We start from the raw sequence: 72,089 nt of genomic DNA on the forward strand, positions 1-72,089 counted from the left end.
CTAGGAGGAGAGAAAGAGGGATAATTCATCATATAAAAAATTCATGGAAGATTTCAGCACCCTGTGCTGCTGCACATTTGGTATGGAGGACAGATGACACTGTGTGTGCTTGCATGTCTGCTGTTTAATTGCATGTATATATATAATGTTTTTTTGCACAATTACGAGGTTCTCATTGTGATGCAGAGCTGAAGAGCTGTTATCAGTAATCCATTGATTAACATTAGTTGCTAGGGAAAGGGTATCATTTATTAACCTCAGAAACTGAGATACTAAATCAGATTTCTCAATCAATTATACCTCATAGGCCATGATGGATTTTAGTCATGCAGCATCACACAGTGCTCACTCACTCAGAGGAGGACTGGGGTGGGGAGCAGAAGCCTCCAGAGGCTTCTTGGAAGCATCTGGCTTCATAGTTGCTGCTGTTTCCCCAGCAGAGCAACACACAGATGCCCAGGTGGAAGCTGAGCAGCAACAGCTTGCAGGTAAGTGTAAAAACAAAACCACCTGCTGTAAGCACAGAGATGATGCTCCAACTTTCAGCAGATTTCAACTCTGATGGTGCTTACTGGGTTTTGCTTGCCTCAGGCTGAGCCACAGGTTTCATCTGATTAAGAGGTCAACTTTCTCTTCTGCCCATTAGGCAGCAAACTAGTGCTGCTTAAAGCAGAGTGAGAGGTGAAGACCTTCCAGGGCTGGGCAAAGCAAGACCCTGTGAGAACATCTTCCCCTAGTGTGCTGCTACTTCACCAAGCACAGACAGGGCAGGCAGGCAAGCAGCAGCACACCAACACCCAAATCCTAGAGACTTCCCACTGCAAAAGCAACAGCAGGGCAGTGTGAGAATCCTGCAAGAGCTCTGGCAGCTCACTTCTCACCTCTGTTATGGTTTCTTGTTTTAATAAGAGATGTTTTGTTTACCCTGTCTTGAGAAAAATCAAAAGCACGTGGAGCAGCTGGCAGACAGCTTGTGATTTAACTCAGCTTTTCTCCTTAAAACTGCTGGTGGGATAAGGACAGAACAAGACATCTCAACAGCAGAATGTAGTTAACACACTTTTGTGACACTGTTATGTGCCCTCCAGGCTTTACCCAACTGCGGTGCAAAGGGACACATTGCCACTGACCCCAAGAAATGACACATTTGGGCCGTCCTTAAGTCATTACTTGCCTGCTTTATCCAATTATGTTTTATTTATTAAGCTAATCTTTAAAATCTTGTGGTGTTGACTGGTTTACACCTCCAGTGCATTCCTTTTAATCCTACTGTTTTATGAACTGATTAACAAGACTTTTTGCTCCACCAGCACAAAAATCAAACAGAAACTGAACATGCAAGTCCTACTGAATCCAGGAGCCAGCAGTGGCATTTCCCGTGTTGCCACTGGAAAACACCTGCTGTGAGACACTGCTGTAGCACTTGTTTTATTTTATCAAATTTGATAAAATACTGTAAAACCAGATTAAAGATGAATGATTTCACTGTAATATCCCAAATCTGTGTGTGAAAAATGAGCAGCAGAGTTCTCATGCTTCAAGCATTATTTCTTAATCACGACTTTATTCTACTTAGAAATGAAAAATTATTTCACATCATTTAAATAACCTAATCTACTTTCCAGATAAAACTGTTAACAAACCATTTATTTCATCTCAAGTGCCCAACAGACCCCTTAAATTGATGCAAAATATCTATTCCTCTAATTAAAACAAAGGAATTTAATAAAGCAGAAGGGGATGACAGGTAGATGTGTAATGAAGTATGGGCTACTTGGATCTAGAACATGCACCCTTGAATTCTTATGTGACTAGGTGCTCCCACAGACCTAAGTTCTTGTTATATTCCTGTCTTCAAAGAAGAATTGTTTCAGACATGTCACTGCAAAGTGTTTATCCAAGTCACTATTTTCAATCACTCACACAATGGAGTGAGAAATTCCTTCCTTGGCAACAAGAATCAGCTGTTCAAAACCAGGACTTAAAACCAAACACTAGCTTTTTTCCTGGATTTAACGTTTCACATGCCCCATACTTCAGCTCTACAGACAGCTTCTGCATTCACACAGGCAAACAGAAGTCTCTGTTCATCATGAAACTTCACTGCAAAAGCAGTAATTGCGATCAAGGCCGATTTGAGGACTGTGGACATAGTTACCTGTGAAACACAAAAGATGGCAACTGACGTGACAGTAAATTCGAACAAGTTTGAAGAACAGATTTTTGGGTTTATCTGATGACAACTGAGAAAGATTTGCCTTCACATAGGACAAGCAAGGGGAGTCTGTGTCCTAATTCCTTCCAGGCCACTGCAAAATGCATAGCATCAACCTCCTCCTTCACCTCTTTTCCTTCCTTCCTTAAGGTAAAGACCAGCCTTTGATACCCTCAGCTCCCACTTCCAGACTGAGACTTCTTCCTTTCTGGTTTACCAACAAGAAGAAGAAAAAAAAAATTACATGCTCTACTCTGCAGAGACACCCACGTCACCCTCATGACATCATCTTTCACTCGGGACTTTCGCATAAGATCCCAAGCTGAGTATAACGTGAAGATGCTCAGAATTCTTAGCATTTTTGTACATTGAGGGCAGATGAGATTGCTGTGTGCAGCAGGCATGGTGTGTGTTTTCATGATCTAATAGCCCCAAATAAGCCTTGGCCCATGTTACTGTGTGCATTTAATCAGAGACATCCATGATTCCTAGGAAATCAGAATATTCAATTTACTTAGAAAACACTAAGCAAAACAGAGATTGTCAGTCATTGACCAGATGACATGAATTGCTGGGAAAATCTGAAATATATCAGAGCTAAGATTTGATTCTCCATAATTACTGATAAGGACCAAGGAGGAAACGAACTCTTATCCTTCCTCCTCTGGGGTGTTCCAGACTACAGCTTTTTCCATTGTCAATGCCTGCATTACGGGCTGTAACAACACAAAAAGAGGTTACATTAAGCATGGTGCAATGTCTGGCTACTGTAAAACTACAGCTGGCTGCCATGCAGCACTCAAAGCATACAGCCAAGCTCTGGGAACTCTGTATGCTAGTTTCTTCTCATCCAAGTGTGCCCAACAGCACTCAGCCATGTCTTGTGTGCTGGCATTTACTTACCCAAAGCACAGCTCCAGGTAACAACACTTGGAATGGATGGTGAGCTATAAAACGATCCTTCTAAAGGTGTTATTGAAGGAAAGCTCATCCTACATGATTTAGAATAAAATTTTCTCTGGTGGTTTGTCATATCATAAGCCCAGAAATCCCATGGCACATGGTAGTAGGTCTGCTTCATATTGTCTGCAACTAGAGGCCACTTGGTATGAACACACTATTTGGCTGTCTGGTGGTCCTTAAAACAAATCCAACAAGAAGTGAGTGAAATGAAGCTTTACATCACCCCTAGGACACCCTCAGTGCCTTCAGGATGGCTTTGCTGCATTATGGAGAATGGAGATGAGCTGCAATGACTCAGCTGTCTCCTTAGAAGATTAAATTGGTGGTATCCATTAATTTTACTTTCCAGGGAGAACATGGCTCATTACTACCTCACATGCATGGAGCAGGGGCCAAATCTCATCAGTGCTTGTACCACCCATGTTGAAGATATGCTTAATGTCCTCATAGCTGGAGTGTTTACATTGCTCTGTGATGTATTAGTGTAGCTGTTTGATTACATGAATAACAAATGTGCCTCTAGAAACATGGGTTTAAAAGCTTTTGAGGCACAAATCTGAGTGGTGACATGCATACCAAAGTAGTGCTGTCCTGGTGGCAATGGGATGTGGCTGGACCTTTGAATTCATGGATTACGTCTTTCAGGAAAACTTTACAAAAGACACTCTCAATTCTGCTTTCCTTGCCACACTCCGAAGTTTTATTAGCTGTCTTTTAGGTAACTAAGTTTAAAGCTGAATATTTTTCCTTCTCACACCCCAATCCTACATTTTTTCCTCTAAACCATCAAGCAAGTTTTCCAGTGCTTTGATTTTATATGGGTTTAATAGCTAAGAGGTGTAATTGCTATAATTAAATATGGGAAGCATACTAAAGGACAGAACGATTGGAGGGAACGAGTGCTAAAAAAGCTCTCCAAAACAAGTCAGCCTCAAGAACAGGAAAACATCCACGAAAGTTCCAAGCACTTCTAGCCATGAAAGCTGATTTCCTTTTCTGCATCCTTAGCATCTAACCCTGTTAAAAGCAAGCGCTTGGGAAGCTGGGCGTGCTCAGTGCAACCCCTCAGCTGAAACAATCCCAGAGAAAACACCTCTGTGTTCCAGTTCCTCAGCTTCTGCCACAGCCTACCAGAGCTTTATCCCTCAAACACGAGCTCCATCTGGTGGACTTTCCCAGAACGTTGAAGCATGCATCCAGCCCTCCGGGGCCAAATTCAGGTGCACAGCGACACATGGGAATTTCATCCATAACTAACTTACAGAGTTTCATGTTGGTCCTCAGGGTCAAACGCTGCCAACAAGAACTGACAGGACTGGCTGTCAAGTGTCAGCACTTTGCCAGAGCTGGTCCTGCTTTGGTCCACCCTGACTACTTTTTCAAAGGACAATGAAACAAAAGCTCCTACTGCCCAGCTGTTCAACTCCCACAAAGGAAAGTCCTAATCAGATTTGTGTCAGAATCTCTTTCTGTGCCCTGAAAATAACCCGTGGAGTTATTTTAAATGCATTTTTCCATGTCAAGCCTTACAACATCTTTATGCGACCAGTATCAAAGTATTTACTGATGGGAGACCACATGACACAGGGAGACTAAAGGCTGCTTCAGTTTCCTGAAGGAAAGCACCTCTGAGACATCTCTGGAGGTCCTACTTGGCCATAGTGGCTTGTACTGAAAGGTATAAGCCTCTCATTGCCCAGTACTGTATCTGCAGAGGTTTTGGATACCCAGAGGCATCTCAGCTGGCACAAGGAGATTGTCTTTCAGCAACAAACTGAGGCAGGTGAGAATTTTATTTGCTGAATCCCGAAGTACCTTCTCCAGCTACTGCACCTAGCTGCATTGGTGGGTGACACCACAGCTCAGGAACAATAAAGTTCCCAAGTTTGCACTTTCTAAGATGATATGTAGTTTTTAATCCTCTCTTATTAACCACTGGGTCCCATTAAAAGTATTTTGCTGAGTCTAAGTAGGACAACTGGTTCAAAGATCTCTAATTGCTTCTCATCTCAAGGGAACAGATGATAAAGAACAATGTAGAAAAGTTAATCGTAATAAATTGCATTGGCCAGGAGAGGAAAATTTAAAAACACACAGGATGCAAATGGTCTAGAACACAATTACGCAAAGTTTAAAACTCAACATCTTCTGTAAGTGGAGGAATTTGTCTCTGACTAAAGAATACAGCATGTGGGAACATACGCAACTTGTCTGCCTTTTGAAGGCAAGGCAGCAGGACTCAGGGCTGCGTGAATGGCTCACACAGCCTCAGATGTGCCTGTGTAGTCAACAAGCCCATCTACTTTGTCTGCTTTTTCATAGTATTCGTATGTTGTGAGGAGCAAAAGGCACAACAGGGCAGCTTCCTATTTACAGTTTCCTTGTAGTCAAGCACATCAGAGCTATTCAAAAGGAATTATTTGTGACTCTTGATAAGCCCAAGGACTGCTTGTTATCAGATGGGCAATTAACGGAAAAATGCAAGAAAAGAACTGAATGTCTGTGTGTGGTCCTCAGGAAAGCCCATGGGAGAGCTTGCCTCAAGAAATAAATCTGTGCAGATGAGCTTACTATCGAAGTCATAAGGGCCAAGGAGGAATTGCTGGGATCCATTTATTTCATCTTCCCTCTCATTTTCACCACACCAGCTGCAGGAACATAGGGAGTCATCTAAATCAGGGAGTCAGAGTGGAAAGAGCAGCCCTGAACTAAGTGGCTGGAAATACTTTTAGGGCATCACTATTCCAAATGGAATTGTCCACTTAAATAGAAATATGTTTCTCAGTATCAGCTTTAAGATTTTCATACAAGCCAACATAGTATTTTCCAACAGCTTCTTCTCCTACCCCTCCACACAGAGTGGCATTTATTGTCTGTAAGCACCATGACCTGCCTTGCCAGAAGGCTCTGAAGAATGCTACTAACATCATTGCTTGAAAAAATAGAATACAGAATACAAGAAACATGCAGGCAGAAATTCCACAAGCCCCAAGTTTCCTACTGAAATCTACTTTCTCCTGGAGTCCACAGATAGCTCTTCTTTTTTTCTTATTCTTTTGCTGAGTTTTCTGGGCAGAAAGAGAATCCAGACTTGGAAAGTGAGGTCCCTCTGGCATACATATACCCCTTAGGAAAGTGCTCCATCACACCGTGTGCAAAGATCTTCCACAGTGCTCACTAGCTAACACAGGCAGACAGGGCAAAGTCATGGAGCTCCTTTACACAAAACCAGCAGGTGATGCTACCAGTTGTCCCAAGGACATATCCCAGAAAAGAAAGACAATCCCTTACCTGGCAATATCCCCTCTGTGCTATTGAAAGAACAGGTCTTTCAGAGATGCAGGGTTGCTTTCTAAGAATACATCTGTTTTCAAATAATATTTTGCTCCTATTTAGAAAGAAATGGGATGATAGAGAACTAAAGAGGGAGACAGTGGTAGCACCAGCTACAGCCTAGCCCTAGCACTGCAATGCTGCTCAGGAAAAAGGCTGGCACTACACAAACAAGGCAGCATCCTTAGGTGTTGCTTACTATGTCCCACTCTTCCACAGAAGATCGTGTGGCTTCTCTGTGAAACCGTTGAGATGGTGCAGTCTGTGTCCACAAAAATCCCATTTCTGGCTGAAGACCAGCATCCACACACTTCAGCTGCACTAAGTTCAGCCTGGCACCAATAACAACATTTCCATTTATTGTTTAGATTAACTGCCAGCTCATCAACTCATTCATCATGCACTAATTTATCCTGTTCTCCTGCTTTATTGATGATACTACAGCTTTCCTCTGAACTGGCCTGGATCTGGGTTACCAATGTTCTGTATTTTACCTGCTAATTCCCTCTAGAGTGAATGAAGCTCTTTCCCAACCTAAGGTCACATCTGCAGTGTCTGAAGAGTTGTACGATCTCCCAAGCAGAGGTGAGTCTGTACAGCAGGGACTATGTTTTGATAACCCTATTCAGTCAAAGTTCCCACTGCTTGAAAACAAATTGGACCATCTTCTGAACATGCCCTGATTTTTATGCATACATGCATGAACATGCATGTATATTACTGACATTTGATGTTCTCATTTTCCTGTTCTGCTGACATACAATTTTATTGATGAATAACTACCAAAATATAAAAGCCTCAGTTCCCTAAACAGAGGAATGCACCAGGTTTAATTTTATACATAAGGTTACACTATCTTGGTGTGTACTCCCCTTGTGATACACACTCAAAGTGCTGAATAAAGCTGAGCTTTCTTTCACTGAAACACCAGTCAGCTGGAAACACTAGAAAACCAACCTATCATGTTATATGAGTGTAACCCTCTGTGACCCTGCCTTGTGTTATATGACCATAATGGAAATAAAGATTGATCTCTCTTACCCACCACCCATCTGCCTTTTATGGCTTTATCAGACAGCCCTCTGAAAGGCAGCTCTTTCTGTACAAAATTAAGAGTATGAAACAAAATACTCTGAGGGAAGCAATACATAAAAAAATGTCTGCATGGTCTGCAGTACAACCACCCAGGCAGGTCATTGTGTGCTTAACTGCAAGATTCAGACTGCAGTATCAAGAAAAACATCACACTAAAGCCCTAATTATCCAAGTATCCACAGTGCATAACACACATCCCACACTGATTCATTACGGCCTACCTCTCTGAAACATCTCACCAGCTTCGCAGGCACAGGGATCAAACAGGCAGCATGGCCCCAGGCTGCTGAAGCTGGGACAGGTCTCATCCAGCTGAGATCCTATGTAGATGCTCTGCTGTCTGGTAAGACCAGAGATCTCATCCCAAGATTTCCTTGAGCTAAGAGATTCCCCTGTCTTCTGCCTGCCCACCTCTAGGAAGCATGAGCCCTGCTGGCTTTCTATCAGATTTGACTGAAGCTGGCAAATATGACATTTCCTATATGTACAAAGTCACTGGGAAGGTTGGGCAGATACATGCACACAGCCAGCACAGCTTCATAAACACTGCTCTGTTAAAAACAGACAAGAAGCATGGATCTATTCTGCCTGGGTCCCTTCTGCTCTGTGCAAGGGTAAGGCAGGGTCATGCCTGTCTTTGGGAACTCCTTACAATAATCTAATCCCTATAATGAACTTGTGCCTTGCACAACAGAAACCAGCTCTGCAAGGTGAGGGAGTGGCCTGGGAAGCATTCAGGGAAGGCAGTTTTTAACTGTACTTTCTCACTACAAAGGAAAGGTGTTTAAATTGCCAGGAGTAGTTTTTAGGGTTGTCTAAAATTAGGTTATTTCAGGCAAATTCAGCCTTTCTCTTTGCTGAAGAGACACTGACCTTCTCCTTCCTGCTGGAACATCACACACCGCTGCCCATCACTGCTCCGGTGACATTCACAGAGGTGCTCCAGGAGCCTTTCTGCAGCCTGTGGGCAGAGAAGAGATGGTGGTTTAGCTCTGGAGGCCCCTCATTCAGAAGGAAAATCAGAAGTGGAAGAACAGTATGGGTCTGTGGGCAAGCCAGATCGCTTTGAAGCCCAGTCTAGTAAACTCAAAGTACACTTATAAAAGAGTAAATAAAAATCAGTGGAAATCTGCTTTTCCCTCAGCAGTGCATGAACTTTCAGAAAGCCAGGCTGAGAAAGCAAGCATGGTGGCAGTTGTAGACTCGCAGTCCTGAGTACAATGCACCATTAACACAGGCAAAGCTTCTCAGCCTGTGAGGACTTAAAAATTAGAGCCTGCTGAAGCTTGAACTCCACATTAAAAAGAAACTTTCATTTTCTATTACTACACCACTCTCCCCTGGGGACTCAGCACACTGACTCTTGTTACCTGGCCAGGTTCAAGGTTTTAGTGATCCTGCTAGATTTGTTTCCTTGAGGAAAGAGCATTTATATTTATATATTTAGCTTCCACACTCCTTCAGAACTGAACACTTATTTTCTACGTGTACAAGCATGCACATGAGCACAAACTGGGGTGTGCCACATGTGCATGAACATCACCACTTGCACATACAGCCCTGAGACCACTAGGTAGAACCTGAGTTATCAATGTATTTTTCCTGCAGAGCAAGAAGACTCATGCAGTTTAGCACAGCCAGAATCAGGCTGGCTCTGCAGACCCCCACTGGCTTTCTGGTGACTTCAGAGGCAGCAAATCAGGGAATAACCTATAGAAGTTTAAAGAATTTAATGGAGATTTAGATGCCTGCAACTGAAATGTAGTGGTTTTGAGTCATGAAACGTCATTATTATACCCTACTAGCATACATAAACTGAGGTGTAACATCTGCATCGCTTCTTTTCAGATGAAGGAAGGCTGAGAGTCTTCATATGATTAAGTCGTCCAAACCAAAATGAAATACTGCTTGTAAACAGCAGTGATGTTTACACACAGAAACTAAACACAATTGGTGAAATAGGCTGAATGAATCAAAATAAACAAGAAAATTGTGAGGGATGTTCCTTCCTTATTAATATCCTCTCCCTGGTGCTACTCAGAGGTTTTTTTGTTTGCCTTTCCCACAACTCTTACCCATGCTTTCAGATCCAGTGAGTCTTACAACATGCTATAGCTTGATTGTTTGCATTTGAAGTGAAAACTTCTAACAGGAAGAATTTTTTGGACAGGTTTCCTGGTGGTACAGCACCACCTTTCTAAGCTTCCCCTGTCTCATAAAATACAAATAGATGGTTTGCTGTGACTCCAAAGTAAAGGACTTCAGAGAAACAAGTCTGAAGAGCAGAGCCTGTCACAAGCATCTGTGGAACAGTAGGAAGCTATGGTAAGCTCGTGAATAGTAGCACTGTCTGAGGCTCCCATGGGAATACTCTTAAATTAACAGCACATTCAGATTAATTGCTTTTCTTTTTTTCTTTTTTCCCTGGAGAATTTTTTCCCAGTTGCCCAACAGGTATCTGGTAATGCAGAATTCTGGTTCACAGAGGTCACCCTGTGACACAGGGAGTTTGATTTGGTGGTAAGGTTTTCTGAGTTTGCAGCTTTTTCTTTGCTGTGTTTCAAAGCTCCAAGTTAATTTATCAGACAGAAAAGAGCACTCTGACCCCACCACACCCAACTCCTCACGGAAGTCAGCTGTCTCTTCAGAATCCATGAGCAGTGAGATAAAACATCACACACACTTTGAATTTTAATTGTCACTATTAAGGCTTAGGGACAATCCCTCTAAGCAACCAGTTTTGCTGGCATTTTTCTGGCAGACTCATGCCCACTTTTAGCTAACTGTAGCAAAACATTCATACCTCAAACCTGACTTCAGAGAGTTCTCTTCTAGAGAAAGTACATCACTGGTGGCTTCAAGTCCCCTGTTGGTATCCTCATCCTCACTAACCATTGACCACAGTGGAATTATGACAGGGAATAAAGTAATCCCTCCCTTCCTACTGCCAGTGGAAGAGATCATTGATACAGCAATTCATAAATGATCAGTTCTTATCCTGCATGGTACTAATGTTCCTTCCTAAAAGAAAGCTGAAAATATGGTGAGACTGACTGCTCCTCCAAAGCTGTTTTGGTGTCTGAAAGAATTTTACATGAAATACAGGTTCTTTGGCGTCGATGACTATGGTTTTCTGGTATCATTGCTAGTCCTTCTGTTCAGCACAACTGGGACTGTTTCTCCTGGCACTTTATTTCCACAGGTTCGACAATGGGTCACAAATAGAAAAGATAGGCTGCAAATTTGGCATTGCAAAGAAAGAGGGGAAAATAATAGGAACTACCAAAAGAGCAGCTTTTATTTTAGTCTTCAAAAAAAGGCAATCCTTTCCCAAGGAAATAATCTGGCTGGTGCTCTATGCCTTAAGTAACAGTTTTAAGTGACTGCTGTATTTAGCCAAAGAGATGTCTGGTTTTCTGAATAACTTGCAGAGGACTGGCACATGTGCCAGCTCTACAGGGTAATGCCATTGCCTTACATGGATTGACTTGGGATTTACAAGACTAAGAGCTGAGAGACAGATGCCTGAACACAGGAAGGCAGAAAATGAAAACTTCCTCCAAGAAAAATAAAACATCTCCCTCTCTCTTCCCAACTAATCCAAACAGTTAAATGAAAGAAACCAACCTGGTGATGAAAATGCTAACAATGGAGCTCCTTCAGCAAACTTGTCCCTTCTCCTACATATCACATATATGTATATGCGATACAAACACTAGCAGCACACATCCTGCCTTCACTCCATGAGATTTCCCTTCTCCAAATCCTTTCCCTTGGCCACAGAAAGAGCCCCAGACACCTCCTTGGTCTGATACCTCCCATTAGACTAACAAAGTTGCAATCTACAGTCTCAGTCTTGCAAGATCTTAACTCCTGCAGTGATCAACAGATTGTTTCAGGGATCATGTCCCATCGTGTACCCTACCTGCCTGCCCACATTGCCCTCAGCCCTGCTCTCAACACCATGAGCCCATTTCATGGTCGGTGGCCAGCACAGGCCCTTTGCTCTGGCATAAGCAGCCCTTGAACAGGAAGCACCTGGGTGTTCCCCATTTATAGGGCAGGTGGAAGTGAGGCTGTTGCTGCCATAAGTGAAAACACAGCATTAGCCAGCATCCTGGCTCCTGGGGGGAAAGTGTTTTATTAATCAAAAAAATACTTTCCACCCTGTGGTGTCTTGCAGACCTTTAAACTTGCATCTGCACAAAGCAGAGAAATTCTTTTGTCATTCTCACAACAAAGTTAAAATACAGAAACCATTTTTAAAACTTGAGGATTTTTTTTTGAAACAGGAGAGAGAACTTCAGCTGAATTAGAAATACTCTGTAAACTCAGCACATTAGGGTAAGGCCTTGGGCCATGTTCTCTGTCTGTTCTAGAAGCAAGAATAAAAAGAGCTGGAGCAGCTGAATGTGCTTGACCAAAAGGTATCATCATACCACACCAGCTTTTTCTCATTCTATTCTAGACTACAGAAAGTGAGAGAGGGATGAACACTGGAAATGTTAAGCACTTCCTAATTTCCCTAAAACATGTTATCATGGAAAGTGCAGAAATCTGGGAATATGACGTGGAGCTAATGAAGTGCAAGTCTTTGGGTGTGGGGAACCATGCCAAAGGGTCCAGTCCTTACTTTCTTCCAGAGCATTCACCAGGCATTTCTAACTCTAGTATTTATACAATTGATTTTATTTCAGAAGGAAATGTTTTAGATCATGAGACTATATGTAAGAATATAGGGCTTTGCATTACAGTCGATAACATGGCATCCATTGCCAGTGGATGTAGAAAACAAAGCCCTGACCTTCTGCTAAGTATTTTAAAAGTCAGACAAGAAAGGCATACCAGAATCTGAAAGGCCATTGCAAGTGAGGAGGATTTAAAAATCAACCATAGAGAGAAAAGGTTGGGAAATGAAACTTCGTAAGAGATTTGAAAGAAGACAGAAATGTTTCTGACAGGCAGAAGCTGAAGACTCTGCAATAGCAACATCTTTAATATATAGGATGCAATAGCTATGCTCTGGGAAGGCAAGAAGAAAGATTAGAAACTGGGAGAGCCTGAGAGAATGAAATGTTAAGTGTGAGATGAAAGAGAGATGAAGGTTTATTATTTGGACAATAAATCTAATATTGATGCAGTGAAAGTTTAATAAATAGTGAATGGATTTGAGGAGGAAAGTAATGTGATCCAGGATTTTGCTTGTAATCAAATCATCTTCAGATGTGACATCTATGCTCCCTATTATAGGATAGGGTAGGTATGTATGTGGGGTGCCCCTACAGCATTAGCATGAACCCACTTCCTCTTGTATCCAGCGTTTCTGAGGCAATTAAAACAGCTCCCAGCTTTTACCAGCAATTTCAAAGTAACAAGATTTCCTTCCTAAAACAAATGACAGCCTGAGGAGGGCTGATATTTAGTGATATATAGACAGACAAATTACCACCAGTGAAATCTTCATATCATGTCACACGTTAGCTATGTACAAGAGTAGGAAGAAATGTATATAGAAAGGGAAATAAGTATGACTGTCACAAAGAGCACTTCAGGCCTTCAGAAGAAAAAGACAATTTGAAAACACCGTACATTTTTGACACGGTACAGAGCTTTAAAATACCTGGGAAGTAAAACAGTGGTGAACCAAAATAAAGAGCTTCAAGTCAGCAAAGTGATGGTGTCACATCTGTTAGCTTCACAAAACAGAAGAAAGAAAGAAAACAGGATGGGAAAAAAAAAATCCCCAAAGACCCCAAGTACCTCATTTACATTAATGACTCCATGAGTTCAAATATGCTCCTGGTTTTATGTTGGATAATTATTATTATGGTAATCAAAACATCATTTAGTGAACACAGCATCTGATGTTGAAAGCAATGTAAGCAGTTAATTTAACGTGACACACAAAAATTTGCTCTCATTCACAGAAATGACAATTTCTCCATGTCTAGTATCCAACACTGCAATCAAATGGAAGAAGTTCAGTTTAGGAAAAAAGACTACAGAAACTCATGTCAAAACATACATAAATTGTTCCCCTACATCTGTTATTTAATAAGCTTGTGTCTATTAGCTGTCACAGCTTGTCACTTAGAATCCCTACAAATGTGTGTGCTCCAGCACAAGTAACAAGAACTTCCAAGAGTTAACTGCAATCCACATCTGGACCTTCTCCCCATCATTTTAATGTAGCAAATAATTAGCTTCAGTTCGTTATCATATACCTAAAAGTTCATCACCTCATAAGCATTTTTAATACGACAGTTGAGCTGGTCACACAAGGATACTTTTGAGGGACTTTTTAGGGTGTCAGGTAATGATAGGAGTAGGGGGAACAGAACAAAAATAGAAATGGGTAGATTCAGAATGTATGTTAGGAAGAAATTCTTCCCCATGAGGGTGGTGAGACACTGGAACAGGTTGCCCAGGGAGGTGGTAGAAGCCGCATCCCTGAAGGTTTTTAAGTCTGGATGTGGCTCTGAGCAACCTGACCTAGTGTTAGGTTTCCCTGCCCATGGCAGGGGGGTTGGAACTAGATGATGCTTGAGGTCCCTTCAAACCCTAACAATTCTATGGTTCTATGATACGAGTCAAGAGCTCCTGATACATCTCACTAGCCAGCATCAATGCATGATGACACATTGGTCTTTTTGTTAAACAACACATCGTCTTAAACTGCTGAAAAGTTCTGACAGAAAATCACTTTATGCTTGTCTTGTTTCCCAAGCCACTGTGAGAAAGGGGGAAAACTCCATGGGTGTAGCTCACTACTGCTGTAACACATGAGGTATTCAAATAAGTGCCTGGTCTGGTATTAAAAGAAAGCTATTCCTTGTATGAATTGCTCCTCTTGTAATATGCAGAGCAATTCCAATATTTCCAAACTCTGAGCAGTTTCAACAAGAAGGAAAAAAGAAAAGACCTTTCACAAACATATCAGCCTTTCTGCAAAATCGGTCCACTCACCACTGATACACAAAAAATTCAGAAAAAGATAAATAGAGTCTGATGGAAAATTTGGCAGGTGTTTGGAAAATAAATACACAACAAAGATTAGGAAAAGCCAGAAGCCTCTTTAAAAGGCCAGATGATAAACAGGGAGTGTGACACTGGGTTTTGACAAAACTTGAGGAAAGAAAAATTCTCATTATGAGTACTATGGTTGATTTGAATTCAAGTAGCTCACCCCTTTCACACTGCTCTGGGTGACTGCAGAAAACTCATCCTTTGGGGCTGTTTGGGTCTGACAATGCTAATTCAAATAGATGACAGCACCTGCATGTGGGAAACATGTATCAGTAAAAAAATAAAGAGGAAAACAATCTGTACAGGCATTTAATATGCATTTTAAAAGATGTAACTTCTCTGTCATATAACACAAGGAATGCCTCACACTCATGATTAGGTTCTACGTGAATCAAGGTTTGCAGTCTTGTGCCCAAGCCAGCCAAACATTAAAAGCCTGTGACTAAACAGAGGAAAAAAGATAGCCCTGCAAACTGTCTTTATTTTCTTGTTGTGAATGGCTCAAGCCAGCTAAAGCTTGCACAAGCTGTCAGATAATGAGTTAAGCACCACAAATGGAAGGCTCAAACCTTCGTGGTTAGTTGGGGGAAACAGCAGCACTGAATGAAACGGGGGGTTGCTGCCTCCCACACCAACCACACAGAAGCTCGTCTGTTTGGAGGATTCCTGAGCTATTTGAGCACAGGGTGCTGTGCCCACAGCACTGGTCACCTGCTGAGAGCTCACAGTGAATTAGGTTACATTATAATTGGATTTTCCAAAAGCAACACATTAGCATTTTCCATGATCTCACCCTTATTAGCCAAATTGCTAATCAGGAGTTGCGGGTTGCATTGTTTGCTGGTTGAACTGTCTGCTGCTAGAGCATCTGGAAGCAGCTCAAAATTCATGCAGAGATAAAACCCCTGCCTAACGGAGGCTGGGGAGTTCATTCTGTAGCTAATGCTGCAGTCAGAGTCCAATCTGAAACAGCAGCTCCTCCCCAGAGCCTGGCTCACTCCCTGCTTTGTTCATGTTCTTCCCCACTGGATTGTAAGTGGTGTTTCTTTGATCAGTGTGGGCAAGAGCAGCATCGCTGTAAAATGTTAACAGCAGAAAAGTCCTTTCCCATGGACTGTTCCTTATCGTGTCCAAAATGAAATGCTGAACATGTTTAATTCTGTAAAGGTTATTTTACTGCACAGGCCTTTGTGTATTGATGGGAATGGAAATACCTGTTCTAAAAGCAGAAATGACACACGCAGGTGATCTCCTAACTGGTGACTCTGTCCCTTGCACAGCTCAAAAAGCTGTGTGGGAACTCACACTCCTATTAGCTGTTTCTGAGCTACAAGGAAAGCACACAGCACATCTCATGCAGCCTTATGGTGCAAAAATCTCAGTTCCTTCTTCCAGGAGGGATCCCAGCAGGTGTCTCTCCCAGAGCTGTCTTCTTAAAGACCTGAAGAGAAAAGACAATCTTTCAAGTAGCTTGTCAAGTGATGCTTGCTGACCACCCAGTTACCACAAATTTCTGAAAAATTTCACGGTCTAAATACAATTTTGTTTTAAAAAGCCAGGATTTATTCTCAGATTTAGAGGTTACACAATGATGTTCAGAGTCATTACAAGAATCATTTGGAAATATAAAGCCATTTTCACTGAGAAGTTAAACCCATTAAATATTTCTGCTCAAATGCTTGTGATACAAATAAGTACACACAGAAAAAAACTGTGATGACATTTTTCATATCATTCTGGAGCCAAAATTAAAAGGAAAGCTGGCCTTGACTCAAAAAGGGGAGTAGGTACCCTCTACTTGGCCTGACATCGGTGGTACCCTGCCTGCAATTACACAGATGTGTTAAAACAGTGAAGCAGATTTCATTTTTACCAAACAACAAAGTAAAAAGAGTACAGGACTCAAGATGGCATATCAGCAGATTATTCCCTGGAAACCAGTTTAAAAAAAGAAAAAAAGTTTAATTCTCAAATAAAAAAAGCATCACAACACCATTGGGCATATAAACTCTTGAATTCAAACCACATGTGTCTGTCCCAGAAACCCCAGCAAAAGCTGCAACCTCTCCCATGTGGGTTTTTAATACATTCTCATAGGCAGAACAAACAGCATCTTCAGAACAAAGGGCAGCAACACTTCCCAGAGGAGTTTAACTGGATCCTGAGGATCACTGGCTGTATGATCTGCTTTTCTATTGTCCTCATGGGGACTTCACTGGGCATAAATAGCATGCACTGAAGAAATAAGGAGCTAGGAACAAAAAAAAACCCAACAATAACAACGAAAACAACACAACAACCCCCCTCCCAAAAAAAAAACAAATAAAAAACCCAGCAACCAGTCCAGAACAAAACAAAAAACCGAAGTTGCAAGACTAGCTTGCAGCCTTTGGTCTACACATCTCCAGGTCACAGGCTGTCAGCGATGGGCTCCCCTCTCCGAGGATGAATCTACAAGAGTAAATCAATAGAAGTTGTTTTGCCATTGAGAAATACAACTCACTCATGATTAATTTCCTTCTGTTTTGTAATACACACCCCCACACCCTCAGAGCCAATACCTGCACTTCACTACAGCTTGTAATCAACCCAACCCAAACTGCACTACGTGTGAAGAAGCAGCACAGGGTGGGGATATCATACAGTGCACTAGCAGATTTTCTGTCTTCACTTTCCTCTAGCCTTGATTGTTTGTACAGAACAAACAGTAGGATCTAGTAACCTAAAGGCTCCATGTAAAATCTCTTCTGAAAAAAACAGCTGAGGTTCAACAGTGCTCACAGGTATACACGTAGCATTAGGTGCACCCAAAGGAGTAAGTAAGTATGACAGAGGGAAGAATTAGGTAGTAGTACCTATGGCTAAGTAGGTGTCTGTAGTTCAAAGATCTGTTTGATAGTAACTCAAGCTAGGAAAACAAAATAAAATGGAAGAAAGGAAATCTACTATTGCTAGTGTAACACACCCTTCCTTCCTGAAGTTTAAAAGGTTCTGGAAATGCTGGGACATGTCACTGGAAACACACACACAAGTACACACAGTATTTTAGTTACAAGAGAATCATCAAGAGTGAAATAGTTCCACTTTTGAATTTGCCCAGGAGAATTGCTCTGCAGCTGCTACACAGCAACCCCATCATTCACTTCCAAACCCACAGTGCTGATGGTATCCAAATGTATAGGAAAGAAAACTGAATCTGAAAGATTCCACCTTTGTAGCAAGTGGCGGTACCAGGAATCACTGATTTTAGTGACATCTTCTCCTTGCAAGGTAGAGCTAAAATTCATGTTACATGTTCACAAAAGCCAGCGAGAGCAATTAGAAGACTGCTTCTCTGGGCAAGGTAGATGAATATACCCATTTGTGTGTTCAGTTCATTTTGTGCAAATGTAACAACAAAGATGGTGGAAAAAGACTTTTCTAATGAGAAATGTGTTTCCAAGCTTCACATCATATGTTGTCATTTATGTATAAAAATACAATTTGGGGCAAGGGAAGAGAGAGAGGAGTTGAATATTCAGACACCTACATCCCTAGTTGGGATGTCCTTCCATTAGTTTTGTTCCTTTCCAGACCTGAGTTTCACTGGCACACACTGAGGTCACCCTGCTTATGCCAAGATGCTCTTTTGCTCCTAAGGTTCTTGTCCAGCTGGTGCAAACCAGCAGATCCCACAGCACTGCAGGCACAGTCTGCCAGAGGAGAAAGGTAAACATGCTAAAGGTGTACCCAAAACCAAAACGTGTCTCCCACCTAAGACAACATTAACAGTTCAGAAAACCTTCTGAATCTTTTGCAGTATGAGCAGGCTTCAGAGCCCAGTACAGGGTATTCCTACAGTTAAAACACTCAGAAACATTTAGGTTGGAAAAGCTTTTTAAGAGTCCACCTGATAATCCCTCAGCACTTCATCTACACATATTTTAAACACCTCCAGGGATGGCGACTCCAGCCTGTTTCAGAGTTGAGCGATCCTTTTGGTGAAGGTATTTCCCTAATGTCCAACCTAAACCTCACCTTCACATCTTGAGGCTGCTTACTTTTGTCCTCTTTCTTGTTACTTGGGAGACCAACCCCCCATCTCCTCTCAGGTAATTGCAGAGAGCAAGAAGGTCCCCTTTCAGTCTCCTCCTCTCCAGATACACAACAGGCAAAGGAAGGTGGACTTCATATAACAACAGAAGTAGTACTTGGCTGCTACTTTAAGCAAATATGGGATGAATCTCTGTATGGCTTCCTCAGATGACCAGTATGGAACTAAGGATATTTCCAGACAGCACATGGATTCTTCACTGAGTCACCAGAAAAGAGAATGATTTAATAAAAATAGCTACCAAGTCACCTATCACCAGAAGACCATCATCAACATCCCCTTTCAGTCAAGTTCTCTTAAACCCTTGACTCTTTCCTATGTTCTGTCCTAAAAGCAAAAAACCCCCCAAAAAAACCAAACCAAAAAGCAAAAAACAAAAAAAAAGCCAAACCAAACCAAACCAAAAAGCCAGAGTGTGTTAAACCATTTAAAACCTAAGGGGTACTGCATGAAAAATCCTGACAGGTTGTTTCATAGAAACAAAATTATCAAATATTCAAATTACATATCCTGCTCCTCTTCAGGTGAGGCTTTTCTGCAAACTACAACATGTTCTGTGATCTTTAGCTCCAGCTGATTTTTAAAAGCAAAGCCTTTCTTAAGAAAAGCACATTCTCAGGTTCTGGAGCCAGGTTCTGATGTCCTTTTTGCTACACTGCAGTAGCAGAAATCAGGTTGTATCAGTAGAAATCCTGAAAATAATCACATTTTCATTCCCATAGGGATGGCAAGCTGCTAATTAAATCTGTCTTGACTAGTTGGGAGCACTGATAATTTCTAATGTAATGTATGCAACAACGGCAGGCTAATACCAAAAATGTTTAGGGTCTGGGATTTTTTTCCAGGAAAATTAAGATGTCAGTTAAAATTAACTTTTTTTTGCTGTCTGGTTTTCATTGAAGACCTCCACAAATCCATTTTTCATTCCCCCTCCCCCGCCTCCCTACAGATGTCATTATTTTCAGTGGAAAACCCCACACTTCTCCCTCCTCTTCTTCCAATTAGCTGTAATTATAACAACATTAGCAGCAAAGTAGGTACCTCGAGGGCAACAATCTGGAAAGCAGCAGAGTGTGGAAGGGAACAAGAGATGATATTACACTGAAAGTAAGCAGATATGTCATGCTTCTTCCTCTGCTCATCTTTAGGGCATCCTTAGGGCTTTGCAAGTTGATTTCTGCTGTCTCTAGGTGTGCCAGGACAAGGTGGTGACCAGCTGCTCTCATCTCTCCCACAAGCCTCCAGAGCTACATCTTGAACTGAGAGGTAGCTGAAGGGCTACTCCCTGTGCCTGGCTTAAGTGGATCCAAAATAAAAGTGTACAGTTTAGGTCAGAGAAATTCAGTAATTAAATGTGATGTTCTGAAGGGGTAACTGGGGTTCTGAAATACATGCACCAAGAATCTTTCTGCTAAGAAAACAAATACAGTAAGATTAATTTTGGAAGTGAGAAAGGCAATATGTGCCAGCAGCTGTGGCATGCAAAAGGGTTCTTGCTCTGAGCAGACTTTGAGCAACAAACCTCTTTTCCAGACAATTTTTCATTAAAAACATGGGTTCAGGGAAATTCTCAAAAAATAAATCTTTTTTTTTTTTCCAACTGTCTTTTCAATTCTGCACAGTTGGAAAAGGAAGTCAACATCACTTGCCAAATAAAGTGACATTAAGTACACTTGCTGGAAATCTTTCTGCCTTTCTCCTTAAACAGAAATAATACCACAACAAAAACAAAAAAATCACACCCAAGAACAAAAAGATTGGAACCCAGTTCCTGGAACACGGAGTGAAAGAGCATGGACAAACTTACATGTTAATTCCCCTCCAAATGCAGCATTGCTGGTCCAACAAAGCTAAGCTGGAAGAATGTAAGCACAGTTTAGAACCAGGTTTTCTGCACTGCAAAAGTACCTGGGATGGGACCAGCCCAGAGGTGGGCAGGAAACGCTTTGCTGGTGAAGTGAGATAACTTCTCATTTCATCATCTTCCTCCTTAATCTCTACCTGCCAGCTATTGGTTACCTTTCCACATTGCCCTTCTCTCTTTATTGTGACCTTCAAGGAAAGGTTATTTCATAGCTCTTATCTGAGCAGCTCCCTTTAGCTACAGTCTCTTCACTTGGGAATGCTGCTGCACATACTAGCTCGTTTAAACCCACCACTGTAATTAGCAGCAGTACAAAAGACAACAAAGAAGTTGGAATGTCAAGAATACTTTCCTCACCACGTTTCTATCTTTGAAACCTTTCTCAAAACACTTAAGTGCATATTTAATACAGGTGACTGTATATAATACATAAAGCCAGGCTAATGCCTTTTAATTGATAGAAGCTGAATTTCTCTGTGATCCAAGGTTATCAAAATAATCCTTGTTTTATCAGCCAAGATAAAAAGAGTAAGAGCTCCAAAGATCTTAAAACACATCCTACACAGTGCTAGGATGGGACTCCTTGAGAATTCCTCTTTATGAAGACTGAAGGAAAAAAGGAAGGGAAAAGCCTCCTACTATCCTACTTATTGTCCTCTTGAGAAGGAGGTATTTGGATGTTCTGGACAAGGAACAGAAATAGAAAGACAGAACACACATTTTTAAAAGGTTTTTTTTCTTCAGGGAGCCAATAGTCAAGTCATAGAATCAAGCAGGGTAAAAGAAGAACCCTCTTTCTTCAGATCCCTGGACCACAGCTGTGGTTGGTGGTTGGACTTGTTCCATTCACAGTTATAAACATCCTCCCTATATTCTCTGGTGCAGTAAATCACTTTGAGTTGAAGTGGGAGGAACTACAAAATTAATCTCATGTCCTCTCTTGCAGTCACAGCACTACTTTCCCTACAACCACATCAGAACCCTCCAAACAGTTACCATGTAATTAGGGGGAGCTCATCCTCCATTTCAGCAAGCTATATTCCCACCCTATCCTCTCTTCTGTGCAAATGTGGATGACAATAAACAACAGAACAGTTCCTCTGTAGCCATCTTCTTCTAGATGTTACAAACCAGCTTTTGGTGCTGAGCCCCTGCCACCCCATATGGGACCCACTCCCACCCTGAAAGAGCAGAGACATGAAGCACACGCTCTGCTGCAGTGCACACCAGCAAATGCAGGAGGATATTATCACTCATCTGAGATGGTATCGCTACAAAGGGGCCATGAGGCATGAAAATCAAACACAACACAAAACTTTAGGCGCCATCGTTCTCAACCACTTCTGCAAGAAAAGAGGTGGTTTAGGGGAGTTTCTGAAGGAGCAGATCTAGAGGAGCAGTTGCCATCCAGAACAACATCCCTTTGTCCTTGTGGTTTCTGGTATCCATCTTTTGAGTGGTCTGAAACTACTTTGAAACCCCCAGGAACTTGTCATGATTTCAAATCCAGGTACAAATATTAAATTAAATACTCCTCCTGGTTTTCCAAAAGATAGTTTGCACTGACACTTTGGCAACTAATTAACTTTGTCCTTTCAAATTATTTTATTGGTACCTTGAACTATCAGAGCATAGCAAAGAGCGTTTTGCCTTTAAGGTGAAACAACATCCTAAAGCCTGTACTTTGTTACCAAGACTTCTAAAATCTGCCCCATCTCGGCCTCCAGGTTTGGCACATTACTAAAAGTAGTCTTAGCTGGAACAACAGAAGCTCTGAGGACAACTCAGGATGTCTTTTCTTGAGGACTATCACTAGGTGTTTAATGAGGCAAACGTGTGATTCTATTATGTGCAATAGAGATGTTTTATGGACTGCAATGAAGCTGAAAGCTGTATGTAGATAGTATTACACTAGCAACCTCACCTGTGTTGCACATACACCAGCCTTGACTCTGTGAGGCAAAGCTGTCACATAAGCACTCAACAGATAAATTGGGAAGTTTACTCTACATCCCTCAAAGGCCCCCATCTAAAAAAAAAAGCACATTTAAAATATGCTCTGTACAGCTGTTGTCTTACCATTTGCCTTGTGCTGCACATCTGGCGGAAGCTGGTCAGGAACATACCACTGATAGTCTGGCTGCACAGAACAATAAAACATTATTACAGCAGTATGGACTTCATAGACACTTCAAACAAAAGAACAGTGACATGATAAAACTGTAATTGTGCTGCGAAGTTTTTTATTAGTCATACAAAAGTAGTTTACCCTCCCAAAAAAATCTTCTATTTAGCTTTACATGTCCACTGATCGAGCCTTGCAGCTTGCTTTCTGTTTTTTATGATGTGTGGTTTAGATCCCACACACAGAAGTATCTGTGTAAACCTTTCTAGATCCCACAAACCAAAAGAAACATTAGCAGAAACAAGTCACATTTTAAAAGAGATAAGGAGTAAAGTGCACCAGAAGATACTAGCAGGCACCACATTCTCTGCACCAAAGAAGAGCGAAAGCTGGCGTATGTTGACCTGACAGGTAAAACTGTTCCAGTCTGAATACCTGCAATGTCTGTAACACTTCTCAGTGTGACAGGAATAACCACTTTAACACTGTTCTCTCCCTTCCTCCCTTCCCCAGAGGTTAGCATCAGTGTTAACATAACATTAGCTGTTATCAAGTAACTTCTTGGAAACACTGTGGGAAGGGGAAAATTCTCATATTTCTTGTAAGAGGAAGTATTGGGAAGGTTATGAACACGCAGGTTTCTTTACCTAGGGAAATCCTGGAAGAAAGAAAAACCGCATTGTAGTTTATAACACACATCATGGCACATGAGCAGCAAATTACCACTAGAGAAAACAATTTTGGGACCCAACATTTCACTTCAAGCTCTATTAAAGTGTCTATCTGGTTCAAGTAGTACACAGAGACTTGTCAAATTCCACGTAATTACTGCTTCAAATTAGTTAAACTGGGAAGATAATTCCCGTTTTGCAGAAATTACTCTGACAAGATCCTGAGTCGTCCCAAAAAAGCTCTTACAGATTTCAACTCGTAGGGAAGAAATATCATAGATTTCTAAAGAGGTTTTGCTTATACTGAGATGGCAGGATGAAGCTGTAAATACAGAAAGCAGATTTAACTGTCATGCATGTTGTCATTCATACAGCCAGGAAAAAAGGAATTATCTTATTTTCACTCAAATTTTACCATCCACAGAAATTTTAGCTAATTCTGTGCTTGTGGCCAAATGAAATAGGCTTTGATACAAAGCAAGACTCTGCTTTGCTTTAAGCACAGGTAGGTTTTCCACCAATGGCTCAAAATACACTAGTTTACATAGGTTTTTTGAGTTTCTGTTGAATTTACTGCTCTCTGATCTACTCTTTTCTTTCGTACCTACTTACTCTAAGCAAACTTGAATGAATTTCAAAAATAAGCATATTTCATGTCAGACTAAACAAAATGTTTCTACTAACAATAGAAAAGGAATGAAAAAGTGCAAGATATAAAAAGAATTTAAAAAGCAAAAGCACAGACTAAACACACAGGATTACATGCTTTTACTCAGGATACTCATTACATTCTAACACCTTTCTTCATTGCTAAACAAATTGCTCAGGGAAGTATCAAAAGCTCAGAGCAGCAATGCTGCAGTCATACAGACAAAGAATTTCAAAGAAAATTCAGAATGAAACTGGGAGTTCCAAAGCAACCAGTCAAAATGACCCCGGAGCTCCAGCAGGAATGGCAAAGTTGTAAACCCAGTGATCCCATGCAGAATTAGAAACCCAGATGATGAAACTTCAGGGAGAAGAGCCAAAATAATCTGGGACAGCATCCAAATTGCAGTGAAAAACATTCTGCAATACTTACAACTCTGATAAATGGGCAGATAAGCACACTCCCAAAGCACAGAAATGACTTGTTTGACCACAGCTTTTCCGTTTGATTTCTAGTCTGAAAGCCTTATATGTGTTTTGCAAAAAATTCAGCTATCGTTCCTGAAATAATGAGCATCTTTCCAGGTGTGACAGCTTTATAACCAGAAACACATACTGTGTATTTAGAATGACATTCACCATGTTTAAATGTGTTCTCACTTGATGTGAACAAGCACAACCCACTCAGATAACTCAAAGCACTTCCAAAACATCCTTCTTTGAAGCAATCTTTGCCTTGAAATGGGTTACTCCCCCTCACATAACCTGCCCTAACGCAAAGTTATTCTTCTTTATGCTGAGGAAGACAGGTCCCTGTTGCGTGCCAGGAAAAAAAACAAGCAACACTCAACAAGCCACACTCAGATATAACTTCCACTTCTGCTGATTTATTGTATTTATTTGCAATACACAGGCTTGCTTGGGAAAATTGCAATTCTAAAGCATTCACAGCCAGAGGTTCTCACCTGGAGAGGAACCATATTTCTCATGTAATCCAGTTTTACAGCAGCGTACCAGAGAGGAGATACTACTGGGTACAAGCAACAGCATCAGGGATTTTGCCCTTACAGTTGAATAGCAACATTGTGAGTCCTGCTGATAGTTTGCCTGCCTGCCCCAGCAAGCATCCAGGGAACCTGGGACTGTGCAGGTGGGCTGCAGTATTATTGCCTGATGGCAGGACAGTTATGTTACCCATGAATTCAAAGGCTGAGTGAAGAAGGAAAGTAGAAAGAAATATCCAGCACAAGACATGGAAATAAGACATGTTAGTCAACAAGTTTTCTCAGACAGAATACAGAGAAGACCCTGGCTACACTCTCATTTTTGTCACTCCCATTTATATTGGAGGCCCAGAAATGGGCTCCAGAGAGCAAACCCACAGTTATGAATTCAGGTAACTATATAGCTAGACAGGCTTTGAATGTGTGTTGTGGAAGTAAATTAATCTATGAAATAAGCAAGAGTCCCATCAACCAACCTTATTTTTTTAATTAAGGGATGACCACCAGTATCATTGAAAGCAAATGTGTAATAAACCCCTTTTTCTTCTTAGGGGTAGCGTAGCTAAATAGTATTTGCCAAAGTAAACTTAAAATATATCAGAATATATACTTCAAGCATAACTCATCAACCACTTACTTAAATTGCTGCAATTTTTCCTCTCTGTTCAGAGATTTCTGTTAGTTTTTAATTTGTACATGGTAGCACACTGTGCAACGCAGTATAATAGATGCTGGATCAGCAAAGAAGAAAAGAACACAACTATTGAGGAAATCAGCATTTCAGGCTAGATAGCAAGGGAAGAGACCATAGAGATCTCCAAGCTGCTCCAGACCTAGGGTTAATTGTAAAACCGGTACAAAATCTGGAAGTGACAACAAACTGGGAAACAACACGGTCAGTTGCTGGGGAGGATGTCCCAGAGATAGCACCACGTTATTTTCCCATGTGATGCCATGAGAAACTCAGTGCCCTTGTGAAACAGGAGATGGTGGGAACCTTACTGAGTGCTGGTGCTCATGAGCCCTGTGAGATGCTGGAGGTACTAGAGGATCTTGATAGTGAAGAACCAACCCACAACTCCCATGATTAGCACATGGTGAGATGAAGAGGCGAGGTGGGTAGCTGGGCCTGTCAGACTGCAATGAGAGATCTTTGGTCTGTCAAAAAATAAGCGAAGCAGGAAGAACTACATTAGCAGTGGGGTACAATGACCAACTGAATATTCACATATGAACTCATCGGCAAAAAGCCATGGGGAAGAAACCCTCCTCTCTCACCACAGGTCACAATGCTGATCATTTAAGCCCCTTCAGGCTGTTTATGATTAAAAAAATTCTTTAAGAAAGCTGACTTGTGCTCTTTACACTCATGACTATGAGAGGTTCTCACTGTGTCCATTGTCCAGTTGGGGTTCTGCAAGAAATGTAGTCTTTTACAGTTTCTAGACAGTGCCAAAAATATATAGGAGGATGGTACTCTGAGTACTCTGTCTTCTACAAAAACATTGCTTTATCTTACTGAACTACTCAGGAGGGAGCTGGTGGGTGAGGGAAGTACACTTGACAGATATTGCATGCAATGTACTTCTATATACCTGGGATGCAAATCATGGCATTCATTCCCTCTGGTATTGCTTGAAATGCTTGCAAGTACCCATAAAAGGACTGACAAGTCTGGGGCCGTACTGCAGCAATGGCCACCATCACCCAGGACACCCATTGTGCTCCCCACTCCTGCTGAAGTCAAGGGGGTGAGAGGTGCTTGACAGCACCTTGCCTCTGCTACTACTGCAAGACTCTACTAGTATTGATGCATGGGTTAGGTGAGAATAAGCCAATACTGAAGTTTCTGTTTCACAATAAGGTTGGGGAGGGCAAAAAATCATCAAAGGACATTTTGGCAATTGCCTGTCCTTTGAAGACATTGCAAAATTTTGTCAAGACAGGAAACCTCAACATTTCATCATTTTTAAATGAGAATTGAGAAAGCTCAAGAGTTTTGCATGCTATGATTTTACTATGGCTTCCTTAAAGTCTGTGACCAGAGTACTGACACTACTGTCAAGAATTAAAAGGGTGTTGCAACAAAAAATTATTGCAGCGGCTGCTCAGCTAATTTGGATGGAGACAGTTTTTTTTATTCAGTGATATTAAGAGAGCTCTGTAATTCCACTGCAGAGGTCAGGATTAATTATAGAAGCTTTTTATTTCAAAAGTTGGTTTGATGTTTCAAGTCTTATATCTAGTGCCAGTGAAACAATTGGCAGTCCTCTGATTTTGGTTCTCCCCTGCTCCATTTTAAGATATGTTTAAAGAGTTTTTGCATCAAATACTCCCTTCATCTACTTAATTTGGAAGTCACCTCAAATCGCTTCTCATCTTCTTACTGCATTACTTCAGAATGATTTCATCCCAGGTGGTGACCCCATATAAAATCCAATGTTAATTAATGGAAGCCAGAAAGTCTTGGGTTGTGTGGAAAGTGAGAAAATAAAAATAAAATACACATGTGCTGGCAGCGTTAACTTTATTTTGACTCATACCTGCGAGTTTAGTTTATTCAGTTGAGACTGTAATCTCTTGTTAATTTTCTGCAATGCTTCTTTCTCCTCATTAAGTCTTTCTCTGTCAGACCTCTCCTTTCTGAAATCTTCTTCATATATTTGTACCTGCAACCATTATGACCAAACATGTCAATTTCAGCAGAGCCTCAATGGAAGTTTTCATCCACATTGTTGTTCTTAAAGAGTGGCCAAGCAGTGGGCTATATTCTAAATGGCTCCCCCCCCCCTTAGAATTCTGCAACCAAAAGTTTCCCTCATCTTTTTTATGGCAAACACCAAATGACAAGCAATGGCTATTCCCCAGTGGCACTGGTCAGTCAAAGCAGTCCATGGTTGCAGAATTTACAGACCCTTGTAGCTTAAAAGGGTGACTGCAGGTATCAGTTTTAGATCTTATAAATAAGATAGCAAATACTAAAGACATTGTTTTAGGGGATAAACAACAGCAGAACAAACATTTTACTAACATTTTTTGAGTTTTCAGTTATCACAATTATAAAACTACAGAATGGTTCAGGTTGGAAGACTTAACTCTGCCCTTTATCTCAGATGCAAGCAGTTACAATTTTCATGGAGATGCTGGCATAGCACCAAAACCTGACTTCTTGCACACAGTTTGACAGAACATTATCACCTTCTCTACCCTAATGATGAGCCACTATCATCAAATAATATTCTGCCTTTTTACAGCCCACTGAATGTCAGTGGCCTTGAGCCTGCCTCACTTTTTCATAGCTGTCTGCAGCTTTACCTTACCCACTGTACTAGCTGTCTATCCACGGTGTGCTGACAGTCTGTTTCCAAAGGACTTGCTGCTCATGGCCTGCCTGTTGTACAGATCCCATTTCTTTTTGCAGGCAGCAACACTATGACTTCATGAGAGGACTGAAGAAATGTTACTATCTCAGTGAAAGAAAAGTCAACTCGAGGCTCAATAAAATATTTAGCTACAACAGGCAAGTTGTGAAATCTCTGCAAGGTTTTTTTTCAGACTTGATGGTCACCCACTGGATGTAACCCCCTTTGCTGAACAACACTGCATAAAAGGAACAAAGGCTTGGTGTGGCATTATGGGGACTTGGCCATGCACACCCCGATCGTCTGAAGCAGAGGCAAAGTTGTCACACAAATCTAGATCTCTTGTACCCCTATTCATCTACACCCTTTTCTCCTCAGTATCCCTGTCCATCTGCACTCCTCTCTCCTCAGTATTTCCTCATTTCAACTCTCCTGATTTCCACTCTGCTGTCCCACCTCCCACCCACTCCTCAGCTGTATGATCTGCTGGAGCTGCAAGGGAACCACTTTGTCAGTTTTGCCATTTCTTCTGTTGCCCTGAGAAAGGGGGGGACCCTCTCAAGGAACGGATCCCTTCATTTCTTCTGTTGTGGTCAATGATGGGCTGATGACAGACAAGCTCTGGTGAGGCTCTGTCATGTCACTGTTTGTCCCACAAATCCTTCCTCTATACAGTTAGAGCCTCCTGCTCCATTTTGTGCAGAAGGAAGTCTGGAGTCACTATACTGATTTATACAACTAGAAAAAGACATTCATAAAATGGATACCCCATGAGAATTCTGGGAAAAAAAATGGTTTACTTTATTTTATTGTGTAGAATGAAATAACTCATTCCTGTACAATCAAGTGCAGGATTTTATTCTCCAGCATGTGGCAAGCATTACATTAGAGAGCAAAATCTGGCTCTGCTGTCAAACGTGACAGAAACAAGTATTTTATTCCCACTGAATAAAATTCCCATTCTGATCACATCCACTTGTGTGTCAATAATGTTAACCACAACCCTGTCTTAAAATGTGAAATTATCTAAAAAGTATCATGCTTTTGAGCAGATTCCTTCGCATGGAAAGAAAAAGAGTGCACAAAGCACTTGAATAGCTGAGCACAAAAATAAGAAGTAAAATAAATACACTCCTCTGTAGTGATTGATATGCAAGTTATGGATGCAAATGTTTTGCGTCACACTTTGAAAAACTGCAATGCCAACCCTCTAGTTTTCTAAGAGTAAGATTCTTAAGAGAACTCACTGAACTTCCAACTTCTAAAAAAAAAAAAAAAGAGCAGAAGACACAATCAGTAACTCATTAAGTTTAGCATTCCCTCTGAATGAAATTCAACCCCTAGCAGAGAGTTGGCAGGGTGTCTCCGAGAGTCAGGAGGGCCATTCTGCTGCTTCAAGTCCCACACCAGTCCTTGTTTTAGTTTTTTGCAAGGACTCAGTTTCACTTTGTGGACACTGCAGTGATGACAGCATCTCAGGAAACACCATCTGAATGGGCTACAGCTAAACTGGTTCCTTTCAAAAGCTCTGCATAGCAAGTCTACCAGGCACAATTCTTGGGTGAGAGACCAAAATTACGCTGTATGAAACTCATCAGGCTTACTTCTAGCTGTTCTTACCTGCTGTCTGAGAACTTCAAGTTGAATTCTCATGTCCTCAAGGCTGTTCTTGTCACCCTTCTCTGAAGTCCCAAGAGCAGGTGCGTGCTGCTTTTTCAATGCATCCAGAAGGGCCTATAATGTCAAACAACAGAATTAAAGAGAGATTCACCACATTAAAAAACCTAAACTTTTAAATTATCAGAATGTTTGCCTCTAAATAGCTTAGAGTGAGTCACAGACTTGTGGTGGTTTCCCCTTCATTTACAGTTGCTTCAATTATATATACTGGATATAAATTCCATGAAGAACACAAAAGCACAACTAGGTCCACAATTTCAAAGTGCCTACACTCCATCCATGAATTTTAGTCAGTGTCATTTAGGGGACTCTGCTTTTAACTTATAACTATACCCAGCATTGACCTATGGAAATCACAGCTGCAAATCTCATTCATTAGCACCATTTCCAGTCAGAATTTGGGAAAATAAAGACAGGTGTCTGAACTCAGATGAGGCCAAAACCGAGCAAACAAAACCCCCAAGAACACAAAAGAAATATTCAAAGTTGGCCTAAAAATGTGCCTACAGTAAAGTCTGACTGAAACATTTTTTGCAGTAAGAGCACGAATTTGTTCAACTGAGAGCAGAGGAGAATTTATGTAGACTCTATAGTTTGTCACTAGAGGGAGTTCTGAATACACACACCACACTGGTAATGCTCTTACTCCTATTTTTCAATCAATTTCTGCCACAGTTCTTTGCATTTTGTTCATTTTTAACAGTATTACCCAGCTCTCCCTTTAACTGGAGTAATTTTTAAATCACTCTTACCCCTCTTTGTCTCTAACAACACTGTTATTTTTTTTTTTACTCTAGCACAAATAATTTGAAATTTTCAACATTAAAAATGTAACTTTATGATTGATAAATTACTACCTTGGTTTCCAAATCTACAAAGAGGATAATTGGTCTGGTCCGTGCACCTAGAAATCTCTTAAGGCCTTGAGAACGTGTTAGGCTCGGGAGGAAATTTTAAAGAGATTTACCTTCTAAACATGAGAAATGGGATGAAGTAAAGCACTCTTCAACCTCATGTCTTTCATGAACCCCAGATTTTGTTATAGGAGGAAATATATTAGAGTTCATTAGTCTATGTTTAAATAACAACTGAGCAGCAAAGTTATGAAATAAGTCAGAAATTTGTCTTGAACTACATCATGGAGAAGGGAACAGCCACAGGAAAGTCAATAATCTTGGAATATAGCCTTGCAAACTCTTATGGTATTGCAACATCACTTTCATGCTGCAGACATCAAAGAAAGACCAGATCAGACTTGATGCTTTGACTGTGATTAAAAAAAAAAATACAACATATGGGTGTTAACTGACACAGTTGTATTTGAAAAGACCAAAAGAGCTGGGTCAGCTCAGTTAAAGTGTCCTCTAGTCAAAATATGATTGGTTTCTGTAGCTATAGGGAAAGAGCAAATGCCCCCAAGAGCAACCACTGGATTAAAGTTCTGCTTCACAGAGGAGCCACATCTGCCTCACACAAGGAGTGAGGCAGAGCTGTTTGACACTGCTACCAGAAGAACAAATGTGTATCACCTGGCCAGAATAAATTCAGCCCAACTGAAACAGATGAAAGCATCTAATGAAATAAGGATTACAGTTCCAGAACAGCTTTCCCACAGAAGCACAGTAGAAGTTTAAGTATTCTTTAAGGAAAAAATTGTTTGATTTCAGAGATTTGAAAGAACTTCAAGTCACTGAACCTGCAATAGCATAGAACAAGACTTAAAAGAGCACAGAAGGCCCCTTCCACTCTTACAGCAGTCATGACTTGAGATTTGAAGGGTGCAAGGACACAGAAAATCAGGGAATTACTCATAGGAAAACATGTTACATGAAGTTGACGTTTCATTTAAAAGAATTGTTTATTAACCCATCTGTCATAGTTCACAACAAAATAAAACATTGAAGTAAGTTGCTTTATAAACAAGACCCTGAATGAAACTCACACTGAGCCTTTGAGCGTGTCCTTTCATGTGAATGCCTTTCAAAAAGAACTAGAGATGATATGTTCTGCCAGACCCTTTAATATGGCAACATTCCTTCTTTTCCCCTGACTTTTGCACATCATGGCTTGTGCATCACTTAAAGTTACACAGCAATGATGTACTGCAGTGCATTTCCTCAGGAAGTGTTTGTGGTTCACCATGAAATACCAAATTGTTAGAAAACACCCACTGCTTTATATGATCTTTTGATTTAACAAAATTACATTTATTGCTTTCACTCAGTAAAAAAAAAAAAAAAATCCCATTTAGCTATTTTTTGGCAATCTCCCCAAAGAGACATATACATATAATACCTAAATACATATGTATGCACATGAAAAGTAAGACAGCAGCATGTCTTGTGAGAGCAGTTATTATTCTCAAACAGGTTTTAAACTGTCTCAACTTCATCACTGTTCCACAGGATGTATATGAAACTGTCTTTGTGCCATTTCCCTGTTGTACTATGAGGGAGAATGTAGAAAAAGCTTAGATAATGATATAGAGAGAGGTTTCACAAGAGAAGCCAAAACTTCTTTTAGCTTTCCTCTTTGCAATGCAACCCTACTACCCACCAAGAACAGCATGCACAGCCATTAGCTGAAGTAAGTTCTAGCTTGTTCCTCCAGGTCCCAAATGGTGATCATGAGTTTGCTACCATGAACAGGTTGCTCACTCAAGACTGAAAAGATGGGCATCTGGTAGTGCTGCTGCTTGACAACAAAGACTCTAAAATTAAAGGAAGAGGTCCTGATCAGTGGCTGACTCTTGTTCATACCTTATTGAGACGACTTATTTCACACTCATAGTGTTCCTTCTTTCTGACCATTGAGGCATTCTGCTGCTTCAGGAGCTTGTTCTTTTCTTTTATTTCAAGGAGAGCTTCACTAAGGACCTTGGTTTCTTTCTGGGATGCAAAAACACAGAGAGATGCTGCTGAAATGCAGATGGAACCATTTTTCAAGAACAATTTTCAGAATATCTTCTGTCTGGCAGATGTGCTGCATTTTTCTTGTCCCAAACACAGCTGGGAAGGGAGGCAACAGGAAGGTGGATGGTTAGTTAAACCCAGATATGATAAAGTCTGTGGAAATTGTTTTGACCACTCACCACATGATGAGACAGAGACAAGACACCAGACTAAATCTCTGCTCTTTACAGTCTGCAATTGCACAAAGGCATGAGAAAGTTGGCAGGCCAAGCAGATTGGTACCCTATAGGTAATTATTCCAAATTCCTCTTAGGTACTCATAGGCTAAGGCCAGGACTAAACTGGTAGAGTCCCAGCCACTCCCAGTGTCATACAACTTTAAAGACAAAGTCACATCTCAGTGGTGTGAGGGCTTTTTCCATTACACAAGAGACTGAGGCAGGTCTCAGCCTGCTCAAGATTTACCAAGCTATCAACCAAAGCTTGAAAATCTACTTTTTTGACCTGATCACAAGTGTCACTGACTTAAGCTTGACCCTTCCTAGCACATATGCCTACACTGATGCCACCCCAGTAAACTACCAGGAAGATGTCTCTACTTGCAACAGGATTTACACACTGATCTTTCAAGATGGTACCTGAAGAATTATCAGGGCAAATTTGTCAAACTTCAAGCTTGATTCTCTTCTCCTATCACTTTCAGTACAGCTAATTTCAATGTATAGTCATAGGAGCTAAGCTCCAAAGCAGATCCTGAAGCAAATGGCACTGTTTAAGCCTCTCTGACAGGGTCATGCATTCATCACAAGCCCACTTTTGCCAGGCTGCATTAAACCAAAGCTGCTTAGGCATAGGAAACAGAATAGCTCATGCTGCAAAAAAATAAGAAACTATTACAGATATTCTTCTGCAGCTGTTTCATGTGATTAAAAAAATGAGATCAAACAACCATAGGACACCATATGAATGTTTGGGGGGGGGTTTCTGTGCAACAGGCATATCAGTATGCAGACAGCTACTAGGCATTTATGGTTTGGGCATCATCATACTAACTGATCCAGTGAAAACACATCCCTGAGAAACGGTTTCTTACACGAGGACCATATTTTTTTCCCCTGTACTAAGCTAGTTGGACATTTCATTTTCTCCAAAAAACTGGGCAAGATCATCCGGGTATTTTTGCATTAAGCATAGGAACTCAGCCAGGAGCTATGGGCAAGCTTCTGTGTACACATATGCTTTACGATATTAAAGAAAACCCAAACAAACACTAGAATCTAAACCAGGCTTTTAGCCATGTTCTTATCTCTCTTCACCTTTGCTGTCTTCTTTTCCTAACTCCTAGCACACGTTCTCCTTCTTGGAGGATGACAACTCTGGAAACAAGGTGATGTATAACTAAAGATTTCCAGTTTGTTCAGGTTTTTGAACCATCTGACTTCTTACATCTACTGGTTTTTATTCAAGACTGAATCTTGGGTGTTATGGCTCCTAGACTTGCCGGTGACTAGGCTGGTCCTTGATTCCTGTCCATGGGTACACAGTCATGGCCAGAGAGAATGAAAATTAATTTAAATCTCCAAAACAGTCCATTTTCCTCTGCAGGACATGGAGAACATGGGGACAGAGAAAGTTCACAGTATTATGATTCTGTAAGAGCCTTACTTCCAGGTGTGAAAAATAACATTTCTCTTTAAGACAGCAGCAGCATGTGAGCTGTTGCAGATTGTTTAGTGCTGCTGCTTTTCCTGAATGGCTCAGCAGAGCACCCAGAGAACTGCCACTCTGAATAAACGTATTTAGAAGGTACTGTCATGCTGCTGGACTAGATAAGCAAGGAGGGAACAAACATTTCATTGCTTTGCTCTGACAATTGGCCTGTACAGCCCATCCCAGCTTGCAGCTACAGGGCTGGAAGTAAAGCATTTTGAAAAAGAAAGAGCTGTTACCTTTCAAGAAAAGAAAAAAAAATACACACACACATATATATATATATATATATGTATAAAACCAAATGCAGGTATGAGGAATGTTAGTTGCTGCAAAAAACCCCAACGAAGATAAATCCCTAAAATATTATCTTGATGTATCTGTCAACTCGGGCCTCTTCCACATCTGCTAAACTTTAAAGCAGCAAGTCTGCTCATGTGCTTTCAGGATGAACGTATCTTTATGCTCTCTTCTGAATCATGCCCTGCCACTTCTTCATCCTGCCCCATGGGTAGGCACAGGATAACTTCAGCTGGCACAGCTGCTGATGTGGGCGTTACAATCCCTGTTGCTCACTCTAAAATCTCTGCTTTTAGCAGCTCCTTCTGACAAGGTGTAGATCTCCTGAATCCCTGCATGACATCCAGAAAGTAAAGAAATTGAGAGTAAATAGAATTGCTTAGTGGCTGAATATATAATTTGCAAAGAAATTGGTGGTTTAAGGCTGAAAGTCCATGCAGGTTAACCTGCCCCCATAAGAGATTTTTGGCTTGTATTTGTCACGTAGTTCATTATTCATGTATGTACTAAAAAAAATTGGGAGAGTGTACTGCTCAACCTTACCTTTTCAAGTAGCTAGAGCTATTTTTCCACAGCTATCATGTATCAAAGAACAGGCAGTTAAAACCTTAGTAATATGAACAGGAAGGTGAGTTGCCTCACGCTGAAACCACGCTTGGAGCAACTACAGGCAGCGATTCAGCAAGTACATAATGACAAACACTACTTTAAAGCATGTAAATGGTCCCATTGGTTGGAAATGAGGCATGTGTTTAGCTATGACCATAGCATGATTGATAAGCATGATGAATGTTCTGCTTCTGAACATTCATGAAGACAGAAGCTAACGGTGGTGCATTTCTTTTCCTGCAGCACCTACCTTACATCTTGCCTGAGCCTAGAAGTGATGAGATTTTCAGGTTTGTTTCATGTTATCAAGCACACTGAGAAGCCAAAATTCAGCCAGAAAGTCTTACAAGAGGTTAAGAAGTGTATGATAGCATGAAGCAGAATGAGAAGGGGAAGCACCACTCTGTGGTGCTTGTAAAATGTGGCACAAAGTTTTGTGTGTGCATTGCTCATGTATATACCAATCACTCAGGCTGGTGGTTTTACTGTGGTGGAATTCAGCTGAGGGAATCTAACTTGAGATGTGAATGCCTACACAAGAGCTAGCACCTAATGAGTCCTGAGAGAAGCACCTAACCACTCTCAGGGTGAGGCAAACACCACTCAGTAGCAGCTGACTGGCCCAGGCACTTTCTGCTTTCAGGGCACCAACAACATCACCAATATTTACAGGGAGCTGAGCCAGCCAGTACACATATAAAAGCCTATATTGTTGAGACCAAAATGTGGCTGTCTGGAGCTGAATTAATTCCTTCAAGTATTTATTACCAAGCATCTCATATAACAAGTGCAATGATGTTCCTATTTCATTTGAAATCACTGTAGCATTTTCATCCACAAAGAAGTTCACCCCAAAATGAGGATTAAGAAAGGAAATCTCTGCAGCATTCATATCAGTCTGGTCTTTACTCCCACACACACACACGACTGCTGTGCTCTCTGCCAATATCTACTGAAATGGCTCTATACATAGTTCTCTGAGATCAGAGAGATCAGCCACTGCCTTGGGTACCATACTGAAGAGCACTCAACACCACAATCTCATCTCACACTGTATGGCCACCCATGCTGGCCGTTCACAAGGAGAGGAAGAGGACAGGCAAGAAAGTGTTCAACACTGAGCACAAACAGGGTAACAGAGTGCACTCTCCTACCGTTTCCTGCAACGGCCTCTCTCTGCCCAGGCTTTGCAACCTCCCATCTTCTGGATACTGTTGGTGTCTCTCTTCCTCCAGCTTACTCACTCTCCTCTCTGACATGTCCAGTTTTGCTTTCATTTCTGCCAGCTGAAAAGCAAATGACAGAGAATGGTGGCTGACTGGGGATCCTGAAAGGCACTGCACTTCAAAGCTGCCTTCAAATCCTGTCAGCTCTCAGAATATCAGTGTCAAGAAGTGGATCTGGTGTGTGTAAAGTCCCCAGCAACTAATTTTCCCCTCCCCACCTCTAAAATCCACTACTCTGTCTTAATGATTGTGGGCAAATTCTCTGTTGGTGTTAACCCAGTTATGTCTTGCACTGTTTTGCTGCCAAAGAACAACTACCAAGGGTCTGTCCCTCCAAGTGAATATTCCATTTTAATTTTTTTTTCCTATAAGCAATTTGGACTCCCGATCCAGTGGTGCACATCCAAATGATCTAGCCAAAGAATGGAGGGAATGAAAAAAATAAATGGAGGAAATGAAAGGGGAAAAAAAAAGTTATCACAGAAATGCTGTCAATAAAGCTTACTGGAATATATTTGAGAAAATTTTCCTGATAAGGACATGAGGTCACTCTGCCACCTTCCCTTTCACAGAAGGAAACAGGAGATGAGAAGTGTCAGTCAAGGAACCAATGTGGGGTTTAGGGTACCAGGCAAAATTGTAAGCAGCCAGCTTCAGTAGGCAGCTGATTATAACATTCATAGCAAAGATGCCAGGCAGCTGCCAACAGGGAATGAAAGCTGGGCCAATGGGATCTTGACAAAAGAGAAATAAAATATATTTATTTACAAAATTGTTAATTTTTTAATAAAGAGCTTTTGTATAGAGCAGTTTCTCAAAAGTTAAGCAGGCTCTCTGCTTATAGAAGGCAGCATTCATGGAGGATCTGAGAGCTCCCCTCATTATAAGGAGCCTCAGTGAGTTTCCAGGCTTCACAAGCCAGCCACAAGAGATGGGACAAGAACCAGCAGCTATGTGATGATGCAGATCAGTGGCTGAGCACACCAGGCACTGCAAGCTAATTTTCAGCTAATTGTTCTCTGAAATATGAGCAATTTTTATTACCATATGGAGGACATGAAGATCTCTGCTTCCCTACTATTTCAAAGATGCCCTGCTTCTTTGGTTATTTTGTCCTATTGAGGACTGTACATGTGTTAGCTCCAATTTCACGTGATGAAGCTTTTTTAATTTGTGAGCTAAAGACAAAGTAAACATGATGCCTTTCCCCCTAAGATATTTGCTACAGCTGTGGCTGGTTGGTATTCAAGCACAGACTTAACTATCAGCATGGGACATTGGTTCAAATAGAAATAGTAATCTTGTTACCTGTTTCTCATAAAGCTGTTTCATACTCCTAAATTGATTATCCCATTGTCTGTTCACCTCCAGAAGCTAGAATTAACAGGAAGTCACAGTAAATAACCCACATTTCAACACTGTCAATAAATAAAAATATAGACTGACATTCTAAATCTCCAGCTATGAATGTTCACAACCTCCTCATTATATGGCCAGTTCATTTGAGAAAAAGCAATGTTAAAATTTGGCAAGCTTCACAGCCCATCTGCCAGTGCTTTGGTGTTTCAGTTGAAGTACACAAATGTTCAGGAAGTAACTTTTAGGAAATATGCAAACACACAATAAGCTACAGGTGAATCATCTGCAGTGCTGTACAAATCCCAAGCTTCATCTCCTAAATGGCCAAGAACTTTCTTGTCAGCTTGCTTTAAGCTCCAGAAACATATTTCCAATTAGAAAATACCCGACTTCCAGAAAGTGAATTGGAAGACTTCTATTGACTGCAGTTACTGCTGGGTGCAAGCCCCTCTTGCCTTTCTACAAGTGTACACATGGAAGATGAGAGGATCATCCAACATCAAGCAGGTAGTGGTAGGAGTGAAGTCAGTGTGCACGTATTTTTATTGCAGAAAATAGGTCCCTCTGAAGCATTTTGCTTTGTAAGCTCACATTTTAGGATGCTCAGTAAAAGAACAGCTTCCAGTTTGCCCCCACCTGCTACTACCAGTTACTACTCACAAGGACTCCTTGAACTCTATATTAGTGATCAGTAAGATAATTTGCCCTTTGTATCATTTAAATCTCTGCTTCTCCAAATATAACTCTTGTCCAGCTTGGTAGACAGAAGCATCACTATAGGAATGAGTTTAAACATAATTTTATGTGCTTGCACACTTTGGGCTGTCAAGAAATGCAACCCAAAATCTTTCCATGCAAGAACTGTCTCAACAAGAGTACAGGATGAGAAAACATGGGCCTGGTTGGACTGGCGGGTTAAAGCAACTGGCAGCATAAACACAGTGGAAGTAACAGTGATAACACATTCGGTGATTTCCTACCTCAGGTCTATCACTGATATTGTAATGTCTATCTTAGAGGTTATATCTGTAAAGGTAAACTTAAGATCACCTCTCGTCTCTGTCTTTCCAGTGAGAGGATCTGTTCTTCCAGACAACTGGTTGATAGAGTCTTCTTTTTGGTCAGTAACATGTGCCTTGCCTGGAGAAAAGGAATGTTAAACAATGAATGGCATCCTCTCTTCAAGTCAATATTGTCACATAAAACTCCCACCCACCCTGGCATGTGCATCTAAAGAAACTGAAAGAGCAACATTTTGTTCCATTGCATCTGTATTTCATTACCTTTACACCTGCTGATAACAAATCCTGAAGTGTGCATCTGCTCTAACCCTGCTTGGTCTGTGTTTTAATTGAAACATTATGCAAATGGACACTGAAATAAACAAAATTATGCCTGTTTGTACCATCTGAGACAGAAAACACAAAATAGGATTTTAATTACCTTACAGATGGTAATACAAATGAGTAGAACAAGCCACAGAAGTTGAACATAAGTTGAAGTGGGTGTAAGTAATTTCTTTAATTTACAAGAACTAGAATAATTAGTATTATTGCCCTGGTAAGTGCTTGCAGGCCCAAGGCAATAAACTTTAGCACAATGGGTTGAAAACAAGCAATACAGAAAATGAATAGGTCATTTGGAGAAATTGGGAAATCAGTTTGCAATTGTTCCATTTTTTAAAGTGTGGAGTTTTCCTCATGCAGGACAAAAGCAGCTAAGCCTTCCCTATTGTAATAGCAGCATCATAGATCATAATTTCCAAGAAGTTTCTATGAGTTATCATGAAAAAAAAAGCACATATGATCTATTAGACAGATATATATCAAGAGTTCTGTACTGGAAAAAAAGATACATGCTCATAAAAATAAAACCTGTTACGTTCAGATACCTTGTCAGGGATTTATTGGTTTTTCTCCCTCAATTCTCAACCAGTATATGAAAAACTAGAATAAAAGTGTCAGCACTCCTGAGGTCTGAAATTTTCTGAAAGAAATGTATTTTCTTCATCTCAAAAATTTAATGCCAAATATCAAAGAAGAAGATTGAAGAATAGTTTTGTTGTGTCTTTTCAAAGAGCACTTCATTCCCATGCCAGAAAATACACTTCCTGTAGAAGCACAGAAGTCCATCAACATGTTCCATTCAACCTATGTGAAGCAATTCTCTAGCAGTAAGCAGAGTTATTCACATGAATTATTTCCAGAATCTGGGCCTTAGGCAGGTATTTAAGTGCATATTTGAAACTATTAAAGTGAATAGGAGAATTCACAAACCTAACAGCTGTACACTCACTTGGTGCCAACTGACCCAAACACTGCTCACAGCAGTTTTTGGGTCACTACAATGAACCACTTCCTACTCTTTATATAACAACAAATTAAACAGTTTGAATCATTCAGACAAATCTACTGGAACACAAAAATGAGCCCATAATTCTCTATCTACAAAGTGACATGCATGCTACTTGGACCAGCACAAGCTGCTCCTGTTAATCAGCTCTTCAGAGGACAACTGAAACAGTCACTTACTTCCAATGGGTCTGCTGAGGCTTCCATGTCACTCACACCTGTCCACATGCATTCAAGATGGCCTTGAGTGTTTGCTTCACTCTGGGTCTTTGGAAGAAGAAGAGCAATTAAACAGGTATTTCACCTTGGCTAAAGGAGCAGAATTACATTAAGACCCAGAAGGTCTGGGAGTATTGCTTGTGGAAACAACTTTGGTTCAGAAATAAGTGGTGGAATTCTGATTTTAAGCTTTTCCTCCTTCCTGGCTGGGGCTTCCCAGCAGGGTTGAAGCACACTGCCTGTGACTAATACGCCAGGCAAGGCAGCACTCCTCTTAGTGTGCTTGTAAATCACAATCAACTGGCCAGTTCAGCCTGACAGAGGAAGTTGCACGGGTGAAGGAAGAAAGGGTAAGTTTTTTCAGTAAGTAGGAGGACAGGGTTTGCTAACTCTGCTTCCAGTTGTAAAAATGGACTTACTTAAGTATGACAAGTATCAAGTGACACTAAGACTGGGTGAACTATCACAACAGAAAAATCAGTGACTAATAGTGCAGTCTTTTAACAGCTATTAAGAAGAGATGTTTAGAGGAAAGCCATAACTGGAAAACTGATTTACATTCCATGAGGAAAAACTGCACTAATGAACGACAAGTGGTGGTGGTGTTCTCCTAAAGACATTGTATTTGCAGTTCTAGTACTTACCTTAACTAAGTATGGATCAAATTTCAAGTACTGTGGAAGTACTTGAGTACTCAAGTTACCCAACACTTCAAACTTGTGTCTTAGTGTGTGACTAAGCAGCTCCTCTTTTGCAAGATACAAACCCCAATTTGGAAGCAAGATATATCATCCTTACCCTGATGTTCTCTTTATTTTTTCTGGTTTATGGAGTATTTAGTTCAAAGCAGTTTCCTGTAAAGCTAGGTGGACATTAAGACACCAAGTCCTCCATTGCTGATATCTTACTGACCATATTAACAACTACTGGAAGCAAATTATTCTCTCTGGGATGAGATGATTTGAAGGTGCCATTTATAAGGATTTTAACTAGTTGCAACACTATTCCTTTCTGCTCCCTCTACCTGTGATGCTGTGAGAGAGCTGGGGAGCTCTAGGGGAAAAGGCAAAGTTCCTGAAGAGCAGAGTCTAGAAGAGCAACAGCATCTTCACATCTCCCCCTTTTCATGCCAAACTGACCTGAATATTTGTCCATTTTCACTGGCTGTGAGCCTGCCACAGCAACTGAACAGCAACAGCCATTGTCCCTTTCCATACTAGGCCCATGCATAGAGTTTTGAGTGAAGTTTTGCTGTCTGCACCATCAATTAATACAATTTATAGTGGCCTCACATACTGAGTCAATTTTTCACCTAACATCACTGCCCTGTTTGAAAGATGTATTGCTCCCTGCTAACAATCAATAAGCTCTGAGCTAGCGTGGAAGCTCTTAGCTTTGTTGCTAGCTTTCTACCCTACATACACACTTTAAAAAACAGTGCCAAATTTTCTTGCACCATCTTAGCTACCACTCTTCACTACATGTATTTAATACAAAATAGGACAGAATAGAAATGACATTAAGTACTCAGTGCCTAGCTAGACAAGCATAGCATTCATGCAGATAATGCTGATGCCCCTTCACCCAGTGCCTAAAGTCAAATGCCTTAAGAGACTCTATAGAGAATACATCTCAAGGGCAACAGCATGCTGTTGAACAGCGGTCCTGTTCAGCTCCCCCACAAGCAGTTTTCTGCACTGATTGCTATGTAAGAACAGTACAGGGTATAGGAAAGAGAAGAGTATGTCTGAGCTCTTTACAAAAGAGAAGACATGCCAATGAGGAGGGAACAGAAGCTCAAGCTCTTCAGAGGTGGTGACATTCTTTCCGCAAAAACAGGGAGAGGTTGAAGCAAAACTGTTGTCTTTCTGTGAAAACAGTTAATATCACTGAAAAGACAGACAAGGAGCTGACTCTGAGTGTAAAGGCCTTTTAGTCATCTCTAGGAAGCTTGCAATGGGAGAAAAATCAAAGCCTTGGAGCTATGGCCAACAGTGAAGCCTCTCACAATCATCAGCACAACAAGAAGATACAAGTTCTCATTTTCAGAGTGCTGGATCTTCATTTTGGGAAAGGCTTCTGTTACAGTATTACAAAATAGGCACTCACAAGTTAAGATAAATGAAAGCCCCTCATCACTTCTGAAAATCCCATCTGTTCAGTAACTGCAGTGAAACCAAGAACCATTCAAATGCTTGATTCAAGTAAAAGTGAATCTCTCCTTGACGATGACAAAATGGTAAAATCATCATTTTTCTAAAAAGAGTTCCTAGCTGATGGGGTATCTGCTGGGAGGTTTGTTGTTTGTTTTATATACTGTGCTGTTCAGTTACAGAACTGTAGAAGCTGGGTTTCAATTTGGTGGCTTCTAGGGAGCCTTCTGTTTGCTTACATTTTAGTGGAGCTTTGCTTTTGGCTTTACTCCTGAAGCTGTAACTGTGCCAGCAGTGATTGCTACAATACCTGTTACAATTCTGGTGCGTATGGTGAAAAGGCAAAACCCAAGAGAATTTAGCTGAAGAATAAAATCAGATCAAACTAGAAGAAGAATCTACCTCTTCCTGTCTAAACCTGGTTCACATGCTTCACCCAGAGAAGAGTGGTAGAAAGGGATTTTCCCTTAAGTAAGTATGTCAGCCTCGACCTTTTGTGCTGTGCAGTTAGGTACTCATTCTAACAGAAAAATATGTGCACACTACAAATGTGTACCTTAATATGTGGAAACCAGATAAAATTAGAGCAAGATGTGGTTTCAAAGGAAGTAAAAATAGCATAGGCTTCTTTTTCAGGATTTTCTTTATCCACTGTTTTCCATCATTGCCAATGAGACTAATCATAAGGGCATGGTACTCAAGTAGCCAAGCATTGCAAACTCAGGCTGGTTAATGAAACCCCAAGTTTCATGGAACAATAATTGGATGATAATTTCTAACTGTAGCAAGCAGGCTATTTTGATTTTACAATATAGCTTCTGCAAGTACAGGATAGCCCTTCAAGGAAAACTGAAGGCCAGGTTGGATTAGGCCTTGAGCAGCCTGGTCTAGTGAAAGGAGTCCCTGATCATGGTGAGGGGGTTGGAAATAGATGATCTTTAAAGTCCCTTCCAGTCGAAACCATTCTATGAATCGATGGAAATGTTTTCTTTCTCACTTCATATGTCTAACAGTTCAGGTGCTTGAAAGTTTATTGGTTGCCATTTTTCAACCAACTGATCCCATAAACTCTCTCTGTCAACTTCATGTTCACACACCACTAATTATTTTCATTGTTGTTCTTTCCTTCTTATTTGATAATTTTACCTGCCCTCACTTGCTACAAAAAACATCTTTCTTGTGTGTAAAATCTTGATGAAGTCCTACACATACTGAAAACAATCTGCATGAGTGTGTTTTAGTAAAATTTGTATTCTGATGCATAATATTTAGTCTGGCTTATTCTAGTGAAAGCTGCAATTAAAGTGTTACAGACAGAAATCATAGGCTGAAAGATGAACTGAGAATTAGTTCATTTTGCAGACCTGTATTTTCTCTCAAGTACTTCTATTTAAAACCACAACAATAATACATATTTTAGTGGAAAAATATCCTAGTGGAAAAGGGAATTTTTTTTACAGACACTTCCAGATAACTGTCTCAAAAGCTCAGGAGGAAATGCCATTTTACATTATGCAATTTATAGTCTTTACTCCAGAAAAACAAGTTCTAGAATAAAAATTACTTGTTTGCTCTGCCAAAATACTTCCTGATGAAAGACCCACACTATAGGAAGGGACAGCCTTTTGTTTCATTATTAACTTTTTCCTAATTCCTAAAAATACAATTTTCCCCTCACTTGAAGTCTAAATCAGCATTTCTTTTCATAAACTGACATTTTCTGGTCTGTGGGCTTTTCTTTAAATACTGTTCAATACCTTTTGTTACTGAAAGTATACTGAAAGTCCTCCAAAACACACGATCCAATACATGTACCCCTAGAATCTTACACTGAGGTTGTTGGAGCTTATCAGCACAACTGTCAAGCTGTCACTCACTTGAAGTCCAAGTCAATAACCAACAAGTGAAAAGGTGTTTGACTGGTAAGCATAAATAGAACGTAGCCAGTATATTTATAGTGCAGAAATACCATAAACCTTTCCTCCTTTAACCTATGAAAACCACGCAGACAGATCTTATGCAGGCAGACAAGTGCACAAAGCACTACAGATTAAATATTGCCACAGCATTCTGTGTGAAGTGCTGAAGGACCACAGGGAAACGGTTGAGGTGAGCACATACTTTCTTTTTCCTCTCCACACCCCACAAATCCTTTCCTACATCCCCTTCTGCTGGAAGGACACTAACATGGAAGACCAGGTGATTCCACAGACCATTTGTGGCTTGCTGTTCTGCTTGTAAATTCACAACTCAGTGTTACTTGATTCTGCGCTGACTTCTGTTTCACTGTGCTTATTCCTCCCCTGGGGCTGGGAATCCCCATTCCTTGCTGTGGCTTCTCTCTAGCTGTTTCTAATCCCAGTAGTCTAACCCTGGGGTATCTCCTTAGGCTAAGCTCAGCTGCATGCTCTGAGGTCATGAGTCATTTTGGAGATGGCGATTTACATGTGAAAGCATCTATGTGTGATTTCGGATTTCATAGAAGCGTCATCTCTCCTTTACCTCCTCCTCAATTTTCTGCCTTACACCTCAGGGCACAGGCTTCAGACATTTCCTTCCACCCCATAAAGGAGTCACACAGGCACAGGAGTGTGTAATCTCTCAAAGGTGGATGGCATTCATGACTTAAGCACTCCTCCTCCCCTTCCCAGTCTGCAGAAAATGGGCATTTCCTTTTGTCCTCCTACTGCAGGATCAAAAGCAGCTTGCTATTTCAGGGTAGAGGAGAGAAACTGAGAGGGAAACCTAGAACAAGTTTCTGTCATGCTTGCTAACCACGGCTTCCCTGCAAGCAAACATGACCTTCTTAGCAGATGGCTTACAATTTTCTGTTTCTAATACCACAGAAGTACGGATTTCAATAATCATTTTTCTTCCTTCTTCCTATTTATCTAAAAGCACTTCTGACACTCCCAAAGATTTTTCTCCCCCTTACCTCCACTTGCCTTCCGTTAAATCAGAACTACAACAACAACCTAAAGAATTTTTAGTGCTCTTGGGGCATGGAGTTTCATGGATCTGTGTTATCCAAAAGCCATAGCTTGTTACAGAGGGTGCCACTCTGGGTAATCAGATTTTGTCGACCATTTAGAGGACTATAAAACATTTCTTCTTATTGAAGTCTTCCTCATAAAAGAAAGTAGCTGCATCAGGGGAAAAAAAAATGTGTAGCAAGTTCATTGCATCATTTCAGGAATCAAAAAATGCCATGTATAATCAGGGAACACCCCAGGGAACACCCCCTGAATGTTCTTTCCTGGTAGACAAATGTTGCAAAAGCAGATTGTATTTACCTTAAGGGAACATGAAGTTCTCTGAGGGTTTGGACTCTCTTGGGCAATAGGTTTGGGGTCCTCACAAAACTGGGAAGTGTTATTCTTCTCTATCAGGTTCCTTATTTCAACATCAAGCTCTTTACTTTCACACCTGCATGGAAAGAAATAGCAATGTCAAATTTTACAGCAAAACTCAAAGCTCAGAGGAAATCATGTCAGATGTCTTCTAAATGTGACAGCACAGACAGCACAGCTAGTCCTGCACTGAGCTCCTCCTGCCTCCCTTCCTGGTATGCAATCAGAGCCCTAGAGCATTGTCACACAGGCAATTTCCGTGGCAGAAATTTATTTAAAATTTTAAACAAGCCTTCTTTAGGAATTTTACTACCTTGTGGCTACAAAATACATCAACCCATCTGGGGATCATATGAAGACTGTCATGTACCCTCAACCCCACCGATCCACCATTTCAGGAATTCTATATTCAACTTCAACAAAAATGCAATCAAAATGTTTAAATTGGTTTAGAACTCTAAAATTACGTGCTCAGTTCACAAAGTTTTGGGATGGCCCTTTTTGTCTTCTGGAACACTGTACAGTTGAATAAACATGTATTTTCAACTTTTCCCCTGAAAGTTCCTTTTAAAAACACTCACGTAAACATTGCTCTGTTGTGAACACTAAGACGGATTTGTTCGGTGGGAAAATTATTTTCTTTCAGTCTCTCTGCTAAGGACACACAGGACTTTGGAGGCAGTTGAGGCCCCATCCTTGGAGACATACAAGGTCAGGCTCTATACAAGGCTCCGAGCAACCTGATCTTGTGGAGGATGTCCCTGCTGACTGCAGGGGGGTTGGACTAGATGACCTTTGGAGGTCCCTTCCAACCCCAAACCATTCAATGATTCTACAACTTACATGCATTTAAGGGTTACTTCTAAATTCACAGGACTAACGAGCAGCTAGGGCTGATTCACTCGATACACCATTAAGGTGGGATGTAACTTCCAGAGAATGAATGGAGACACACTTAAAACCAACCCCAAAAAGCCCTAGACCCAACCCACTTTTTCAAGAAATACTCATGTCTTTTGCAAGCTCAGACTTGTTTCCTGATCAGCTTAAACCAACTCTAAATATAAGTGGTGCATGAACAGAAAGCAAACTGCAAGTCTCAGAAGTCTCTTTGATTTAGGCAGAAAATACTACATTCTTCATTTGAACTACCAGAAAAACTTGAAAGCAGTAGAGAATTTATCAGTTCTACTTATTTCAGTCTAGACAGGCAATGTGCAGGGATTTCACTGCAGATTCTGAGGAAGCCTTGAAAGGTAATTGATACAAACCCAATAAACAAACCCATCTATCTTAATCATAGAGTAAATAAGTGTGGTGAGTTTTGTGCTGATAGCATAAAATTATTAATTTTATTCTTGATATTTACAGCACAGAGACTGTACAGAAACATATTTTCATTAAGTATGAACCCAAAAATCATTTGCAGAGGTCCTACAATAAAATACCAACAGTACCAAATAAGGACAAGTAAAATTTGAGAGAAAAAAAAAAATAATGGCAGAAACAAGACAATTGCATGTGTTTCAAGAGCTAGACCTATGGCACAGAGAAAAACGATTTATGTAAAGGACCAAGACCAGTGGGTTTTAGTGCTAGAAGGTCCTGAAGCACTTGAACACATCACAGAAAGTTATTTCTTTGCACTTTTGCTTTCGTCTCTTTTTTAAAAACTAATACAGCAACTAGTGCAAGTTCAATGAAACAGAGAACTTGACTGAAGAGAGTATTGTCACTTCAGCTGGCTATAGATCCCTTTCAAAGAACGACCTTCTGGATGCACATTTGCATGAACCTCACAGTGGTGCAGCAGGCTGCAGCTGCTCTGAAGGCTCATGGCAGCTTTCAAAGCCTCAGCTGTGTGTGGGTGGCAGGTGAGCCCCAGCAGCTCCTGAAGAAAATTGCAGGAGGAAAACAACCAACCTTGCGAAACAAATCCATCCCTTTGCTTCTCACTAAATATTGCAAAATCCTGGACAGACCATGCTAGTGGCACTTTTTATTTTTTAAGCAATTCTGTGCTCACATTCCAGGCAGCAGCATGACCAAGCACTCTGCTTACAGCCCTCATGTTTTATCAGCTACATAATGCAGATTTTGCAACCTAAGTAGTAATATCCCTTTTCTCTCAAGTGCACCTCCCTGGAAAACAACACCTTCAACTTGTTTGGACTCCCGTATCAAACCAAGTCTGAGATGTCTTGCAGAACAAATTGAATGTAGGATGTGCAGAGTGCTTGTAGTTTTGGAGGATGCTGGGAAGAACTGAAAGGCCACAGTGCAAAAGCAGTCACTCGTGATGCAGTTTTAGGAAGCGCATGAAATTACATTTACATAGCAAGAGAGAAATTATCACTGCAGTCTCCTTAGAGCTCCTAGCAATGTGGCAAAGGCAGAGAGGAGGTTAAGTAAAGCAAGGCAAAATGTTACTGGGTGGTATTAAGGGATTTCAGACAGAGCTGCTAAAATCACAAACCAGTATTTTCTGCCATGGCTTTCTAATCCGCATTTATTTACCTGTGCTTAGGCAAACAACCAAAGGTAGGCCAGTTGTTCTTCTCCTGTTTCCTTACTCCACACATCTCCTGTGTGATATCAGTAGAACAACCAGCTTACCGCTCAGCTGAAAGAAAAACTCCTGTCTAGAAGTAGCTTCTGGTAAAGAGTATTTCACTCACTGCCCAGGCTTGCAGTCCCACAGCTTGCTCCAGCTGCAGCAAAACCAGCCAGTGTAACTCCTCTACGGCCCTGGGCACTGTTCACTTCTTTTTACATGTCTTCTGCAAATGACCACCCCTAACTGTCAGCACAACCCATTCAACCTGCTTGGTGAAAGTAGTCAGGGTTTCTTAGAGCACCTTAGACTAAAGCAACTGTTCAAAATAAAGAAACAATGTCTAGGTACAGTCCTGAGGACAGAAGAAGATGTGCAGCAATCTCTGGCAGGAGTGCAGCAGCAAGTATTTAGCAGGCTACACTCATCTCTGCTGCTGGTTCAGCCACAGCAAGAGGAGATTTGTTACCACAGCCTCCTGAGATCAGAGCATGAATCAAGATGGGAAATACCCTATAGAGATGGTGGGTTGGCTTCAGATGCTTCTTTTTAGCCAGGAAGTGTTCATCCCTCTGCTCCCCACAGTTTGTCTGATGCTGTGGCTGTAAATGATGTTCACCTCTGGCTGCTCCCACCCTGTCTCTCTGCCTTCTCCTTCCTGAGAGTACCTGAGCAAAACCAAAAAACATCTGTGCTTGGATAAAAGAAAGGGAATCACAAAATACTCAAATCCCTACAGCTTGCTGCTGTATAAAATCCATGTGTTTCAACATGACCACGAAAATGAGGAAATTACTTTGCTGACTGGATTTCTCATTTGGTTCTCCTTCCTTTCTAGAGTAAGGTCTTCTGACCAGAAACCACTACTTAATTTATCTGCATTTTTAAATTAGCCACTTAGATAATTGGAAGGATATATTTATTTTGATGTAAAATGTAAATCTTATCTGGTCTGTCCAGATAGACTGTCTTTACAGTCCAGAATGGCAGAGCACACAGGTGATCCCAGGGCCTGAATACATCTTCAGGATACTGGTGATTAGGAGCTACGCTAGAGCAAGACACTTCCTGATGCTGACCTGAGCTTCTCCCAGTGAGCTCTAGAGGGCACACTGCATTCAGCTCCTGCAGAAAGCACAACTCCAGACTAATTTCGGTCTTGTGAAGTTCACAGGTATGTCTTCTACACCATTAATGCCCTTACCAATGTCACCAATGTCTTCTAAAATCAGGTGTTTTGGGGTTTAATAATTAAATTAGGCAAATAGTCAATCAGAAACATTAAATCCATTCAAATTTGCAAGATACAGGAAGGGACCTTGAAAGATCATATAGTTCACTCCCCTGCAGTAAAGCAGGCACATCTTCAACTAGATCAAGTTGCTCAGAGTTCTGTCAAATCTGACCCTGAATGATTCCAGGGATGGGGCATCTACCACTTCTCTGGACAACCTGTGCCAGTGTTTCACCCCCACTGCAAAAACATTCTTCCTTATATCTAGTCTAAATCTCCCCTCTTTTAGTTTAAAACCATCACCCTTTGTCCTGTAGCAACAGGCTCTGCTAAAAAGGTTTGTCTGCAAACATTGTCAGGCAATGAAGTGTTGGTTGTACATGCACAGGAGATTTCATTAAATTATGCATGTAACTGCACAATTTGCATTTGGTCCAAAACTATCACTAAAGGCAGAACATGATGGCACTGGAATGAAGCATGAGGTATGGACACCTGTGGCTTCTAACGGTGTCAAGAATACTTCTTGCAGTCTGTCTTTTCCTGGTCAGGAGAATACAGAACAAGTAATACAATTTTTCATAACAGAGCAGCAATCAGCTCAGCTCCTGATGGCCTGCCTCATGCTCTTTTGATGAGCCACACACTTTGGGCTTGTAGCAACACAGACTCATGGCCAAGAAATAAATACATATTTATCAAATAGCCACATGGAAGCTCCATGCAGAGTTCCCAGCTCTGCAACAGGTACCATTTGTGAACTCTGGGCTCTCCCTGGTTTTCACTGGAAACTGGCATTACTGTTTACTAATAGCAGTGATGTGGCAACAGTCGACATACCTACAGTATGTCCCAGGGCAGTCATTGCAAAATATCAATACTGAAGGCATGTAACTTTACTTGAAATAATAACTTCAAGGCTGGTGTGCTGGGGTCGTTCTGCTGTGATTGGTGAAAGCACAAATACTCACATAAACAATTGTGAGAAAAGGTTTTAAGTCAGGATTTACAGCCAGACACCAACACCACTGAGCCATATTTTGACGGGAAATGAATTCCAGAGTCCAGAGGTCAAGCACAGGCTTCATCCCCTTGGGTGGGCATTTGGGCTTGCTTGGCTCCATGGAAAGAAACACGTTTCTGCATCTGAAGTGTTGAGGATGAATTAGTTCAGATAATTATTTTAAGTGTCAAATTTCAAGGCAAACCCTTTCAGCTAGTATTTCCTCTAATTATGATAATTCACCTCATTTAAGAAAAAGGCCTTTAGAATTAGGGAGAAAATGAGATCTGGATTATGGAATAGTTAATCTAATTTATACTAGAAATGGACTTAAAATAGAATAAAATTAGGCATATTATTCTTAAAAATGGCAGTTTCTGTGTAGAACTAGTCCCATATGATTTTACAGGATTTTTGCTCTCATTTAATTCAAGTTTATAGAACTCTTAGGGTTTTTTCTATGCAAATACATTGGGATTTTTATACTAATTTTTTATCCAATCAAGACTAAATGACAAAGCATTTGCCCAACAAGCAATAGGAAGAACAAACTTTTGCCAAGAAAAGAAAAATACTTTTGGTACAGAAAATAAATTTTTGCATCCTCCTGAGCCCTGCCAACTTCAGTAGACTCTGAGCTGGCAGAGAATAGTTACAATGTGGTACAGCTCCCTAAGGATCCGTGGTGTCCCAGAAGTCAACACCCAGTGTGCAAATCTCTGCTCAGTTTAGGCTTGGGAATTTGAGCCAGATCTTTTGAAATTGAGCTCCATTAGGTTCTATGTCCCACCTCACATGTACACTATAAAAAATAGTTTATTGGGCATAAACCACACTGTGCTAGAACAAACACAAAAAGAACACCTACTTCTGACAATTGTGAGGATACACTTTAAAAGAAAGTTTTTTTTTAAAAAAAGGCAATATATTATGTCAAACTTTCCAAATTTTTCACTCAATTTTCTCTAAATAAAAATTACCCAGTATTTCAAAAGTGTAGCTGGAAAGCCAGCCACCAGCAGAAGCTGAGCTCCACCTAGCAGAACTATGTTGTCTTCAGAGCGAGATGTCCCAGATGCTGCAAAATAAAAAGCACTAACACTGTTGCTTGGGAGGTGTGAGATTAAAAATAATCTCACTGCAGCCCCAAGAAGAGAGCACCGCAAGGCAAGGTGTATGACAGGGGTTAAAACTTGTATGTACTGTGATTATAGCAGAGAAACCACTTAAACTTTCACTCAAACCTGATGTAGCCAAGCCATCTGCCTGTCACCCCATAAACGTCCCTACACTTCTGTTCCCTTTACGACAAAGGAATGGAGCTTTTAAGGCACATTTAATAGCTAGCAGCTGTTTGGCTGTCAAATGCCACATCTGGAGAAGCTGTGTGCTGTTAATGTGAACAGAAACAATTAAGCTTTAATAGTTTTGCTTAATTTTAAGAATTACACAAATCACAACAAAAGAGATGCATGTTCTTGATGGAAACACATCTGGCTGCTCTGAAAATAAGCCAAAACCAAAAAGTGCTTGCTTTTTGCTGCACCCACAATCTCTCCTGTCTTGGTGAAGAGAGAGAATTAAAGCTGCTGATGCACAGGCATATAGTGTCTCCCAGTCTTTGACTATTCCCCTCAACAAATGTGCAGCATGCAAGGAGACTGTGACCAGCTAGCCTGTATTAAATGACACTTGTTACATAGTGCTGCTCCCCTCCATGCCTGGAGGTTCCTGTCCTTTGGGACTGGGTTTCAATGGTGCCACCTCAGGTCTGTCCCCTACACAGCCTTTATGTCAGGAAATTAACATCATTCCCCTTTCTCTTGGATCTTCTACTTCATTATACTACCCTAACCATAATTGAATTTCTTCCTGATGGACAGCATTTGGGCTGAGCTCAAACCTCAGAAAAGTCAATTAAGTTATTTTCACCAAATTTCTTGAGCTTTTAATGAGCCATGAGTGAGTTACAGATGATGGTCTCTCTGGAGAAGCAGTAAATGAAACATGGTCACCCAGAACTTCTGTAGCTGCATATGGAACATCAGTGAAAATGGAACTGAAATGTTGCCATGAAAATCAATCAAATGGAAAGCTTGGCTAAGCAGAGAAACCAAGTAGCATGTGCCTTCTGAGCAGATGAATTCCTCCACTGAAAAGCACACATGCAGAAGGCTGGTGGGAGATGGCAGTCAAGCGTTGGAAGAACTGAACACTAAGAGGTAAAAAACAAGAGGGGAGATAAATCTCAATGTTTTGAAGCGCCTGGTCTTTTTCTATGAAGACTCATAACTAAAAAAATCTTGTACCCACTTTAGGACACTCTCCAAGCCTCAGTGGGCACCTTTCTGAAATGGTCCCCTTTCCACAGCCCTTTCTGGACTGACCATTCACCCCACAGACACAGCTTGAGCACCACAAGTCTATTCAGATCTTACACCTGCTCATTTCTGTGGGAAGCTGTGATTCTGGTGCAATGACACAGCTGATATTTTTAACTATCATACTGTTACAATACAGTTCGTTCTTTTCCCAAATCAGGCATCGCCACAAACAGAACACCACCTACACACTGCCCATTTTGTCTCCTAGTGCAGCCTTGGCCATGACGCAGATGTGCTTCACTGACCCAGGCTCACAGTTGGGCTGCACCCTCAGAGGAAGGTGTCTCTCACACAGACCTGAGATATTTTCAGTGATCTACTAACAGCACAAGAAGAATAAACAGATGAACACCATTTGGAAGCACAGCTGAGAAATGAAACACACAGTAGCTGATGGAGGACAACCAAGCTCTGCTGTCAAGCCAACTGCTTGCCTGAGGCAGCTGAAAGGCAAAGGAAGCTCACTGCAGGCTGCATCACAGGTCCATGGCTTGAACTGCCAGCGAGTGGCATACTGTTTCATCAGGGATGTCATGGCCAGATAGGAACCTGGTGCTTCCTTTCACAGTGACAAGCTGGAATCAAATTATACAGGCAGCAGAGCACACTGTCTTGAATAAATGGATATCCCAGTCCACAAGGGATTTTAAATCCAGTTAGTTCACAATAAACCCAGGAAAAATGTTTTTTACAGGAAGAAAGAAGGGTAGGGTCCCATTTCTTACACTTCCCAAACAATCCATAGTTACCTTGAAACATTTTTCTTTTTATCTGTCAAATCCACACGCTGTACTTCAAAATTTTTAAAGCAAACTTAAAGTTTATGTATTTACATTTTATTGGCCAGAAGTTATCTTGCTGAATACAGCAGTAATTGCTGAAGTACTCAGCACTTGAATTTCCTTAAAGTCGTTATTACTCAGTCAGTCTTAAAAAGGATTTGCCATCATCAGAGCCTCCTTAGGGGTTGTAATCATAAAGTGACTCTCTCTGCACCCTACAGTGCCACCTGTTTTATTGGCATTATCAGTGATGAAGTAGGTGCCCAAAGAGGTTGTGAAATCTTCATACTCAAAGATACCTGAAACTCAGCTGAACAGGCCCTGAGTAACCTGACCTAATCAGCCCTGCTTTGAGCAGGAAGTTGGTCCAGATGCCCTCCAGAGGTTGCTTCCAACCTACACTATTCCCTGTGATTTTGCTCTTCCAAGTACAGATAATTTCCATGTTTTACTTATTTAAACAGAATGGATACAGATCTCCACAGGACAGATTAAAGCAGGGAAAAAAAAAGTATTAACCTGGATGTTTGGAAGATCAATTGAGTGACGTATGCAGGAAACACTCAAATACACATTTCAACTAATGTAAGGTACACTTTTCTTTTTTTGATTAAAAAAAGGGTTTCCATGTAAAATTAAAATAGTTAAAATAGTTAATACCTTTCCATCTCAACGCACTCAAGGGGGCACAATTCTAGATGATCCTCTGTACCTTTATTCTTTCTTTTGAGCTGATCACAGTGAATCTGTTGGAAACAGGGAGGGAAAAAAAACCAACCAGGTTTAAAGTGGAAATAAAAAGATTAACAATCTAGGAAGAAAAATTTAAGTACACGATTACAATGAAGATGAGAAAACCATGCCTTGCCTGCATGTCTGTTCTCTTCAAATACCATAAAGGGCTGACAAGTAAGCCAGGAATCTAGTCCCTCCTTCCCAGCATCATCCTCTTTCAAGTCCACCACTCTGACAGGGACAGCTTTGCAAGGGTGGGAGCAAAACCGTGTGCCTATGCTAAGGACAGCAAAGAGACCACTGAAATAAAGTGGTGAGCCAACAAGAATGAACCCTACTATTTATAACCAAGTAAGTTTTCAGTTACAAGTCACTCTCTTTATTGGTAACATCAACTTCATGTGAAACATGAACATTTTATAGAAACCATGCTGCTTCATCTATGTGCAGAACAGAAATTTAAAATGAAAGGCTGCCAGGAGAAGATCTGAGGTGTTTGGCATCCTTCCCCCCCTTAATTCCCATTCCTGCAGACATTTCACACATTTTAAATGCATCTGGTAATCACTAATTACAAGGATTCTGTTAAGAAAAAACATCACTGCAATTTCATGTGAAACTTGATTCCAGCTTGAGTTTTATGAGTGTCTATTTAATCACAACAAAACCATGATAAAGTATGGAAAGCTATATTCTTTTGATTTCAATGGGAGCTGCAGACACTGGGTACTAATGAGAATTAAGCCTTGTTTTGAGGTGCCTAACCTTAGCTTTTAGGTGTCTGACTTAGAAATATAAAACCGGAAAAATGTTGACCTAGAATGAACATTCTTACCCCCACTGAAGCATCAAAAAATAAAATGAAATGACTAAATGAAATCACAGAATGCTTTGGGTTGGAAAGGACCTTTAAAGGTCATCTAGTCCAAGCCTCCTGCAGTGAGCAGGGACATCTGCAACTAGATCACGTTGCTCAAAGCCCTGCCCAACCTGACCTTGAACATTTTCAGGGATGGAGCACCTACCACATCTCTGGGCAACCTGGGCCTGTGTTTCACCACCCTCATTGTAAAATATTTCTTTCTTATGTCTAGTCTAAATCTCCCCTCTTTTAGTTTAAAACTATCAGCCCTTGTCCTCTTGCAAAAAGCCCTAATAAAAACATTGTCACCCTATTTCTTACATGCCCCTTTAAATACTCAAAGATTGCTATAAGGTCTCTTTGGAGCCTTCTCTTCTCCAGGCTGAACAACCCCAACTCTCAGCCTTTATGCACAGGACAAAGGAAATCTGATCATACTTGTCTGAAGACATAAAAAAGCCAAAACACATAATTCAGACAGCTGCTCAATCTCTAATTCATCCCATTGGGTTAAACACCTCGGCAGTCTCAGATTGTGGTGGGTTGAAAATTCCCCCTCAAGATTAACTTGCATTTGCCAAGTTAAACCCAGTACTGCAGCCAATGTGCTGAAAATCAGGCCATGTTAAAGGGGTGCAGGTGAGATGTTACTGAAAAGAAGCTACCTATGTTGGTATAATTCATGCAAGAAGGAAAGAAAGCTCTGAAAACCTGGAAAGAAAGAAAAAGCAGTGAAAAACATGGAAAAAGGTATTTATTGATTAGATGAGTCACTTCCTGGGTCTGCAGTGAGAGGATGTCAATCCAGAATCCTTGAGGCCAGGATTGTGCACACTCCCTGCTGGGGATTGCTCTGGGATTGCAGAGTGGACAGTCCAGATTCTCCATAACCCTGCTCTGTCAAGCTGGGGAAACACATGGAAAGGAGCTGCCAAGACAACAGTTCGAAGCCTAAACAGTGCATGGCCCAGCTGCATGCCAAGCCAGCATAAACAAACAGTTCTCCAGAAGTCCTACTGCTCACACCTGCTGGGGTTGGGGGGGGTCCCCTCCCCTGCAGTTCGACAAGGTCCACTGTATATATCTCCTGACTCTTAGTCATATGCAGATTTTGCAGAGTATCCTCCAGCGTGGGGCACCTTAGTTCGATACATGTCTGAACAAGTCAGCCCAGCTATCAGAAGATACTTTGTTATCAGAGCATGGGAGTACACCCACCCTCTTCTAGCCAGTTCAAGACAAGGGAAAAAGTAGTAAAGTTATCTGCAGTGATAGCTGGCATGGTCCACACAGCTGAGCACAGCAAGGCTGGTGCAGATAAGCAGCAACTGTCACCTCCTTTGACTTGCCTCCACTGTATCCCAAACCATTCATGTACAAGGGGCTGTTGATTCATACTAATGGCTTTGTCTTTCATTTTTTCAGGGAAAAACCCTATCAGCTATGAAAGGCTTTTTTCTTATTATATTTTTTAAAGTATTTTTTTATTCTTCACCAAAAAAAAAATTACACTGCAATGAATCTGACCCGTGCTGGCAGCACAAGTGATGCTAAATCTCATTCTACAGTTATGAATTTGAACAAAAGAGATGCAGCTAGGTTACTGTACCATTTGCAAGTGCTTGTTATTAAAACAACCATCAGTTTTTACAACTCTAATATGCAATTTAATGCTGCAGGTTTTTATTAGACCAGGCAAATTGAAGCCAAGATGGAGAAAAATCAGCTACTTCCAAGAATCAAGGCTCTGTAGAGAATAGGGGTTATAATGGTCATGTAAAAGATTGCTCAGAATTACATAAATTTTCAGCTTTCTGTCAAGGCTTTTAAGAACAGGAACACCCTGAAGTAAAACAGGATCAGTTTTGCTCACAGATTTATGGCTTTTCACAAATTAAAACGTGCAAAATTCCTGTGGTGCTCACCCACCAAATTCATCAGTGTTCCAAGCCCTAAGTACTTCCTAGACACACTCAATAGACCCCCACAACAAGGCACTTATTTGTACTAAAACCAAGTAAGTTTTCCACATAATAAAAACACATTTGGAGAGAAAACTAAAACATGGCTCAAAAATAACAACAAGACTTGCTAATTCTATTAAAATCCTGATTTTAGCAATGAGCAGAGAGAGACATGACCCTCATCACACTGCAGTTTCAAAATATTATGCAAAATGCATTTCACAATCATCTGTGTTGTAAATGTTAAACCCTGCACTGCTCTTGGCCTGTTCCTTTTCCTTCTTTCTCCAACTCTAGTTCTCAGCTCAACACCCATCTTATTTTCCCAAATGTCTGCTCATTTTTCCCTAACCTGCTCTGTAATTTGCTTGTTCTTCAGTTGTTCCAAAGTAGTATTTTGTAGGAATGCAATGGAAAATGAGTGTCAGAAATAAGCCAGCCTTAAAGAGGCAAATATGGGAAAGGAAATTTTCGGTTTGCTTTTCCTTCCTGGATCAGCTCAATGATTTAATTTTACAGACTATCACCATAAACAGGTATATTGTCACAGTGGAGGGAGCAGAAAGTGGGTAGAATGCCAAATAACTGGAAGAAAATATTAGCAAATTCCACATAAAGAATAAACCCATGAAGTAGTTACTCTGTTGGTGATACCCAGTTTTGTATTGCAAAAAATCCAGGGCCTGTCACAGCCAGGCAGATTTAAACTTACATCACTGAAGTATTATCCATATTGCAAAATAGCTCTGAAACAAAGTGGAACATATATAATCATAAATGCTGTTGACAAACAAGGCAGCAGATTACATATCTGTGTGTGGCTGTTGTGTAGGAGGAGTGGGAGGGCAAAATGGATTGTTACTGTAAATGTGATCAAAATGGAAGAATTACCAAAGAAATAAAAAAGCATTTGATGAAAGAGATCCTAAGCAACGCTTACTGACTGATCTGAAACAGAACTAAAACTGTCAAGATTTTTTTTTGTTGTGAATGTCAATCATAAAACACTTTTGTGATCTCCTTCTACCTAGATATTCCCAGGTTTGGTGCTCATAACAGCACTAGAGTGTAAGTACAGCCAGCCTTGAACCAGCCATCCCATTACACTACATCTTTCTGCTTTTGCACCCAGCAGAGAAAATGCAGCTTCAGTCCTGTAACTGCAGCACAAGAAAAAACCACAGACATGCACAGCAAGATCTGCCACTTCTCTCCTCCCCCCCATTATTTCCTGATAAAGTGCTGAAACTTCAATATTAGACAGTTTCTAACCAAAATTTAACACCCAAAGCTTGGCTTTTGTCAATAATGAAGAGCAGTTAGGGTCCGCAGTTCTGTCTTGCCTGATTTAGTTTAGTTCATATAAAATGAAAGTGGTACCTGCCCTGTGTGATGCAGGAAGGTTCAAAGATGAATACCTAAAACTGATCTCACCATTAAGTACAACTCTCTTTGGTTAGCATTAAGAGTAGATTCAGAACAGCAACAACCCCAAAGAACTTAATTCACAAAGGCTCTCCCATGAAGCTGTGATATCCACGACCTGAGAAGCAGTTTGTATTTCTTGAGACAAATTCAAACTGTGCAGTAACTGAAGTTAAATTAAAACCCAAACCAACAGAAACATCTTGAAGTGGATCAGACCAAGGAACGAGGCAACTAAAGGCTAAACACATTATTGCTACCTGTGGCAGTTTAGGCTGGGTGCCTAACGCTACTGCCACATAAATTACACCTCCAGTGTCCCGAGTGCCCAACCCAATAAGGAGGACGCAGGAAATGGCATATTTCTATCCATAAATCCTGCGCCCTATCAATCCATCTGCAAAGTCATTCTCTCTTTCTTCCTTCTCTGCTCCCGTGGGAGATGCTTCCCTATCAGGTAACGGTCAGGGAGTATCTCAAGACCTCTTAAGCCTGTCTAGGCCTAATGCCAGGAGAAGGTGGGGGGCAGTCTCAGACCTGGCCAGCTTGAGACTTGCCTAGCAGGAGGTGGGGGGGGAAAGAAAGAGCCCTGGGTGTTTGGGTATACCCTCAGGGGGGGAGAAGGGAAGAGCTGGGAGGCCTCTGGGTGCTATGTAAGGGACTCTACATTTTGGGGTATCTTTGCCACTATGCTTTGTAGTTTCTGTAGTTTCACCAATTGCTTTTCCATTTAAACTTTCCATCACTCTTCAATCTGTTTGTGTGAGCGTCATTCTTTTGTCCCTCTTGGGGCAAGAGAAGATCTGTCTGGCCTCCAACCAGCACACTACCCAGAAATGAATGCCTGGCTTTGGGCTCACAGCAGATGGGACTCAGGAGAGGCTCTGCACTGTGGGTTCTTTGGCTTCAGTCCAAGAAAGGAAAATATGCAGCATAATCTCTGCATTTGCTTTGTTGCACTGATGTAGCAGGATGACTTTGCACACAAAGACTTTTTTTCTTATTTTAAGAGAGAAAGAAAACCAATTTTCTCTCTTTGGGAGTCAGTTTATATAACAATTTCTAAACACCTTTGGATTAGAGATCTTGAGAACCACATCTAAACGTGAGAAGATTTTTCCCCAGTGCGTATAAATCCCTTCTTTATGCAAACATCGGTGGCACAAATGATACCAAAAAGCAACTGTAGTCATGCCCAGGGCTTAGGTGACACCAGCTTCTGCATTGGAGCTTACCACGTCAGTCGCTCCACACAGACATCTGCACTGATGAGTTTAAAGCATACAAGCTAATTTGAAAGGCTACAAAACATAAGCTCAGTGCCAAAAATATCACTACACCTTCAACATGCAAAAGAATCACATGAGAAGTGACCAGAGGAAGTCGTAAATATCATCAAGCCATCAAAGCCACACACAACATGCTTCAAAATACTCTCAGCACTTCTCTGGACCCCTATAATCACCCTTTCTCTCTCATCATCAGAGGTCACCAAAAAAAAAAAAAAAAAAAAAAAAAAAAAAAAAAAAAAGGCTTTGAGTTCAGGAGTTGGGAGGATTTAAGCTTTCTCTTTGGGGGAGGTTTACAACATAGAAGATGCATGCTAACAAGGTGTCACCTAAAGAAAACTCCAGTATTTTCCTTTGCTTCTAAATGCAGCCTGTCACTGATTTTCAGATCTGCACATAGACTCCTCGTTTTTAATACATTTAGAAGAGATGTTTTCCTTGGAAAACGTTAGGTTCAGCTGAAGCCAATTGTATGTACACAGGCCTGGAGGCAAAATGCAATGATACTTTGAATGTACCTATTGTATGCAATTTGTATGATAGCAAATTGTAATTAAGAGAATATAAATTAGTTCCAATAAAAGTATCAAATACATTGATAAAATAAATCCCTCAACAATAAATATCTTTGATTTGCTTAAAATTCATTTATCAAGCAATCACAGATCTATCAAATATACAGAGATTTTCCAAATGTACAGATCTTCAGCAAACCAGTTGCAAGCTATGCACATATTTAATGGAATAGCACTGCATAAACCTTTCCAATAGTATTTTCTCATGGTCTGTATCCAGCTTTAATCAACATGATAAATTACTTGGAGATGGGCAAGATGAAGAGGAAATACTCAGGTATTTGTTCTACTGCAAAATTTAAAGCTGACATTTTAGAAAGTTCTTTATTATTATTCACTGCCAAAATCTGTGGAAACTTTCCAAGAGATAAACACAGAAGTGAAAAGGAAAAATGCTGCAGGATGAAAGCAAAGTTATCATAGGATAGTCATTGACAGAGCCCAAGGTGGTTTTTCTGAACAGTTTTTAATGGAGATCTCACTACAGTGAAACTGTGGTGTTTGGATAGTTACAGCTCCAAGTGTTCTGAGTGGTCTCCAAGCACACGGCTGGAAAGGAAGCAAGGCTGTGAGGAAAGTACTCAAGATATAGACAAACCTACCTACAAAACACTGTGCAACTAAAAAAATGTAAGTTTAATAGTGAGAAAAGATCAGGTAAGAAAGAAGTTGAAAGAAAGAAAGAAGAATGAAGTTCTGTTTAAATTTCATGTTCCCCAGCCAAGCCCATAAATTCCAGGATTAAAAAACACAAACAAACAAACAAGTAAAAAACTGACACCAAGACAAATTAAAAAAGAAGGGGGGGGGGGGGAAGGGAAAAAAAAAATAAAGAGCAGCCTATAGAAAGGTAGGAATCATCTAACAATCCAGTTGTGGAAAACTTTTGGCATTGCTTGGCTAGCAGGAACACCAGTCCTAAGAAACTCAAAAAATGTATGCTGCTTTCCATACGTTTTAGCATGCCCACACTTTGGAAATGTGGTACCACTGCTGCTGGCATCTGGGACTCTGCCGGCAGAATATCTTGGGGTACTAAGGATCCAGAAGCAAGTCAAGTGAACCCTTTAAGAAGCTCATCATCCAGGCTTCTAAATAGGTTGTGAGTGTTTTGTAATCCTCACAGGTGTACTGACAATTTCTGCTTCATTTTGAGAGCAGGAAGGTAGAGCAGTTTGGAGTTCCTCCAGCTGCCCTCTGGCAGTAAACTACACTGGCTCTGAAAATGTAAGCTTTGCTTTTCGCAAAAGTACTAATAACAGTACTGCAGCTTTATGGTTTTTATCAAAGAAGTAATTAAAATATGGAGAGTGAAAAGCTTGAGTGTGTTTGTTTTCTTCTACCTCTACGCAAACCTCATCCTCATGAGACAGGGAATTAATGCCAAATTACAGCAATAATACAAGCAAAATACCATCCAGCCCTGAGCCCTAGCCTGCCCTCAAATGCTACGGGGATTATAGTAAACACTTTATAGCAGATGTAGATAAAGGGCCTGTCTCCTGTTGACTGACTCAGCTAAGGGAATCCTGTGCCTGCTGCAGTCAAAGTCAGCAGCATCCCAACATCCCGAACTCTACTGAACAGGTAAAGCTTCCAAAGGTCTCAGCAGAAGCATTATGCAAGGACAGAATGTGGGTCAAACCCAGTACAGGTACACTGAATCTCTGAATCACTAAATTTACCCCAAAATAACCATTTGACATAGCCTCTGTATGACAGCAATCCTTCACTACTCCCACACCTTTCATTGTCCAGATTTATGCAAGAAAAGACAGTAAAACACTGATATAAACAGTCTGTGTAAAAATTATGAAGAAACTAAACAGTCAATTAGAAAAAATCTCAAACTTTTAAAATATCAGGTTTGGGATTTGAGATCTCTTTGATAGATAACAAGGGAAAAGAAGGACATGACTTCATTCTGAGGCTAGGCAGAGATCCATTGGTAGGAGCTTCAAATTAATGCACATTACTCACCATATTTAGGGAAGGTGTTCGTCTCTGTGCTGCTAGGTTAGGACGTACTAGTCTCAATAAAGGCTCTCTGAATCAAATGAGAACTAAGTGGTTTGCAGGCAAGTACCTATGTGTATATATATCTCTCTCTCTCAAGGTTGAACCTACACCCCAGGCTTAGGGAAACCCCTTTCTTAAAGGCATTCTAACTCTGAGAGCATATTCATAACTCTCAAACACAGCCCACACAGACCTACTTGAAAGCACTGCTTGTAAGAGACCACAGAGGATTCCCTCTCATTCTTCAGATTACCATGGAACAGTGACAAAATGGCACACCCACACAAAAGCTGCTCTGTGGGAAAAGCAGCAATCAAGCATGGTGGAAAAGTTGCATCAAAAGATAGAGAACACAAATATTCATCTAGAAGTAGAATAATTTACTGTAAGGGGCAGATACGTTAGAGACCCATTTCTAGGAATGCATTTTAATTAGAATTCATTCTAAAGATTTCCCTACAGAATCAGTGCTCAATTCAATCAGCTACAGTCTCCTCAGAAGTGACATTCAGCACTGCCCCTGACCAAAAACACTACATGATCATATCTGATTGTCTCTCTGAGGAAGCGGCTGTAGAGAGGTGGAGACTGTAGAAACGTTTTCCCTTCACCCGCACAAGAAGTGATGCAGCATTTTCAGAAGCATACTATTCATTTCAAGCTATAGGCCACTGCACACAGGAGTTGATTAACGAAGTTTCACAGATATAAAAACTAACATTGTTGCACTGTTACCTAGAAGTGAAAGATTGACAACAGCTATGTTCAGAAAAAAGATTCATCTTCAAGCCTGATTCTTGTATCGGTTTCGGTTTTGGTAACAAAACCTGTGCAGTTTTGCACCAAGGAGTGGAACCATTCTGACATTTTTAGGAGACTCCTGTTGTCTTCTGGGTTGGAAATACTAGTGATAGAACTGCTCTGAGAACATTTCCATCCTCCCAGCACACATATCACAGCTGCTTGGTAGAGTGGATCTTCTTCTGTCAGACCATGCTTCTCACAGGCATGCAGACAGTAATCACTTGAAAAATTCACATCCAGTTCACTGCACTTTTGTTGACATTAAACTTTTCTGGAGGCATTTGCCGTCATAGCAGAGGAACCAACAGGCCAGGGTCAGGATGTGGAAGATCAAGGTTCAACTTTTTCCCCTGCCTTTCCCTGAAGGGAGTTTAACTGTGTTTGTACCTCCTGGATAAACGCTTTTAACCGCTGGCGTTGCAGCTGATTTTGAATGAAGCATTTACTGTTACTTTGTTGGAAGAAAATGTTAATGACAATATCAATATCCAAGTCTTTTAAACGTCAAAAGCCAGCGGATATTCAGAGATAGGTTGTGCTTTAGTCCAGTAAATAATATCAAGTTTGCAATGAAAATTCACACAATAAAAACAGTGAACACGTTTTAGGACCTGTAGTACCACATGCTGGTCACAGAGTGACAGAATGATAGGGATTGGAAGGGACCTCTGGAGGTCATCTAGTCCAACCTCCCTGCCAGAGCAGGATCACCTACAGCAGATTGCACAGGATGACATCTGAGCAGGTTTGAAATTACTCCAAAGATGGAGACTCCAGAACCTCTCTGGGCAGCCTCTTCAAGTGGGAACCCACAGCAAGGCCTGATCCAGCACTGCATTAGGGCTGACTCCTCCTGTGTTGTCAAACCCAGCCCAGCCTTGCTCTCCTTACTGCATACTGCAAATTCAAGGGTTACACTTGCAAACTGGTACCCTGGGGTCAGCACCCACTGAGTTCCACCCAGCACACACACACATGCACAGCACGTGCCTGGCATGTGGCTGGTGGGTGGGCAGCACAGGTGTGTCCTTCCAGCTCCTTCTGCAGATGTGCTGGGCTGAAACATCTTCTCACACTGAAGCCCTGTAAATCTGGAGGACCTATTTGAAGCAAGTGGAGCTTAGACTATGGTAGAACACAATGAAAACTCATCAAAGTTTTCTGTATATCTTCAGGAACTGATCAGGTTGAACTTTCCATGGCTCGGCTTCAATCTGTGATGGTGAAATTCAGTAAGAGAGAAGCCTATGGGCTGAATGAAAACCAGCAAAAGCTCAGTAGCAAATTGCTAAAACGCTGTCTCAGAAGTTGAGCGGCATGTACTCCAGAGAAATGGAAGCCAAGACACACACCTCTGAGGGGAAATGCTTTTTCCACTGGATAACTAAGTAACAAGGAGGATCATTACTTCTCCTCAGCGTTGCATTCACACAGTACAGTGAATTTAGCCTTCTATATTTTTAGCTTTCACTGCACTCAAACACAGCTTTTGGCATTGGACATGCTTAATTTCTGTGGGACTAGAAATAGTTCGAGGGGTTGTTGTTATTTTGTCATCATCTGTCAGCTTAGCAACAATGATGGGGCTAAATTAAAATCTCCCATGTGAGCTGTTACTAAGTTTAATATCCATCACCTATGCAACTGCACCACTGTGGCTGCTGCCAGGGAGGGGGCAGGAATAATCAGATTTTTCCTCATCCAGGACCAAGCAAAGCCACAACTGTTAAGCCAGACAGGTGCCTTCTTATCTGGAAGGCTGCATGCCATCCCATGAGTTAAGAGATGTGACCAATTTTATTCAGAGAATGCTTCAAGAACAAATGAAAATGCTCAAATATTTTAACTGGAGTCATTCTGAGCCACACACATTTACTGTCACGCTGGTTACTTCTAGTGCCTCTCAACAGCCACACCAAGCATGTGTCTGGAGGCACAGAGGGTTCTGTCTGCTGCAGCAACAGCTGGCTTCTGTAGATGCTAAGAGGAAACAGCATCCTTGCTGCTTCCAGAGAAGTGAAGATGAAAACATGGGCTCTTTGTTTCCTATTAACACCAGCTTAACAGCCACCTTGACTCAGACAATTGTATGAAGTTGTGTAAATGCTAGTGGTATGAAAGTAATGACATTTTCATCACAGCAAAGTGAGCACAACAAAATGTTTTGTGGAGGCACAGAAAAGCAGTTAGTGGAAAAATTGAAGGGGGAGCCCTTTCTTTTAACCTGCAGTGGAAAATTGTGGGGGTACGGCAGAAATCACACAGGTATCTTTTTACCTGACCTCTCCACTCCCCCTATTCAGAGGAGGAAAACCCCCTTTGGCTACACCATACATTAAGTGAGTAATAAAAATTTCATTGCTTCTTATGCAGATCCAAGCCACTTATCTAGACAAAGTCCAGATTGGATGGCTGCCATTCAAATTATTTTATTGACCACTGAAGAACTGTTTGTTTAGGGGCTTTCCACAAGGGAAAAATAAGGAAATGAGTTAGAGAAAATTTAACATAATGCAAAGACAGCAGCTTAAAGCACAGGATCATGGGTGACTTGTAAAGGGCTTAATTGCCATGTAAATATTATTCAGAAGAGAAAAGACCACTACAAGGAAGAAAGGAGAATGAAAAAGAAAAAAATACAAATTTGGAAGTACTCAAAACAGTTTGGGACTCCAGTATTCTGGAGAGCAAGCTGAAGATAGATTTGCTGTCCAGGAAGTTTCTGAGATTTAGTTTTAAGTTTATAATCTGATATAGCACTTCAGGGCATGAGGAATTCATTCTGCTGAAATAAGGCAGCCTGCTGTTCTCAGGACGAGCGTTACTTGCTGGCTGCCTACAGATGTCCTTTTTTTGGTGTGTGAATGAGAACTACTCCCACGCACTTACACGTGTGTCAAGGTAAAATACTCTACTGCTTCACTCAGAAATAGCTTGCCCACGATCCTGTGCTTCATTTATATATTTCTTAAGCAGGTTTGAGGAGTAATGATACGAGACAGTCCCAGCTGACAGGTTTTTGAGGTAAACTAAATAAAGCTGAGGGTACCTCTATCCACACTTCATAGAGAATTGAAATAGATTTCTGTGCTCACACAAATAGGTGAAATAAATTTCTGTGCTCACACAAGTTACTTTCCCAGGAAGGAAGATACTCTTACCCAGTTCCACCCTCAACTTTAGTGAGCCACTTTGTTTTTAGTTTAGATTCAAACAGTTTTTGCCTGAGGTGTACTAAAAGTCAAGGTATTTTCTACTCATTTTGTTCCTGCTCCCTGTGTGGCTTACTGGTTAGCCAGGAGCAAAGACCACCCACAACAAATTCTCCCTTCCTTACAAAAAAATTGGAAGTGCCACAACTCCTTTATAAGGTCTTAGATGGAGATTCAATCAATTCCTTACTACTACTCAGATACATTCTTATGCTATTTCACTGGATTTTCTTGAAGATGCTCATGATGTTGACATGACAGCAAGTATGAAAACAGATTGCACAGCAGGCCAACAGCAAGTTCCAGCAGTACATCACTTGCATCACATTTGGCAATTCCACAAACATTAAGTATGCAGCTTAGTGTGAAGGAAGCCTGACTACCAATCTTTTTTTCTTCTGGCCAGTAGGCCACCTCTTTTTCAAGCTGGTTGCCCAACCATCAGTTTCTACCACTACTTTTTATTATTATTGAAATATTGCAGTGTTTAAATTCTGATCCAAACTGGAATTACATCTAATGTTAGATAATGTCTGACTCCTCCATGAAAGGACTTTCTCCTTCCTCACAAGCTTCAGAAAGATTTCTTTCCTATCTACATATAGTTTAACCTGCTTGCCCAATACCAAGAGAGAAAAGTAAACCCTAAACCATGCTAAGTTTCCTACTCTATAGGTCAGTGAAATTTTAAAGCAACTTCTAGTGGTTTGATAGAAATATGACCTTTACCTCATGGAGACAGGTATTTTTGGATGAGGCAAAGCATTTTCACCCATATTCAAGACTGCTGAAAACTGCATGTTGCAGACACTTTTCTGCCTTTTGTATTTCTTGGATGAGCTACAACAATAAGATGAGGTACAGAGCCTAGAGGACTTACGTACCTTGCAGCACTACAAAAGAGTACACAGCATTCTCAACAAGATGATCTACCACAAAACTAAGTTCCTGGACTCTGATTATCTTTTCAGCAGCAAAGGAGCGCTGTGACTTATGATGTTCACTTGGAACAGTAGATACCTGCACAGAAATAGGCAAAGACAGACTAGTTCAAGATCATGGAAGAAATAAAGGATTTCCACAAATCCCATTGCTGCTAACACTCTAAACATAAGGAGCACATTCTTGATGCTAATCTAAGATAGACTGTACAGAAATGTGCATTCCAAAATATATCCAAAATCCTCAGAAAAACTGGCCACTCTCTTTAGTACATTTGCTTGTGCCTTTGTATAGAGCTCTGTGGAACTCAAGCACAGCAGAGGTTTTCGTTACACTAACTAAAGCACCATTGGAAGATGATGGTCATGGTAGGGAAACACTGGAATAATACTTAATAAGGTTAATTCACCATAATATAAACCAGTGTTGTACAGAAAAATCACTCAAAGAGCAAGCTTAGCCCATCTTTGTCAGCTAACACCACTATTACAGCTTATAAATTCTCAACTGAGCATAAGAGCTACAAGAGCCTGGGTTAAAATTGAAAGGTAAAAGGGTAAGGTCTGATGTACCCACTGAGAGGTAGTCTTCACCACCAGTACAGGTGGCTGAACAGATGAAGAGGGCTTTGCCTGGGTTTACAGCTGACCAAGGGCAAGCAGGGGTGACCAAGGGCAAACGGGAAGTGAGGGCATCCTGGTTGTTAGTAGACAGGAAGAAAGGCAGTTTGGAGGAGAGAAAGGTGATGAGGAGTGAAACGTCTACCACATTTCAGATGAGAATTCTGTTCTTTGTCAGCTTCCCTGGAGGATCTGATGACCTTCCCATGACAACTAATATTCATTGTAAAACTGAAGCAGAAGTTCTTTCCTCCTCATAAAACACATGAATCTAATTTTCCCTTTTTGCAAAATCAAAAATAGTATCTGCATCTAACTTTGCTATACAGCTGTGCAAGGCATACATGTGTGTGGCAAAGCTAAGAACATTAGATGGAGAATTCTCTTGTTGTTAGAAGCCAGATTCAAGCATTTCCAATGTAGCTCTCCATCACGCAAGCACACACACAAGCTCTGTAAAGGCAAACTTTCCTATATATCTTCCTACAAGAAAACTGCCTTGGAGCTGTTTCCTGTTACCAAAAGAAAGGACTATAAAAATGAAGGAACTCCTGATCTTAGGCTGCTAGTTCCACCTCACATGACCTTGATTTTATGGAAATTGTACCCTTGTGTTATTCAGACTTTACTCATAAAACATAGATAAAGGCAGTGTACAGGCACTGGGGAACAATCAAGAAAAATGTAAAAATTCTTTGAACAGTAAAGAAAAATGTCATTAAAATGATTAATTTTTATAAATTATGTCAGGAACAGGCATTTGCTGCAGCAGAGATAAGGGGTTTTTTTCCCTTAAAAAGAGAAGAAAAAAAGGAAGAGAAAAAATAGAAAACAAAGGAAAAATACTTTAAAAAATAAATTGAAAAAAATTAAGTGCTTGGAGCACTAGGATTCTGTAGCAAATATACAGAAATACTTCCCTTTTGTACTTTCCTGGCAATTAAAACCTAGAAAAGTGATTAAGGTTATTTTATAAAATAGTGATATATGTATCTACCTATTACTTACAACCTTACTGTAAACATTCACAGGACCTCTTTGTGCATCCTACTTGTAAGGAAGCCTGAAACCACAGCAGAGAGCCAGTGAGTCTGATAAATACCCCATTACTACCTGTAAATAAACCTGTAATGTTTGCAAGCATTCAAGTTTAATTCAACCTAATTACTGAAAAAAAAAAGCATACTTGGCATTTGCAGACTGAATATGGACACTGAAAAGCAATTCAATACATGCAAGAGGATTAGTCAGACAAAGCATTCTACCACAGGAGAAAAATAACAATGGTCATAGAAATGAAAAGAAAATACCTGACTATTAGCAGTTCCCAGTCTAATCAAAGTGCCAATGTGACATTAATTGCCTATGTAGCGATCTCACTACATAAATGAGGTGCTCTTTTCAAAATTTCCACAAGACACATGGAAGCTTTTCAGAAGTAAGAAAAGCACTCAGGTCCAAATTTTCCAAACCAGTCAGACTCCATGCTGTGTACCTAAACACCATATGGACCTGTCAAGAGCAAAGTCAACCAGTCAGCTCCCAGTAGCCACATCTTTTTCAGACTTGGGTCCAAGCCAGACCACAGATGCAGATTCCCAACCTGACTCCTGTGAAGAACCAGCTTGGGCCACCATGCTGCTAGTTCACACAAATTTCTCAATTCCACAGCCAGGCCTCTGGACTCTAGAGGCATGGACAAGCCAGTCCACTCAAACCTGGCTTTGGCCCACTCCCAGACTATGTTAGGGTTGCATTGTGATGGGGCTCAATAGTTCCTGCTCAGCATAAGGTGAGACAAGGCTGCACTACTGGACCCTGAGACACCCTCGCCTGCCCTGCTCTGCAGCATTTGCAGACCAGCCCAGCTCCTTTGGTGCTGTTACCCTCAGAGTGTGGCAACTAAGCCAGCTAGGCCCTTTATGGCATCAGTATAAGATTCTGAGTCTTCAGGACCTAAATACCTTTGAAGGAAAGTAAACCTAACAGAGAGATGGAACTGGCTACATCCCCATTCACAGACATTGCTCATGCTGTTATGAAATGATTCCCTCCTGAGGTCACTGGTTAAGAACAAGGCCCCTTAAAAGTATTCTTCCTAAGGAAATCCCCTCACCTTCAGTTCAAAGTAGTTTTTAAACACTCTTTCTCTTAAAGCATTAGTCAAAGGCTATGGGAAATTGTACATCTTTGTGGCTTTCATTAACTTATGTCCCTTACAGCAATATGCTGTAAAAGCAGTAATGAGACTCTCTTTAAATCCAACTCTTACTGTGAAGTCTTCAGCAAGCTCATGGTCCTTTTCAATGTATAAGCACTACCTTCCATATCTTAATGTTGAAGACACTGATACAACCTGCTTTTAAAAAAGCTGCCTTTTGTGGGCTGGGGTTATTCCTAGACAACCTAGAGTAAAATGGGAATCACTGAGTTCTGTTTAGATGACTGGTAAAAAAAAAAAAATCCAACAGAAAGGGACAAGGAAAAAGAAATTGTCAGGAAGACTTCCAGAGTCCAGAAGGAGCAGAGAACAAGTTGCCTCACATGGTGTTGAGTGTAGAGGTAGCTGTCACCAACAGAATGGGGGAGAATGGATTACAGCTTGCAGAAGCTCTCAGGTAAACTCTGAAAATAAGGACAGAAATGCAGAGCTGAAACGAAGTGTTCAGAAAATATACTTGGGCTGCCTGCATACTTCTGTGGATATGAGAGGGCAAGACCAAATGCTATTGCAAATTGAAATTTCCATCTCCTGTGTGCACACAGAGATTTGAAATGTAATCAAAACTCCAATATGAGAGTTGCAGCAGCTATGCCAGACAAAAGAAAGCCATAGATGAAGATTTCAGAAGACTGCAGCTTAAAGGAACAGGAGCTAAACAAGCAGTAATACAGGTATGAGAATAATCAGATTTATAATGAAAGAAAGAAATGTGAAGCAATCTTCCATGACCCATAATGAAAATACATATACAAACAAAAAGGTCAAACCAAACAGTGCTTCTTTCTAAATAAATCTTAATATTCATTACTGGGAACACACAAACTTATGGTTTGGGGGAGGTTTTTCTCTTTCTTTTCTTTTTATTAGCAGAACTTCAGAGATACATAACTGCTGAATAATATTTTCAGTGTGAGATTGGCTTTCATCTACTAAACTTTTGAACTGCTTACTTCTTACCAGAATTGCCATTAATCCCCCATTCAATAATTAAAACTAGCAACAACATTGCTTGCTTACCCCACAACTCCCCCAAGCATTTTTCTGTTTTCAACTGCAATCTACGCAACGGAACAGGATTATATTTTAGCAATAATATGATTTTATAGTTGGAATCCCCTTCATCTTGAAGTAAACAGCAGCAGTGACTCATTACAAGGCATTTAAAGGGGATTTCCTACTGAAGTAAAACATGA

General features: G+C 40.8%; 1 protein-coding gene across 1 annotated transcript; it reads right to left on the bottom strand.

Moving 5' to 3' along the window:
• Positions 1-17,051: 17,051 nt before the first annotated feature.
• TNIP3 (TNFAIP3 interacting protein 3) lies at positions 17,052-46,962 on the bottom strand. The gene is made up of 12 exons (XM_054392221.1): positions 46,850-46,962; positions 46,212-46,344; positions 40,727-40,813; positions 39,246-39,335; positions 38,145-38,210; positions 36,765-36,896; positions 32,839-32,967; positions 30,020-30,133; positions 27,581-27,706; positions 26,040-26,195; positions 22,669-22,729; positions 17,052-17,083 (listed from the first exon to the last, which is right to left on the bottom strand). Exons 1-12 carry the CDS (start codon positions 46,960-46,962, stop codon positions 17,052-17,054), a joined length of 1,239 nt encoding a protein of 412 aa, XP_054248196.1.
• Positions 46,963-72,089: the final 25,127 nt, after the last annotated feature.

The sequence above is a fragment of the Indicator indicator genome, chromosome 25, assembly GCF_027791375.1.
Source record: "Indicator indicator isolate 239-I01 chromosome 25, UM_Iind_1.1, whole genome shotgun sequence".
NCBI classification, from domain to species: domain Eukaryota; kingdom Metazoa; phylum Chordata; class Aves; order Piciformes; family Indicatoridae; genus Indicator; species Indicator indicator.

Coding starts and splice junctions, on each gene's coding strand:
- TNIP3 (XM_054392221.1), bottom strand. CDS start 46,962: ATGGGGCCTCAACTGCCTCCAAAGTCCTGTGTGTCCTTAGCAGAGAGA. Junction 40,814..46,211: donor GAACTTCATGTTCCCTTAAG/GTAAATACAATC, acceptor CTTCTTCCAAAG/ACCCAGAGTGAAGCAAACAC. Junction 22,730..26,039: donor CTCATGAGCACCAGCACTCA/GTAAGGTTCCCA, acceptor TGTTCTGTGCAG/CCAGACTATCAGTGGTATGT.